This window comes from Lygodium microphyllum, chromosome 14 (genome assembly GCF_053477565.2).
Source record: "Lygodium microphyllum isolate KBCC chromosome 14, Lygodium_microphyllum_v1.1.10, whole genome shotgun sequence".
Classification (NCBI taxonomy): Eukaryota; Viridiplantae; Streptophyta; class Polypodiopsida; order Schizaeales; family Lygodiaceae; genus Lygodium; species Lygodium microphyllum.
The window spans coordinates 135853976-135926064 of NC_141148.1; positions in this window are offsets into that span (position 1 = coordinate 135853976).

A 72089-nucleotide genomic window follows, 5' to 3' on the forward strand; every position below is an offset into this window, starting at 1 on the left:
CTCCAAGAGATTTGACCTGTGGAGTGAGATATAAGCAGCTCAATCTAACAGGGTGCTGCTGGCTATGGCTGCCATGGAAGCTTCAGTGAGAGTAGAGTTGGGAGATGAAGTCATGAGCTGACATTGAGCTAGATTGAGGTTGAGAGGAATCAAGAGAGGTTGGAGAAGCAATGCCATGCCCAACTGGGCTCTGATACCATGTTAGAAATGCAGGATCTAGAGCATGGCAAAGACGGAAGCTACGGAGGATGGAAGGGGAAGTGTGGACTCATGATGGAAAAGACACTGTTTGTTACACAAGTGAATTAGGTTCCAAGATTGAGACTTGGACTCATAGACACAATCTTGTGTATGTGGACAATGGCATTGACACTTAACTGAAAAGAAAAGAGTACTATCATTGCATTAAGAAAAGGAAGCAAGTACAATGCTTTATAAGAAAGTAGGAAACTGCAGTAGGCACCATTGTGCATATGGGATAGGTTAGCTTGCATATCCTTGACCCTGAAGCTCCATACAAAGAGGCTGTTTAGTGAGTGTGATTGCTGATTCTCAACAAGTATTACCCCCCCTCCCCAGTGGAAGTCTGGAAGCTTAGAAGCTTCCAAAGGGGGGCTCTCTTAAGCCCCTTTCACCCCCCTTGTTGTGCCTTTCAAAAACCTTTTCACCCCCCCTCTTGTGCCTTCTATAAAAACCTTTTATTATCCCCCCCCCCCCCCCCCCCGTGTTTTAAGCCCCCTCTCCCATTCGTTTTGGAACCCCCATGATTTAAACCTTTAAGGCCCTTCTTATGGGCTTTGAAACCCTTTCCTTCCCCCCCGTGTTAAACTCATCAGGCCTTTGTCTTGGGCTTTATAAGCCCCTTTTACCCCCCGTGCTTTAATGTTTACTTAGCCCCCTTTTTCGTGGACTCGGGATCACTCCCCCCCCCCCCCGTGTTTTTATAAACCCTTAAGCCCCTTTTTCGTGGATATTGGAATCACCCCCCCTCCCCCCCCCCCCCCCGAGTTTAAACCTTAAGCCCCTTTCACCCCCCGTGCTTAAAACCCTTTCATCCCCCCCCCCCACCCCCCCGTGCTTCAACCACCTATAAGCCCTTTTTCTTGGGCTTTATAAGTCCCTTTTCCCCCCAAAAGTGCTAAGTCCTTAAAAGGTCTTATTACCCCCTCCTCATGGTTAAACCCTGTAGCCGTTCCTTGCCCTTTTCAAAATACCCTTGGGACTTTAGTTTTTTTCCCCACTCGGAAAAGAGAAGAAGAGTGTTGAAGTGCAAGAGAGCGACGGTGGAATTCCGAAAAGGAGTGCAAAGCCGCTTCCACGTCCGAAGGACTACAATTGCGATGCCTCCTAAGAAAGTCCAAGGCGTAGCCGCGGGAGGGTCATCTCTTGGCATCCACGTGGATATCTCACACCAAACCCAGGTTTTCCTTCCTAATTTTTATTTGATATTGTTGTAATTCAATCATGAAAGGTTAATTGTTAGAAATAGGATATATTTTCGTCCTAGTTGTTCACGCCGAAAGAACTTATTCATCAATACGTTAAATGAAACATGCGAATTAAGAAAGCATAAAAGCATTTCTAGCAAATAGCTTATGCATTGAAATGAATTATAAGATTAGATTATTATCCATTGAAATAGTATACTTCGATTAAGCCTAGAAGTATAAAATGCATCTCGTACTATTAATCCATATCCTCTTTGCAATGAATCATCATGGAAAGTGCAAGCATGAAATGATTGTTACGATGCATAAACTCTAGGAAAATCTCGTTTGTCAACAGCATAAATTATCAAGTAAAAGGTTGCTTGTTTAGCATGAATTTCATTCGTAAAGTGTAGGAAGATTATTTGGAATTAACCTAACCTCAAATCGATAAAGTTTAGGATTGAAAAATCAATTTACGCATAGACAACAAATCATGTGGAAGTAATCTCGAAATTATCTTCTAGAGTTAAACAAGTTGGCGTAAACCTAAAACACCTAAATCGCAGAATACTCGTTTGTAATGAGTTAAATTCCAAGAAACTCCTATACCTTAAATACTTGCCTACATTCACTGAATGTAGGGATAGTGAATTATAATCGTAAAGTGAACTAGGGTTTGTCCCTAAAAACCTTACAAATATGAAACTTGGAAACCCTAAGTCCAACGACATCGGCCTAAAGAACCTGAAATAGATTGTTTCGTGACTCCATAGTCTCATAGTTTGATGCAGCACTTGCGCAACAAGTGTGGAATCATATGATCTTGTGATTGGATCACAAGGGGATGGCCAAGCTCTCGCAATGAACTTGGCATGTCCTTACGCAAGTTATCTTGCAAGAGGATGAATAATCATCCTAATTTAGCATCCTTCTTGAGTAAGGAAGATTATTTGGAAACTAAAGACCAACTGACAAACTTAAGGTTTGACCAAGTTGGGTTAATAGGGTACGCCCTAACCCAGGATATAGGGGATTTTTCCAAGTTGAAAGTCATCGCGGATCGAGTGCTGGTTGCATTCGAAAGGAAGGATTCATTCCTTAGCAGTTTGCCAACAACAAAAACGATCAATGAAAATGTTTGTGCTTGCTACAGATTTTAGAGCACTATTTGGCTTTGTTTGATCAATGAATTAAAAGATAAATGGATATCTATACTTCAGGTTGAAGTCTTGAAGGGAGAGGCAGCTTCAGTTAACCCCAACTGCCTACCTGACCCTAACCAAGGGGGTTGTTGACCGCATCGGGAAAGTGGACCGAGCCCGCCGCGAGAGGTCTCTCCGTTGAGCGCTACTTGGAGCAGGAGGACTCTTGGGTGCCAGGGGGGCTCTGGCCATAAATCCCTCGCCTTTCGGATCTTGCATAAGAGGCTAACGTGACTCGGGATTGGATCTCGAGGCCCGCATACTAGTCTATGGGCGAAAACTTGGAATAGTGATCCCTGTGGATTGCAAGATAGCCTTCGGGCGTGGATCGTGGATAAGCCTACAGGCTGGACTCTTTGTATTTCAAAGATAAATATGATAATCTATTAATAAGGAACTTGTCTGATATTGTTTTTCTATGTCAAGTGATAAGATTACGTGAAGGAACCAGTGCCTAACGGGTTAATTAAAGAAGCTAGTTGTTACATGTCCAACTAATGTGTTAGGTAATTAAATAACTAAAAAAACCCGAGGAAAGTGCAGAGGATGGGCCATAGGTCCATCCTATGGATAGGTGGTCAGGTTGGCCGGGAACTTTTCTCAAATCGCGATGGACAGCAGGAGGATTGTCAAAGAACACGAACAACAAAAGCATTGACCTAGAGTTATGATTAAACCCGATTTACGTTGTTTTAGGGGAATGGAATGGGACTATGCCTTATGGTAGAGAGGTTGAGCTTTGCATCCCTCTCATTTTCCATTCTCCTTGAACCAAGTGTAGCGTGAATCTGCTTCGGACCTGGCGTTTTTGCGTAAAGTAGTTCGCTTGGGTCCGACGCTAGTTGCTGTTAGAAAATGACCAATCTGGAAAACCCTAATTCAGGTCGATCCTAAGTGGGAACGGCCAAAATACTTCCGCTACGTGGCAGACACGGAAATCCCTAGATCGCAAACCCTGTAACATTCCATGGGAGTGCCGAGCGGAGCTTTCTAGACATCCTTTCCGATGGACTGCTAAGACGTGTCCTAGATGATACTAGTGGACACGTTACAGTTGGTATCAGATCCGACCAACAACGGAATTGTTTTTATGAAATCTTAATAAGTTGAAGTAAAGCAAATGTTGCTGTCCAAACATTTCCTTACCTTCAATGCTGTCTTGCAAAATTACGAAGCGTGGAACAAGTTCTTAGTATTTTGAATCATGTTTATGACTACAATGCATTCTCTGCATTACCGACAAAGGTTTGAGATTCTATAATCTATCACCCTTGTACATGGAACGAAGATAGATGGGTGCTTCAAGAATCTACTATATAGCCGCCCACCGGTTTGCTTATCTACAAACCAACCTAAAAAGGATCAAGTGGTTGGAAGATCTGAAAGTCGTGAAGCTATTCATTTTTGTGGAAGCTCACGTAAACTAAACTTTACATATTCGAGGTTGGAGGGTTGAGATAAACTCATATGTATATGAGGAAGTAACCCGTGTAATCCCCGCCGATAGGATTAAAGTGTTGGACTGCCATGAGAAGAATGGATTCCAACGGGAAGGATATCCTGAACTTCCAATGATTTACCAATTCCTGAAAATCCATGACCCAAAACCATACTACTATATAGTTCCTGTAGATAAATGTAATACAACATTGTTCTCCCAAAACTAAATGTAACAGTTGGCTTATCATCACAAGAAATGTTGTATTCCGAAAGGGCTATGCCCATATAAATACAAATAAGACTTCTTTTTATCAATGTTCGATTGTGCATGAGAATTGATAAAAAGTTAAGTAGCTACATTGCTTACGTGATAGCGGGATTGAAGATGTAATATAAATCAATAACGATTATCGTATAATAATGTTAAGAAACCTTTATTCAAGCACAACCCCAAGTACAGGTTCCTAGTTCACCTCCTACATCAAGTACTACTGTAATCCAAGAGAAGAAGTTCCTTCTCAAGCAGATTAAGCCACCCGAGTTTGATGAGAGAGGCAGGTTCGTCCAAGCCAATGCTGAAATTTGGATTGAATCCATGGAGGATTACTTCGAAGTAGCCAGTATTGCACCCGCCAATCAGGCTATGCTCGCCAAGCTAAAGCTCACCGGCGAAGCCAGGCTTTGGTGGAAGCAATGGTGCAGGGATCAAGGGATCGCGGAGGGATCAGTTACTTGGGAGAAGCTGAAGAAATCCGTGTAGGGAAGATACTTGCCACCTGCATATTACACGCAGAAAATGAATGAGTTCTACGAGCTAAAATAGCTGGGACTCACTCTTGACGCATACTATTCCAAATTTGTCTCACTTCTTAAGTATGCGCTGCAGATGGACATGACACAGCAGGTGTCCAAATTTTGTGTGGGTTTAAATCCACTAGTAAATACCCGTCTCGAATCTATGTGTCCATCGAATCTTCAGGACGCACTCATTCAAGGTGCGCCTATAATTCAGGAGGTGCAGGTTAGACCAAGGGGTAACAAAGCTTGGTCTTATAATGACCCGAACAGAGGAGCATTCAGACCTCAAATGAAGAGAGTTCAAGGTCATAATCAGGGACAAAGAAAGAAAGCAAGGACTAACAACGTCAACAACTTTGTTCCTACTCAAAGCAATGGCCGAAACCTTCATTGTTTCCACTGCAACGAACCCGGTCACTTCAAGAGGCAATGTCCCAAGCTTGGTGGAGGACATCGCCAAGCGCCTTTCCAAGGAACAGGCCGTGGTCAAGGAGCCACTTCCTGAGGAAGAGGAAGAACTGCCTGTGTTGCCAATAGGCAAATGTGCAAAGAAGAAGAAGAAGAGGATCCAACCATGGAAGCAGAGTTTGAAAGGGCGACAATCCATGCCGCTCTACACAAGAAAGGGCCGAATCGCCAGTTCTCGGTGATTCAGACACCGTCGGACTATCAAGGTAAAATTTTCAAGACCTTGATTGATTGTGGCAGTATACATTCCTTTATCTCACCAGCATGTGCAAAAAGATTAGGAATAGCCACAGTAGAAGCACCTACCCTGCCTGTGGAATAAGCAAATGGTCGTGAGGTTACTTGTACCAGGCAAACTGCTAAGGTGGAATTCTTTCTGGGAGGAAAGAAGACTTCGATCAAATTCAGAGTCAAGAATTTAGGTATCCATGAGTGTCTACTCGGGATGGACTGGCTTAAGCCTCTAACGATGCCCACATTCACTATGGAAAGGGTCAAGTTTCCTTTCGAAACTCTGAAAGGTAATTAGTCACAACTCAAGGTGAGACTGGAGTGCCAAGAATCCAATTGGCCAAAGTATCTAGAATCATAAAAGGAGTCAGAAAAGGATTACATGTCTACTTAATTAAGCTCAACAAGTTAGATCAGAAGCAAGAGTCTAATGAAGGACCTTTTTGGCTAAAGGAATACGCGGACGTATTCCCTGAAGAGTTGATAGAATTCCCACCTCAAAGAGAAGTGGATCATGAGATTAGGCTAGTACCAGGAGTTGCGCCAATTGCAAAAAGACCTTATAGAATGTCCATACCAGAAGCAGTTGAGCTGAAGGAACAACTCAAGCAACTACTAGATCAGGGCTACATCCGGCCTAGCAGTTCACCGTGGGGAGCTCCACTACTATTCCAGAAAAAGAAAGATGGGACACTTCGACTATGTATTGATTACCGAGGATTGAATCAATCAACGGTCAAGAACAAGTACACTATTCCTAGAATAGATGAGCATTTTGATCATCTTCAGGGTGCATAGATCTTCTCCAAGATTGATCTCAGGTCAGGTTACTATCAGATAAGGATCAAGGAAGAAGATATCCCCAAAACAGCCTTCAATACAAGATACGGGCACTTTGAGTTCCTAGTTATGTCATTCGGACTTACGAATGCACCTGCCACCTTCAACAGGTTAATGCAGGATATCTTTAGGCCATATCTTGATGATTTCGTGCTTGTCTTCTTCGACGACACTTTAGTCTATTCTAAACATGAAGAAGATCATGAACCCCAACTTCGGATTGTCCTTGAGACAATGAGGGCGCATAAGATGTATGCTAAGATGAAGAAGTGTGCATTCTTCAAGCGTCAGATTGAATATCTGGGATTCATAGTATCAGCAGAAGGAATCTCAGTGGACCCAACCAAGGTCAGAGATGTGCTAGAATGGCCAATACCAACCTCTGTCAAAGAAATACGTAGCTTTCTTGGATTGACAGGATGGTATAGGGTCTTCATAAAAAACTATGCTTTGATTGCAGCACCCCTGACGGACTTATTGAAGAAGCAAACTTCCATTACATGGTCAACTCCCGAAAAAAATAGCTTCGACAAATTGAAGCAAAGTTTGGTATCAACACCTATTCTAAAACTTCCAGACCTCAATAAAGAATTCGAGGTAGTAACTGATGCTAGCATACTTGCCTTGGGGTGTGTACTCATGCAGGAAGGTCATCCTGTAGCATACTATTCAAGGAAATTGAAGAGTTATGAAAACAATTATGCTACCCATGATCTGGAATTGCTAGCTGTCATCCATGCTCCAAAGCTTTGGAGACACTACCTGTTGGGTAATAAGTTTTCACTAGTAACTGACCATAAGAGTCTCAAATGGATCTTTACCCAGAATGAGCTCAACGTGAGGCAACGTCGGTGGATTGAAGTACTGGAAGAGTATGACTTTGAAATCAAGTACCGACCAGGAAAAGAGAATGTAGTTGCCGATGCACTTAGTCGCAAGGCATTTCTTAATTCCCTAATCTTGCAGAATCCATCAACAGCTAGATCTCTAGCTACAAAAGTATCTATGCCAAACAACCCTATACTTGAGTTAGCTAGAGAGGATGCCTGCCATAATCCGGCCTATCAAAAGATGCTAAAGGAAATCTCCATCAAGGATCAGAATCAAATGCTGGAGGCTAAGTATCATGAATTCTCCATTAATAATGGACTTGTCTACTATAGAACAAGGCTGTGTATACCAGCAAGCCAGTCACTTAAGCAGAAGATATTGTGGGAAGCTCATGATTCCCTTTTCGCAGGACAGCCTGGCTATGCCAAGACTCTTAATGCAGTCAAGAAGAGCTACCATTGGGAGAGGCTCAAAGGTGACGTTCTCAAATATGTCACCGAGTGTTTGTCTTGTCAACGTATCAAAGTCGAACATGTCAAGATGCCAGGGAAACTATAACCGCTCGACACTCCCCAAATAAAATGGGAATTCATCAGTATGGATTTTGTTGTAGGCCTACCCCAAGTCTAGGGAGGATACAACTCCATCATGGTTGTGGTTGACATGTTTACTAAGGTTGCACACCTTATTCCAATAAAGACAAACTATAAGGCCTCAGACATTGCAAGATTGTTTATCAAGGAGATATTCAAGATACATGGGTTATCTAGAAGAATCATTAGTGATCATGATTCTCTCTTCATGTCACACTTTTGGAAATCTATCTTTGAAGCTATTGGGACTCAACTCTATTTTAGCACCATCTACCATCCCCAAATGGATGTCCAAACAGAGCGAGTAAATCAAGTCATCAAGGATATGCTAAGGGCATACTGTTGTCGAGAGCCAAAGAGGTGGATTCAATACTTACCTTTAGTTGAATTTGCCTACAATGCTTCTTACCAACAAAGCATTCAGATGACCCCTTTCCAGGCATTGTATGGTCATGACTGTTGAAGTCCCCTAAACTTCTCAGATCCAACCTTAAGGGTTGAAGCTTCAAGGCAGATGTTGGAAGAGATGGATGACTTGTTGAGATATCGAGCTCCACTCATGATATGCCAGGGTGACCGTTGTACATTTATGTCACCAACTTGTCAGTTGTAGATGCAGTTGGTACACCGCCCATGAATAATAGCTAGATGACAACTATCCTTATCTACTCTAGTTCGTGGCTCAATTAGTATGCCACCTTAGTTAGTTGTCTTTGGTTTGAGACCCATATATAGGGTTCTTCTATTTCTTTGTATGAGACTTCTTTTTGGCTTACACAACTAAGAAGAGGAAAACTGTTTTCAGCCTCCACCTTTATGTGTATTCCCCCATTGTGCAAGGAAGAAAGCTACAAGTGAGACGCCTTCCTTCTCTCCCACAATCTTGACATGGTATCAGAGTCTTGTTCGTGGTAAGGAGCTCAAGAAAGCAAGCCAAGCTCGCGGTGTTCTAGTAAGAGGAGCAGTGTTGCTTTCATTTTCTGTTTTGGGAGCAGATCTCTGCAGGTAGCACAGCCAGAAATTGCAAGAGTGCATTGTCTCAGGTTGAGACGCCCTTCGCGGTGAAGCAAGAGGGTAGTATATGTTGCGGGATCGGGCTTTAGCCCTTGGCGACCCTTTTTTTTTATTTGAGGCCATTTTGGGGCCTATTTTGGAGGCGGAAGTTTTCTGCACGCACTCAGGAAAAGGCCCAGTTTTATGCTGTGCGACCACTGTTCTACAGGTCGGTGAAAAGTTATTGTAGAAATTGCATCGTATGCTTGTGTGCAAAGACATTGGGAGTTACAGAATCATCCTTGTTGCCTGTTGATGCAAAATCGTCACTAGGAAGTGACTGTGTGGTCAAATACCACTTTCGTCAGTTTTGCAGATTAGCCCTTGTGAGGCTGAAGATGTGTTCTTTGCAATGACAGAACTTTTTGCAGTGTTCTGTAATGGCATCTGATTCTCTCTCACAGATTATCAAAAGCTTGACAAGAACAACTTCCAAGCATGGAAGTTTAGAATGACGAATTTCCTTATGGGAAAAGGATATTGGGAATTTGTTGCAGGAAATGAAGAAGAACCAGTTCTTCCTGATGTTCCCAATCAACAGCAAATGCAGGCATTTAAAGCATGGCATGAGAGAGCCAGGAAAGTTATGTACTGGCTGTCTATCAATATTTCAGACTCTATGATTGTGCATATTCAGGATGCAAGTACGCCAAAGGAGGCATGGGATACTTTGTCAAAAATATATAGCACAAATACTCAAGCCAGGAAAATGCAGCTCAAGCAAGAGTTGCATAATGTGCAAAGAGAAAATATGAGCATCAATGACTACCACATGAAGGTGAAGAAGATTGCAGATGCACTTGCTTCCATTGGGTCGCCAGTGGAAGATGATGATTTAGTTTCTGTGACCTTGAATGGTCTAGGAAAGGATTATGCACAGTTTTGAACATCCATTTCCGTCCGTGAAAGATTTCCTGATTTTGAGGAGTTGATTGCTCTTCTAATTTCTGAGGAGCAGAGAAATGGTGGTGCATCTTCTTCAGGAGGAACTTCAAAAGAAGCTGTCTTCTACTCAAATGCTGGAAGAGGTAGAGGCAGAGGTAGAGGCAGAGGTAGAGGAAGAGGTAGAAATCAGAATATGCAGCAGACTCAAGAAAACCAGTCCTATGGAGGAGGACATGGTAACTCTAGAGGCAGGGGGAGCCAAAGAGGTCGTGGTGGATGGCAAAGAGGCAAAAATGCAAACAGCAATGTTGAATACTACTACTGTGGTAAAATGGGTCATATGGCTAAAGACTGCTATAAAAAGCAGAATGACATCATGAATGGAAAACTGCAACAAGGAAATTATGCATCTTTCAGCAGACAGGGTGATGACAGAAATGAGCATTTGTTTATGGTGCAGCACATGAACAATTCTCTGATAAGTGCAGAAGAAAGCAACGATGTATGGTATGTTGACTCAGGTGCATCAAACCACATGACAGGTCATGCAGAATGGATGGAGGATGCAAGGAAAATGGAAAAACCAGGATTTGTGGAGACTGGTGATGATACTGCACATCCTATTTTCACTATGCATATATGGTCAAAGTGATACAGGAACCAGAACCCACTTCTTTTGAGCAAGGAATGGGAAAAGAAAAATGGGAGAAAGCCATGGATGAAGAAATGGATGCCTTGGAAGCAAATGCTACATGGGAATTGGTACCTTTGCCTAAAGGTAAGAATGCAATTGGCTGGAAGTGGGTTTATAAGGTGAAGCACAATGCAGATGGTTCTGTGAACAGATACAAGGCAAGATTGGTAGTCAAGGGGTATGCACAAACATATGGCATTGACTATGAAGAAACATTCAGTCTAGTTGCAAGGATGGCAACTATAAGAGCAGTCATTGCTATGGCTGCATCAAAGGGATGGTCTTTACATCAGATGGATGTAAAGAATGCCTTCTTGCATGGTGATTTGCAAGAAGAGGTCTATATGGAGCAGCCACCAGGTTATGTGCATGCTGTTCATCCTGAGTTTGTTTGCAGGTTGAAGAAAGCCTTGTATGGCTTGAAGCAAGCACCTAGAGCATGGTCTGACAAGATAGGACAGTATCTTGTCACTATTGGCTTTTAGATTTCCAAGGCAGATTTCTCACTTTGTGTGAGAAAAACAGAGAAAGGTATTATGCTACTTGTCATTTATGTTGATGATTTGATTATGACAGGTGACAGTGATGAAGATATCCTTCATGTGAAAATGCTATTGAAGCAGAAGTTTGAGATGAAGGATTTGGGAGAGCTGCGTTATTTCTTGGGCATTGAGGTGATTAGATCACTAAGTGGGATACAGCTCTTGCAGAGGCAGTATGGATTGGACATGCTGTCCAAATATGGGATGATAGGCTGTAAGCCTATTTCAGTTCCTTTGGAGCAGAATGTGAAGCTGAGCATAGATGCAGGTGAGCTTCTGGAAGACCCTACTATGTACAGACGCATAGTAGGAAGTTTGATTTATATGACTATTACCAGGCCAGATTTGAGCTATGTTGTTGGATTGGTAAGTCAGTTTATGCAAGCTCCAAAGAAACCACATTTGGATGTGGCTAGACGCATACTCAGGTATGTGAAGTCCACATTGCAATATGGACTATTTTATGAAACTGGGGTTCAGATACAGTTGCATGGATACACTGATGCTGATTGGGCCGGTAGCGTTTCTGATAGACGATCTACCAGTGGATATGTGTTCTCTTTTGGGAGTGTTGCAGTCACTTGGAGCAGCAAGAAACAGCCTATAGTTGCCTTATCCAGCACAGAGGCTGAGTACAGGGGCGCAACAATGGCTGCATGTGAGGTAGCTTGGTTGCATAAGCTACTTTATGATATGCATCAGCCTACAGATGGGCCAGTTGTCATTTATTGTGACAACATGAGTAGTATACACTTGGCAAATAACCCAGTCTATCATGCTATAACAAAGCACATTGAGGTGTATTATCACTATGTGCGGGAGAGGGTTTTACTAGGTCTTATTGATCTAGTTTATGTCAGCACAGAGGATCAGGTAGCTGACATATTTACGAAGGCATTGGGCGCAGAGAAGCTGCGCAAGTTCAGAGACCTGCTTGGTGTGCAGGAATTGGGATTGAGCTCGAGGGGGAGTGTTGAGATATCGAGCTCCACTCGTGATATGCCAGGGTGACCGTTGTGCATTTATGTCACCAACTTGTCAGTTATAGATGCGGTTGGTACACCGCCCATGAATAATAGCTAGATGACAACTATCCTTATCTGCTCTAGTTCGTGGCTCAGTTAGTATGCCACCTTAGTTAGTTGTCTTTGGTTTGAGACCCATATATAGGGTTCTTCTATTTCTTTGTATGAGACTTCTTTTTGGCTTACACAACTAAGAAGAGGAAAACTGTTTTCGGCCTCCACCTTTGTGTGTATTCCCCCATTGTGCAAGCAAGAAAGCTACAAGTGAGACTCCTTCCTTCTCTCCCACAATCTTGACATGACCAAATAAAGTCAATAAGACAGGACATCCAAGTTGCCAAGGATAGACAGAAGGCATACATGGATTTGAAACATCAAGATAGAGTCTTCGAAGAAGGAGGCATGGTCTTCATTCGCATATGCCCTAAGAAGAGTTCCCTATCCTTAGGAGATTACAAGAAGCTAAGTCCAAGGTATTGTGGACCAGACAAGATCCTCAAATGCCTAGGACCTAATGCTTATAGATTGCAACTCCCTGAGAACCTAAAGGTTCACAATGTATTCCATATCAGCTTATTGAAGAAATATGTACCTAATCCTAACCATGTACTCGATGACCAACAAGTTGTAATGCCTAGTCAAGGAGTCCTTGAACTAAGGCTTGATAGGATCTTAGATGTTAGGGAGAGACAATTAAGATCTAGAACTTTGAGAGAATGCCTCATCCAGTGGAAAGATTATCCCGAAGAGGACGCCACTTGGGTAGATGAAGGCACTCTCAACCATCAATATCCCCAGTTTATCTCAAGATGAGGACATCTCAATTCCTCTAAGGGGGAGAGAATGTAACATCCTAAATTTTATCTTTCGCATGAAACCCCTTTTAAGTAATGGGGATAATGAGGTAGCATTTTTTTTAGGATAATGCAAATTTTTTATTATTCCCCTCCCTAGCCGATTGTTAAGCTGGAAGGGCAGGGGAATAGAAAGGAGTCGGAAGCTCCTCGGTGGGAGCTCGCAGGTGGTAGTGCCATGCATGCTGACACAAAGCAGAGGGAGGATCCCCCTCCCCTCCCCTATTTAAATAGGAGGAGGCGCTGCCATAGGGAGGGCTAAATATACGTGAGGAGTGAGGGTTGCTGCCATGGGAGAGAGAAGCTGTGCTTGTGCCGCCTGAACAGAGAGAGGAGGATGCCACGGTGCTACTGAAGGAGGAGATGTCGTCGAAGCCATCGCCCTGCTGTCAGTCCACGCCCGCCGCTGTCGTCTAGTTGAGCCGTCCAACTGAAGGCCTTATTACCCCCCCCCCCACGTGGAAGTCTGGAAGCTTAAAAGCTTCCAAGGGGGGGCTCTCTTAAGCCCCTTTCACCCCCCTTGTTGTGCCTTTCAAAAACCTTTTCACCCCCCCTTCTTGTGCCTTCTTAAAAAACCTTTTATTACCCCCCCTGGTGTTTTAAGCCCCCTCTCCCATGCATTCTGAAATCCCCGTGATTTAAACCCTTAAGGCCCTTCTTATGGGCTTTGAAACCCTTTTCTTCCCCCCCCCCCCCCCCCCATGTTAAACTCATTCAGGCCTTTGTCTTGGGCTTTATAAGCCCCTTTTCCCCCCCGTGCTTTAATGTTTACTTAGCCCCCTTTTCCATGGATTCGGGATCACCCTCCCCCCTCCGTGTTTTTATAAACCCTTAAGCCCCTTTTTCGTGGATATTGGAATCACCCCCCCCCCCCCCCCCCGAGTTTAAACCTTAAGCCCCTTTCACCCCCCGTGCTTAAACCCTTTCACCCCCCCCACCCCCTGTGCTTTAACCACCTATAAGCCCTTTTTCTTGGGCTTTATTAGTCCCTTTCCCCCCAAAAGTGCTAAGGCCTTAAAAGGTCTTATTACCCCCTCCTCGTGGTTAAACCCCGTAGCCATTCCTTTCCCTTTTCAAAATACCCTTGGGACATTAGTTTTTTTTCCCACTCAAAAAAGAGAAGAAGACTGTTGAAGTGCAAGAGAGCGACGGTGGAATTCCGAAAAGGAGTGTAAAGCTGCTTCCACGTCCGAATGACTACAATTGCGTTGCCTCCTAAGAAAGTCCAAGGCGTAGCCACGGGAGGGTCATCTCCTGGCATCCACGTGGATATCTCACCCCAAACCTAGGTTTTCCTTCCTAATTTTTATTTGAAATTGTTGTAATTCAATCGTGCAAGGTTACTTGTTAGAAATAGGATATATTTTCGTCCTAGTTGTTCATGACGAAGGAACTTAGTCATCAATACGTTTAATGAAACATGCGAATTAAGAAAGCATAAAAGCATTTCTAGCAAATAGCTTATGCATTGAAATGAATTATAAGATTAGATTATTATCCATTGAAATAGTATACTTCGATTAAGCCTAGAAGTATAAAATGCATCTCGTACTATTACTCCATATCCTCTTTGCAATGAATCATCATGGAAAGTGCAAGCATGAAATGATTCTTACGATGCATAAACTCTAGGAAAATCTCGTTTGTCAATAGCATAAATTATCAAGTAAAAGGTTGCTTTTTTAGCATGAATTTTGTTCGCAAAGTGTAGGAGGATTATTTGGAATTAACCTAACCTCAAATCAATAAAGTTTAGGATTGAAAAATCAATTTACGCATAGACAACAAATCATGTGGAAGTAATCTCGAAATTATATTCTAGAGTTAAACAAATTGGCGTAAATCTAAAACAACTAAACCACGGAATACTCGTTTGTAATGAGTTAAATTCCAAGAAACTCCTATACCTTAAATACTTGCCCACATTCACTGAATGTAGGGACAATGAATTGTAATCGTAAAGTGAACTAGGGTTTGTCCCTGAAAAACTTACAAAGATGAAACTTGGAAACCCTAGGTCTAACGACATCGGCCTAAAGGACCTGAAATAGATTGTTTCGTGACTCCATAGTCTCATAGTTTGATGTAGCACTTGCGCAACATGCGGAGTCATATGATCTTGTGATTGGATCACAAGGGGATGGCCAAGTTCTCGCAATGAAGTTTGCATATCCTTACGCAAATTATCTTGCAAGAGGATGAATAATCATTCTAATTTAGCATCCTTCTTGAGTAAGGAAGATTGTTTGGAAACTAAAGACCAACCAATAAACTTAAGGTTTGACCAAGTTGGGTTAATAGGGTATGCCCTAACCGAGGATATAGGGGATTTTTCCAAGTTGCCAGTCATCCCGGATCGAGTGATGGTTGCATTCAAAAGGAAGGATTCATTCCTTAGCAGTTTGCCAACAACAAAAATGATCAATGGAAATGTTTGTGCTTGCTACAGATTTTAGAGCACTATTTGGCTTTGTTTGATCAATGAATTAAAAGATAAATGGATATCTATACTTCAAGTTGAAGTCCTGAAGGGAGAGGCAGCTTCAGTTACCCCCGACTGCCTGCCTGACACTAACCAAGGGGGTTGTTGACTGCACCGGGAAAGTGGACTGACCCGCCGCGAGAGGTCTCTCCGTTGAGCGCTACTTGGAGCATGAGGACGCTTGGGTGCCAGGGGGGCTCTGGCCATAAATCCCTCGCCTTTCAGGTCCTACACAAGAGGCTAACGTGACTCGGGATTGGATCTCAAGGCCCGCATACTAGTCTACGGGCAAAAACTTGGAATAGTGATCCCTATGGATTGTTGGATAACCTTCGAGCGGATTGTGGATAAGCCTACGGGCTGCACTCTTTGTATTTCAAAGATAAATATGATAACCTATTAATAAGAAACTTGTCTGATATTGTTTTTCTATGTCAAGTGATAAGATTACGTGAAGAAACCAGTGCCTAACGGGTTAATTAAAGAAGCCGGTTGTTACATGTCCAACTAATGTGTTAGGTAATTAAATAACTAAAACAACCCGAGGAAAGTGCGGAGGATGGGCCATAGGCCCGTCCTACGGATAGGTGGTCCCGGTTGGCCGAGAACTTTTCTCAAATCGTGATGGACAGCAGGAGGATCGCCAAAGAACACGAACAATAAAAGCGTTGACCTAGAGTTATGATTAAACCTGATTTACATTGTTTTAGGGGAACAGAATGGGACTATGCCTTATGGTAGAGAGGTTGAGCTTTGCATCCCTCTCGTTTCCCATTCTCCTTGAACCAAGTGTAGCATGAATCCGTTTTGGACCTGGCGTTTCTGCGTAAAGTAGTTCACTTGGGTCCGACGCTAGTTGCTGTTAAGAAATGACCAATCAGGAAAACCCTAATTCAGGTCGATCCTAAGTGGGAACGGCCGGAATACTTCTGCTACGTGGCAGACACGGAAACCCCTAGATTGCAAACCTTGTAACATTCCATGGGAGTGCCGGGCGGAGCTTTCTAGACATCCTTTCCGATGGACTGCTAAGACGTGTCCTGGATTATACTAGTGGACACGTTACAACCTCTATAGGGCCTTTCTCTTGTAGTTTCATAAGTTGCCCAAACAACTCGATGCCCACAGCTCAAAAACTTTCATGAAATTCTTTCATGAACCGCACCTGTGAGGCTCTATCACAAACAACTCTCATTGGCTATCCTCCTCGCTTTTGTGGATGCTTCCAAAGTAGCCCACTTTGCAAGAAGGAACCATAAGCTTTTCTTCTAATCTTCTTGATGTTCAAAGAGGAGAGAGAGACAGGGAAACACCATATCCATGAGCCTTCAGGCTCTTAAAGTCTTTTCTTCATATTCCATACACTCTAAACTGAAAAGTACACACACATACAAAGATAAAGTGACCTAGTGTAAATGTAGACTAGACAGACTAACTCTAGTCAGGTCACTAACTGACTAGTAACCGGACTTATTTAATGTAGTCACATGTAGATAGCTACACACACTAGCTGTCATAGATCTCGGTCATAGATAAAGACACACTGACGGTGAGCTTGATTTCTAACACTCCCCCTCAAGCTCAAAAACAAAACTCAAATCATCTACATCACTCGAAGTAGCTGTCTAAAGTGAATGAACTTATCTTTACCAAGTGATTTGGTAAAGATGTCTGCTACCTGGTCTTCATTCTTCACATGCTCCAAGTCAATCTGATCTGCTAAAACCATTTCCCTGATGAAATGGTAGTGAACCTCAATGTGTTTTGATCTTGCATGATAAACAGGATTGCTTGCTAACATAACAATTCTCAAATTGTCACAGTACAGCCTGACTTTGCTGTCCAAGTATACTCCCAAGTCATTCAGCAACTTCTGTAACCACTTAGCTTCACAGGCCGCTAAGGCTGCACCATGATACTCTGCTTTTTTACTAGACAATGCAACTGTAGGCTGTTTCTTACTCTGCCAACTGATCATGCTACTACCCAATCCAAATGCATAGCCACCGCTGCTGATTGACCTACTGTCATACGTGCAACCAGCCCAGTCAGCATCAGTGTACCCCATCAAGTCAAGGGGTTTTCCATATGCATAAAACAGCCCATGATTTGTGGTACTCTTTACATATCTCAGAATTCTTCTGACTGCATCCAAGTGTGGTTTGCGAGGCTTCTGCATGAACTGACTGATCAGCCCCACAGCATAACTCAAGTCAGGTCTAGTGATCATGAGATAGATCAAGCTGCCTACCATCTGTCTGTACATAGTAACATTCTCAATCTCTGTCTCAACATCAATCTGCAACTTGACATTCTGCTCCAAAGGCGTATCCATAGGCTTGCAATCAGCCATACCATATTTCTGTAACATGTCATGAGCATACTACTTCTGTAGCAGCCATATGCCTTGAGGTGTAGAGACAACTTCAATCCCCAAAAAATATTTCAGCTCTCCAAGATCCTTGACCTTAAACTCAGCCTGTAAACATGTCTTTATTTCTGCAATCCTATTTTCATCATCTCTTGTAATGATTAAGTCATCAACATAGACAATTAGGAAAACATAGCCACTATCTGTCTTCTTCACAAACAGACTATGATCAGCATCTCCCAATCGGAAACCATGTTGCTGCAAATAACTGCTTATGCGAGCATTCCATGCTCTGGGTGCCTGTTTTAGCCCATATAATGCCTTTTTCAGCCGACATACATGTGCTGGAAATTCTGGATGTACATAGCCTTCAGGCTATGCCATGTAAACCTCTTCCTGTAATTATCCATTGAGAAATGCATTCTTTACATCCATCTGCCATAGTTTCTAGCCTCTAGCTGCTGCCAAAGCAATCACAGTTGTAACTGTAGCCATCTTTGCTACAGGGCTAAAAGTCTCCTCATAATCAAGACCATACTACTGCACATACCCTTTTGCAACCAGCCTGGCCTTATATCTTTCCAATGATCCATCTGATTTACATTTTACCTTATACACCCACTTGCATCCAATAGGTGTTTTGCCCTCAGGCAATTGTACCAAATCCCATGTACCATTTTCAACCAAAGCCGAATATTTCTCATCCATAGCAACACACCAATTCTCATCTGCAATTGCCTCATCAAACTTACTTGGTTCTCTAAAACTTGTTACTTTCCTCATATAAGCATAATGACGGGTTGAATATCCAGTGTAAGTATACCTATCAACAGGTCGTCTAACCCTCTCTGATCTCCTGAGCTGTGGCTCACTGTGTGCTTGCCTCTCATGAGGCGGCACATAACGTCTCTGCCTAGCACCTGGCGTCATAATAGACAGAATCCCCAATTCACTGTCTAAGCTGTCACTGCTAGATGAATCATAACCTGCAGTGAGTGGACCTATTACATCTTCAAAAACCTTTTCTTTTCCCTTATCTGTTCTCCCCCTCACTGACATATCCGTGTCAGTGGATGCAACAGTGCGACTCCGTAATCGTCATGTCCAAGGACTCACTATAGATGATACATCACCTGTCTGACCACTCATGGAAGTACTCTCTGCAGAAGTATTTTCACCATGACTCATACTGGGTGAGCCATCAGTAGGCACTGCAACAGGATTCCCATACCAGGATGCTAACTCATCAAATATACCAGGATGCTAACTCATCAAATACCACATCTCTGCTTATGAGTGTCTCATGCGTAGAAGGTACATAACACTTATAAGCTTTCCGTTCCTGTGCATATCCTATAAACACAGTTTTCACTGCCTTAGGATCCAATTTCTTCCTCTTCTCATCCGATATATGCACATATGCAATGCTGCCAAATACCTTCAAGTGTGAAATATCAGGTTTATGACCATACAGCCGTTCATACAGAGTGACATTATGAATCCCTGCTGTAGGGGTTCGATTCAGCACATAGACAGCAGTCACCATTGCTTTAGCCCAATAACCATTTGGCAGACATTTTTCATTCAGCATAGCTCTAGCTGACTCCATCAAAACCCTGTTTTTCCTCTCTGCAACACGGTTTTGCTGCGGTGTATAACTACATGTGAGCTGTCTTCTGATCCCATGTTTAGCAAGATACCTGTCAAAGTAGTTAGAGACATATTCACCTCCTCCATCTGATCTCAAGCATGATATGTAACAGCCCAATTCATTTTCAGCATGTTTCTTGAAGTCTTTGAATGCATCAAGCACATCATCCTTATGCTTCAAAATATAAACCCAAGTGTGCCTCTGAAATCATCAATAAATGAGACATAATACCGTGCACCGCCAAAAGAAGCATTATGTGAAGGACTCCAGACATCAAAATGCACCAACTGTAAAGGCCTAGTGCTGTTTTTTACATGTCTCATGAAAGGAAACCGTGCCTGCTTCCCAAACTGACATGTAGGGCATACATGACCAAAATCATTATACTTGAATTTAGGTAATCCAAGTACTACTTCTTTCTGCTGCATAGATTTTAGCTTTTGTACATTAACATGTCCAATCCGCTTGTGCCAAATCTCTACATCCCGAATGGCACTCTCATCATGAGCAAACATGGCTGCCTTGAGTCCCGGAATGGTCGCATCCAATGTAAACATCCTGCCATCCCTTTTGCCCTTGGCAATTAAGTTGCAGCCATTTCCATACTCCTCAATGAAACACCCATCTTTGTTGAACCTCACTTGCAAATTCTGTTCTGCCATTTGACCCATAGACAACAGATTCTTTATTATGGTCGGTACATGTAGTACATCATGCATGCCTTTCTTCATGCCATCAGGCATCATAAGAGGAACAATCCCTTTATGCTTTATGTCATGTTGGGTGTCATCCCCAGTACATACATGACCATGTGTACCTGCAACCATCTCATCAAACCACTCTCCATGCGGTGTCATGTGGTTTGACATTCCAGAGTCAATGTACCATCTGTCATCTCTATCATGTCTCGACGCATTTTTAGATACATGCTGCATGGCAAAGAGTCTATCAACTGGCTCATCATGAGCACCACTGGAAGCTGCATAGTGCCCATGTTGTTTGCCCTTTGCCTTCATATCTCCCTGCTTCTTGTAACAATCCTTTGAAATATGCCCATACCGGCCACAATAATGGCAGTCCTTGTCCCTGTTGGACTAATCAGATGACTGCCATGAACCAGATCCACCACGTCTACCTCGGGGTGATCTCCCCCTGCCTCTAAACCCACCAGATCCACGTTGGCCTTATGTATTTGCACCATGCCAATTACTCTGATGTTGCTGCTGTCCATAAGCATTACGAGTGTCACCACGACCTCGAAATGAACCATGACCTCTAAATCCTCTGCCATGCTGGCTAGAGTATAACACAGTGTCTCTACTCTGAGATGCACTGGAACCTGTATTCAAACCAAGTTTGACTTCCTCATGCAGCAACAAGGCAACTAGCTCTTCCCAGCTAGGGGGCTCTTCTCTGACAGAAATGGAAGTGTCAAAAGCTTTGTACTCTTTGCCTAAGCCATTCAAAGCAACAGCAATCATATAATCTTCTGATACACTTGAGCCAATAGTAGCAAGTTGATCAGCTATGGTCTTAATCTCCATGGTATACGCCTGGATGCTCTTGCCATTCCTAGACATGTTGTTGAACTGTTGTTTCAACTGGATCTTCCTTGCATGTGTCATGGTTCCATAATTTTTCATCAGTATGTCCCAAGCATCCTTCGGAGTCTCACATCTAGTGATTTGAATTACCATAGCATCAGATATACATAAAGAAAACCAATGCAGCACCTTGCATGCTCTTTCATTCCATAGCCTGTAGGCTCTTTTCTGTTCATTTGTTAGATTGTATGCAGGCAACTCAGGAGCAACTTCATCTCCTGTACATAGATCCCAATAACCTCTGCCAACCAGAAAGTTTTTCATTCTAAATTTCCATAATGCAAAGTTCTTGCTATCCAACTTCTCTCCAACTATCTGAGTGATATTGTCAGTCCCATGTGCATTAGCCATGATGCAATAGACTGTCTATCAACTGCCTGACTCCCTGCACACCAATAAGTATGACTGACCAAATTCAGTCCGTAACAGTTTATGACATTTTTCTGCACTAGATTGCAGAAAAAAATAGGGTATTTCAGCCCATTGACACCCCAAAACAACCCGCAAACAAGTGTCTCAACTGTAGATATAACTGTCAATACATAAGCTATGTGTTTGCTTTGGCTTAAGCTTCTGTAACCTCACTACCAGGGTACATACATGCAGTCTGAAAACTGTAAACTGTGAGTAACCAGTAATAATTTCAAGTCCAAAACTGAGTGGTAATCATGTCATACATGTTCCAAAATCTCCTAGGTAGCTGCTAGTACATTTGGCAGTCAAGACATGAGCATAGAGGCATAGAACAGTGTATAACCAGCACATACAAGTGTCAAAAAATTTAGTTGCAGGTTACAGTCAACCAAAATTCAGCATACCAAGCTCCAAGCAGCTCCAAAATGTCTTCCGACCATGTCATACATTTACTTTGTAGTGGTAAGTTCAATACATGAGCATCTGAGTAGGCATAGACAACATGTCTTCATTGACCAATGGCATAAACTTCATGAGCTATTTGTAATTAACCAAGACAGTGTGACTGCATTTACTTGAGCTTCAGAATTCAGTTTTCAATGATGCTCATTGCTTTCTTCAATCCTCCATACATTAAGCATGTATAGGTCAGTTCATATAGATGATGCAACCCCCAAGATGACCCGTATTGCTTCTGTAATACACAATGCTTGTCATTGACTGTGTATGACAATTTTCAGCCTGTCAATGATTTTCAGATATGAGTATTCTGAGCAGAAATCTCAACTCCAAGGCATTTGATCCAATGTATACATGCTTTGACACATTCTTGTGCTCCAAAGATGCCTTCTGAGTGTAGTACAAGGCTCTTGTATGTCAATAATGATTGAATGCATGCTGTCCATTCATGTTTACAGCAGTTCAGAACTAATTATAGGTCTGTGTCTGTTACTCTAGCTCATAACAGAGCTCCCATACAAGCATTTACCTCTTGTACACTTCAGATACCTTCAAGAGTGAGAATACATGCCCTATGAGTCTTGTCCAGGTGCCCCACTGAAGTTTGACAGGTTGCAGACCACCCAGATCAACAGGTGCAGTTCACGCAGATTTCCAGACCTTGTTGACAACTGGTCCTCCTCATCATGAGGCTCAATGACCACTTACATATGCTCAAAGATGCCTACCAAGGCTCCCAGAAAGGCCTCAACTACTGTGATAAAGCATGGAGTCCAAAATGAGCAAATGCATACCTTGACAGAGTAATGGCAACCTGTTCTTGTTTTCAAAAAACCTTGTTCTTCAGCTTCTTCAAGTCTTCTTGACTCCCTCCTTCTCCAGAGAGCTCAATCTGGAAAAGCTTTGATACCATGTTCAAAGAGGAGAGAGAGACAGGGAAACACCATATCCATGAGCCTTCAGGCTCTCAAAGTCCTTTCTTCATATTCCATACACTCTAAACTAAAAAGCACACACACATACAAAGATAAAGTGACCTAGTGTAAATGTAGACTAGACAGACTAACTCTAGTCAGGTCACTAACTAACTACTAACCCGACTTATTTAATGTAGTCACATGTGGACAGCTGCACACACTAGCTCTCATAGATGTCAGTCATAGATAAAGACACACTAACGGTGAGCTTGATTTCTAACACTTGAAGTCTGCATCAGTCCATCCATCCTGTCTAGACATAGTACTCAAAATACGACCAATCTACAAATACACTCCTAAATAAAAAGTCTCATCAAAGCTTTCCAAAGCAGACACATGACAAATATAATCACTATTCATGGCTAATAGTTCAACCCCATCATCACCATCATCCATGCGTGAAAAATCCATATCATCATACCTTGCTCATGAAAGCATATCATCTACTAGGTTGTCTTTATCTGCTATGTGCTTGAACTCAAGATTCATGGATTTTATGTATTAAATCCACCTAAGCATGGCAATATATGAAGTAGAAAAACTCATGATCATACCTAGAAGAGGCAAACAATCATTCTCGATCACCATAGCAGCACCATTGAAGTACTCTATATCAGTCTTGAGAGCCATGTGATAACTCCCTAGAGCTCTCTTTTAACTAGTGGATACCTTCATTGCCATTTATTTAGGACTTTTGCCCCAAACTGAATAGCATACCTATTCCCATCTACATCATCTTGGCCAATAGCCCATCCAATGTCGATAGGACTAGTATCAATAGTAAGAACAATAGGTCTCCCACACTCATAATCTGCCTTCGAATAGGTGAAATTCTAATCATATGACTCATTGATGATTAAACTCACGTGTGAACAATAAGAGCACCTCCTAGACTCTCTTCAAAGTTCTAATCTTCATCGGTCCTAAGAAAAAAATCAGATCCACTCCATGACGACTCCATGAGTACAGTGTAGAGCTTCTATGTTGATGATGACGATAATGATGAAATATTGGTAAAACTCCTCATCTCAGATAGGCTTGATTATATGTCCAAATAGAGGCATCTCACAGAGAAGGGATAAGAGATTTTAAGAAGATATCTTATCAAGAAGGATGGCACTGTCTACTAGAGGAATTTAGGTGGCTTGCACGGACTACCCTTGTTGTATTTTGAAAGGCTTACACCATCAGTGTTCTTGTTCACCCCCTCTCCGGGCTACACCTTTTATATTGTTATATATCATCTCTGTTGCTTCTGCTTCCTCTTTGGGCTCCTTCTCTTTTTATCCTTTCATGTATATTGTGCATTCCACAACATCGTTGTCATTTGTTCTGTTAGCTGTCAACTCCTCGCCACCTTAGTCATCATTCCAGTCTTCACCGGGCTCGCCTTCGTCTCATCCTCTCTGTTGCTTCGTTGCAATACCATTGTTGACTTCATTCCCTCTTGTTCAATTCCTTTGTTGCAGTCATCGTCGATGCTCTTTAAAAATTGGCTTTGTCTCGAGCTCACTGAAGTCCCTCTTTAGTTGCCTCCTCATGCCTTCATCACCTTCATAACTTACATCATCTCGTCCTCCTCCTTCACTCAACTTCTATAGGTTTGTTGATCTTCATCAGCCTTTGTCATAACTTCCATGTTTGTGCCATCTTCTCACCTTCTCCTCCTCATCAACCCTCCTCATCAATCCACCACCTTGAAAAAGCTTGATAAAAGCATCATCGAGTTTTGTCTTCTATAAGCTTTTTCTTTAAAAAAAACATTCCTTTTTTTTCATCTTTGATTAATGTCAGATATTATGCTGCCCACTGCTGTGGCGAGGGACCTATCCTCCCACCTCTTATCAAATCCCATGCAACACATGTCCGGCCTTGAGTCTGGAGGAATGATCTAATTAACCAACCAATCTATCTGGAAACTCACTTGCCAAAACATTCATAACACTTCTCCTCCCCAAAAGCACTTGGAGTGCCATGTTGTACGTTGTTGACTCCTCCATATTTCGAATTCTTCTCAAGGACACCATATTTTCAAGGTCATTCCTGTCAAGATTGTGGGAGAGAAGGAAGGAGTCTCGCTTGAAGCTTTCTTGCTTGCACAATGGGGGAAGACACACAAGGGTGGAGGCTGAAAACAGTTTTTCCTCTTCTTAGTTGTGTAAGCCAAAAGAACTCAAGTACAAAGAAATAGAAGAACCCTAGATATGGGTCTCAAACCAAACTCAACTAACTAAGGTGGCATACTAACTGAGCCACAAACTAGAGTAGATAAGGATAGCTATCATGTAGCTATTATTCATGGGCGGTGTACCAACCGTGTCTGCAACTGACAAGTCGGTGACATAAATACACAACGGTCACCCTGGCGTATCACGAGTGGAGCTCGATATCTCAACACTCCCCCTCGAGCTCAATCCCAATTCCTGCACATCAAGCAGGTCTCTGAACTTGCGCAGCTTCTCTGCGCCCAATGCCTTCGTGAATATGTCAGCTACCTGATCCTCTGTGCTGACATAAACTAGATCAATAAGACCTAGTAAAACCCTCTCTCGCACATAGTGATAATGCACCTCAATGTGCTTTGTTCTAGCATGATAGACTGGGTTATTTGCCAAGTGTATACTACTCATGTTGTCACAATAAATGACAACTGGTCCATCTGTAGACTGATGCATATCATAAAGTAGCTTATGCAACCAAGCTACCTCACATGCAGCCATTGATGCACCCCTGTACTCAGCCTCTGTGCTCGACAAGGCAACTGTAGGCTGTTTCTTGCTGCTCCAAGTGACTGCAGCACTCCCAAAAGAGAACACATATCCACTGGTAGATCGTCTATCATAGATACTACCAGCCCAATCAGCATCATTGTATCCATGCAACTGTATCTGAACCCCAGTCTCATAAAATAGTCCATACTGTAATGTGGACTTCACATACCTGAGTATGCGTCTAGCCGCATCCAAATGTGGTTTCCTTGGAGCCTGCATAAACTGACTTACCAATCCAACAGCATAGCTCAAATCTGGCCTGGTAATAGTCATATAAATCAAACTTCCTACTATGCGTCTGTACATAGTAGGGTCTTCTAGAAGCTCACCTGCATCTATGCTCAGCTTCACATTTTTCTCCAAAGGAACTGAAATAGGCTTACAGCCTGTCATCCCATATTTGGACAGCATGTCCAATCCATACTGCCTCTGCAAGAGCTGTATCCCACTTGGTGATCTAATCACCTCAATGCCCAAGAAATAACGCAGCTCTCCCAAATCCTTCATCTCAAACTTCTGCTTCAATAGCATTTTCACATGAAGGATATCTTCATCACTGTCACCTGTCATAATCAAATCATCAACATAAATGACAAGTAGCATAATACCTTTCTCTGTTTTTCTCACATAAAGTGAGAAATCTGCCTTGGAAATCTGAAAGCCAATAGTGACAAGATACTGTCCTATCTTGTCAGACCATGCTCTAGGTGCTTGCTTCAAGCCATACAAGGCTTTCTTCAACCTGCAAACAAACTCAGGATGAACAGCATGCACATAACCTGGTGGCTGCTCCATATAGACCTCTTCTTGCAAATCACCATGCAAGAAGGCATTCTTTACATCCATCTGATGTAAAGACCATCCCTTTGATGCAGCCATAGCAATGACTGCTCTTATAGTTGCCATCCTTGCAACTAGACTGAATGTTTCTTCATAGTCAATGCCATATGTTTGTGCATACCCCTTGACTACTAATCTTGCCTTGTATCTGTTCACAGAACCATCTGCATTGTGCTTCACCTTATAAACCCACTTACAGCCAATTGCATTCTTACCTTTAGGCAAAGGTACTAACTCCCATGTAGCATTTGCTTCCAAGGCATCCATTTCTTCATCCATGGCTTTCTCCCATTTTTCTTTTCCCATGGCTTGCTCAAAAGATGTGGGTTCTGGTTCCTGTATCACTTTGACCATATATGCATAGTGAATGGCTGTAAATCCATCATATTTCAGCCTATCCACAGGATACCTAGCTCTCGTAGACCTGCGCAAAGTAGGTTCACTCCCAGGTGCTCTCAAAACATCCCTGGTCTTCCTTACTCCAGGTGTAACAATAGAAGGAATACCCAACTCATCATCAATGCTCTGTTCTGAGCCACTGGATTCACCATCCACATAAGAGTGACCTGCATTCACATCAAACATGGACTGATCAACCTTCTCTTTTCCTTTTCGTGATACCTGCATACCACTATCTACATTACTTTGAGAAGATTCTCCTGATCTCAATCTGCCTGTCCATGGTGAAGAATGTGAACCACTACTAGAGGACGCTCCAGGTCCACTAATATTTTGTGACTGCTGCTGTGAATTTTGTGCAGCATTACCATTTTGTGCATCTACATCATCAATCACATTTACTGGTTTATACCAGCTACTCATCTCATCAAAAACAACATCTCTGCTCACTGTAAACTTACGAGTAGAAGGGTTATAGCATCTATACCCTTTTTGCTGCAGAGAGTAACCAATAAAGATGCACTTCTCAGCTTTTGGATCCAACTTGGATCTCAACTCATCTGGCACATGTACATAGGCAATGCAACCAAAAATTTTCAAATGAGAAATATCTAGTTTCCTACCAGTATACCTCTCCTCTGGAGTCATTCCATGTATTGCTGCAGTGGGAGTCCTGTTCATTATGTAGACTGCTGTAGCAACTGCTTCAGCCCAATAAAAATCTGGCAAGTCTTTTTCATTGAGCATGGCACGAGATACCTCTCCAATATGCCTGTTTTTCCTTTCTGCAATTCCATTTTGTTGTGGGGTATAACTGCATGAATATTGCTGCTTTATGCCATGCTCCTGCAAGAACTTTGCAAACTCATTTGAGAGGTACTCTCCCCCTCCATCTGACCTTAGGCATTTTATTTTCAGACCTGTTTCTTTTTCAGCCATAGCTTTAAGGGTTTTGAAATGCCCAAAAACTTCACTTTTCTTTTTCATAAAATACATCCAAACTTTTCTGCTATAGTCATCAATAAAAGTGACAAAATAATGACAGCCTCCAAGAGATGCAGCTTTAGTAGTCCACACATCAGAGTGGATTAATTCCAATGGCTTCTCACTCTCTTGAACATGTCTAGGAAATGGTTTCCTTGCCTGTTTTCCAAACTGACAGGCTTCACATACCTTATGCATTTCTGCAACCTTGAATTTCGGCAAACCTGCAACAATATTTTGGGCCTGCATTGATTTAAGTCGCTGTACATTAACATGACCAATGCGTTTATGCCAGATATCAATATCTGCAACTACACCGGTCCCATGTGCAAACATTGCTGCACTCAATTCAGACATGTCTGCATCCAATGTAAACATTCTGCCCTTCTTCTTTCCTTTTGCTATCAAGCAACCTTTATTTTCATATCCTCAACAAAGCATCCATGAGGATTAAATCTGACCTGCAAGCCCTGCTCAACCATTTGACCAACAGAAACCAGATTCTTGGTGATATTGGGAACATGAAATACATCGGAGAGGTATTTCTTTTTCCCATCCTGCATAGACAAAGGAATTTTTCCAATCTGCACAATAGGATATGCAGTATCATCACCAGTCTCCACAAATCCTGGTTTTTCCATTTTTCTTGCATCCTCCATCCATTCTGCATGACCTGTCATGTGGTTTGATGCACCTGAGTCAACATACCATACATCATTGCTTTCTTCTGCACTTGTCACAGAATTGTTCATGTGCTGCACCATAAACAGATGCTCATTTCTGTCATCACCCTGTCTACTAGAGGATGCATAATTTCCTTGTTGCAGTTTTCCATTCATGATGTCATTCTGCTTTTTATAGCAGTCTTTAGCCATATGACCCATTTTACCACAATAGTAGCATTCAACATTACTGTTTGCATTTTGGCCTCTTTGCCATCCACCACGACCTCTTTGGCTCCCCCTGCCTCTAGAGTTACCATGTCCTCCTCCATAGGACTGGTTTTCTTGAGTTTGCTGCATATTCTGATTTCTACCACGGCCTCCAAATCGGCCTCCTCTACCTCTGCCTCTACCTCTTCCAGCATTTGAGTAGAAGACAGCTTCTTTTGAAGTTCCTCCTGAAGAAGATGCACCACCATTTCTTTGCTCCTCAGAAATTAGAAGAGCAATCAGCTCCTCAAAATCAGGAAATCTTTCACGAACTGAAATGGATGTCCGAAACTGTGCATAATCCTTTCCTAGACCATTCAAGGTCACAGAAACTAAATCATCATCTTCCACTGGTGACCCAATGGAAGCAAGTGCATCTGCAATCTTCTTCACCTTCATGTGGTAGTCGTTGATGCTCATATTTTCTCTTTGCACATTGTGCAACTCTTGCTTGAGCTGCATTTTCCTGGCTTGCGTATTTGTGCTATACATTTTTGACAAAGTATCCCATGCCTCCTTTGGCGTACTTGCATCCTGAATATGCACAATCATAGAGTCTGAAATGCTGATAGACAGCCAATACATAACTTTCCTGGCTCTCTCATGCCATGCTTTAAATGCATGCATTTGCTGTTGATTGGGAACATCAGGAAGAACTGGTTCTTCTTCATTTCCTGCAACAAATTCCCAATATCCTTTTCCCATAAGGAAATTTGTCATTCTAAACTTCCATGCTTGGAAGTTGTTCTTGTCAAGCTTTTCAGTGACAATCTGTGAAAGAGAATCAGACGCCATTACAGAACACTGCAAAAAATTCTGTCACTGCAAAGAACACAGCTTCACCCTCACAAGGGAAAATCTGCAAAACTGACGAAAGTGGTATTTGACCACACAGTCACTTCCTAGTGACGATTTTGCATCAACAGGCAACAGGGATGATTCTGTAACTCCCAATGTCTCTGCGCACAGGCATACAATGCAATTTCTACAGTAACTTTTCACCGACCTGTAGAACAGTGGTCGCACAGCATAAAACTGGGCCTTTTCCTGAGTGCGTGCAGAAAACTTCCGCCTCCAAAACAGGCCCCGAAATGGCCTCAAATCAAAAAAACAAGGTCGCCAAGGGCTAAAGCCCTTTCCCGCAGCATATACTGCCCTCTTGCTTCACCGCGAAGGGCGTCTCAACCTGAGACAATGCACTCCTGCACTTTCCGGCTGTGCTACCTGCAGAGATCTGCTCCCAAAACAGAAAATGAAAGCAACAGTGCTCCTCTTACCAGAACACCGCGAGCTTGGCTTGCTTTCTTGAGCTCCTTACCACGAACAAGGCTCTGATACCATGTCAAGATTGTGGGAGAGAAGGAAGGAGTCTCGCTTGAAGCTTTCTTGCTTGCACAATGGGGGAAGACACACAAGGGTGGAGGCTGAAAACAGTTTTTCCTCTTCTTAGTTGTGTAAGCCAAAAGAACTCAAGTACAAAGAAATAGAAGAACCCTAGATATGGGTCTCAAACCAAACTCAACTAACTAAGGTGGCATACTAACTGAGCCACAAACTAGAGTAGATAAGGATAGCTATCATGTAGCTATTATTCATGGGCGGTGTACCAACCGCGTCTGCAACTGACAAGTCGGTGACATAAATACACAACGGTCACCCTGGCGTATCACGAGTGGAGCTCGATATCTCAACAATTCCTGGCCTATGCAGTTCTTTGTTCTTCTCCAAGTTCCCACAATGTCTCTACAATACAAGATGCTGTCCTATGTGGTCTTTCAACTTCCTCGAAGTTGGGATGGGGCCTTGATTAGATTCTCTCAAAAACGAGGCATCTAAGATTGACACAGTGTGAAGACCATCCAGGGCTAAGAGTTCAGCCTCATCCAACTTGTGTCATCTTCAAAACATATTTGCTCTTCATAAGAACCTATTTTTCATGCATGTGCATTAGCAAAAATATGCTATGTAACAGAAGCTCATCCACAACCATTCATGATTCAAGAATTTTACAATTTTGGATCCACTTAATGCAAGCAAACAAACAATGCTCCTCAACATTTATGAATGCACTGAAAAGAATGTGCCTAACCTATCTATATGTGTTCATGCATAAACAAAAAGACACACACAACGGAAAATAATTTCCAATTGACACTTACTAATGTGATCAAATTCTCGGCAAAAAAAAACTCCGCCCTTAGATTTGCAGTGGTAGACGCGCAATGTCACGACATCGGCCCCCTCCAAACCTACACATCCTCTGGATGGACCTCCATAGCTACCCATCCTCATCTCTGCCAAGTTCAACCGTCAATGCAATCTCTTCATCTTTTGTAAAAGTATCTGCAATGTCCACATCTTCATCTTCATCCTGTCTTGTTGGGTCAAGTCCATCTTAAATCACATCATGCAACTCCTCGACTCTGCATAGGCTATATCATCTCTTCTCTTGAATAGTTTGGTTCTCTTCCCTACAATCCGAATCCGCAAGACCATACCATCAAGCTCTAATAAGGAATATGTAGCATTTTCATGAACATGTTGCACCAAATAGGGCCCAAACCATTGTCTAGAAACCTTGCGGATAGTACTATACTGGTTGTCTAGACTGTTGTCATAGACCAACACCCAATCTCCCTCTTTAATCTCTTTAGCCTTAATATGTGTCTGCTATCAAAGTGGTCTTTGTTGTGAATCTTGGCCTCTTTGAGCTTTTGAATTTCTCTTTCAATATCTTCACATATTCTTTCCAACTAACGAATATAACCCACCTCTATCTGTAGTAACTTTTTCAATACATCCATACCTACAAATAACATCCTCCAATAGAAACTTACAAACCACTGAAGTAGACTTTGTTTGTAATGCTCTTCCTTCCACTTGATTTGTGAGATCTTCTCGTGCCAAAACAATATAGCATATCTACCATAAACCAACATGCATAGTAATCAAATCAAGAACCCACTTGTAATGAATACATAGCAGGTAGGTAGAATGAAGCTCATCTCTATGCCTCACTGAAGAGAACAATTGACAATTAGCGCATATCTCAACAAACTGTGAGATATCTCTATACATGCCTCTCCACCAATAGCGCTCTTTGATCTTCTCATAGGTTGCCCAAACAACTCGATGCTACCCATCCCAAAGACTTTCATGACATTCTTTCATGATCCGCACCTCTGAGGCTCTATCACACACAACTCTCAATGGTTGTCCTCCTCGCTTTCATGGATGCTTCCAAATTAGCCCACTTCGCAAGAAGAAACCAATGTAATTTTTTCTTCTAATCTTCTTAAAGTCTACATCAGTCCATCCATCCTTTCTAGACATAGTACTCAAATAACAACCAATCTCCAAAAATTGGAGTTGGGTTAAGTGGTTGTTGTTCTCTTCTAGTCATCTTAATTTGAAGGTCTTTCAAGTTATTTGAAATTTCTCCCACCATGTCTTCTACAGTCGGTTTGGCAGATGGTCTGATAATAACTGCAGCACGAATAGGCATAGACATAGGCATAGAAGTAGGCATAGACACAGGATGTGAAGTAGGAGAAGAACTGGAAGGAGCAACAGGAGTAGTAGGAGAAGTCGAAGAAGGAAAACACATCGCTAGAGGTGTTTGCGTGCCGTTTTGCAAGCAAGCTTTCCATCTTCGTCTCTTTGTCAATGTGGAAACTTCATCAACAACATCTTGCCAATCTGTCTTCAATCCCAGACTGTGTACAGTGTTCAAGAAGCTCTCCCAACTCCCTGAAGTGTAGGATCAGGCACCTGCAAGAATAACTCCACTTTCTCCAAGTTTAGGGCTCTTTGCTCAAGTGCATCCAATTGGTTGTAACATTCTTCAAACTCTACAATAACTTGAAAGTAACAAGACCTTTGTTGGACTGATAGACCCATTTTTTGAATGTCTTCCATGTAGCAATTCCATAATCCTCCAGAAAATATTCATCTTTGAGCACCTTTTTGAAGACATTACAGTTTGAATCTTGCACAAATAACCTGCAAAGCAGGTGTCACAAGCCATAGGAACTCCAAAGAAGCACATCTGGCTTTCAAACGTTTTAAGATAAGGTGAAACATTTCAGCCATCAAATAATTTGTGCTCACTTATTACAACCTCAATTACCTTGGTTGCACTGTGTGTATGCTCTTGTTCTTGATGCAGCATTCGTTGTTGATCTAATTGTTGCTCATGTAACTATTGTTGTTACTGCTGCATAGATAATTGCATCTAGTGATTCTACATCATAATGACTGAATAAAGAGTTTGCAATAAATTCTTCATCTGATCAGTTGAAAAGGAAGAAGAACTTGATGATGAAGTGGGTGGAGTATTTGAAGAGTCTCGCATCTTGATAATTAGAAGCGATGCTTTCACATTGGGTTCACCAAGTCTCGCACGTGATTCACACGAGAGGGTTCATGGAGGTCGCTCACCACTGGGATGCTTTGAGATGGGAGGAAGGATGAAGAAGAGTTCTCAACTCAAGATAAACACATAGACATCAAAATTCTTTTCACAAAAGGAATCAATAAGTCTATTGGAGGTACTCATGTACAATGCAAAGCTTTTGTATTGATGATGATGATAATGATGAAATATTAACAGAACTCCTCATTGCAGATAGGCTTGATTATATGTCCAATAGAGGCATGCCACAGAGAAAGGATAAGAGCTTTCAAGAAGATCGCTGATCAAGAAGGATGGCATTGTCTACTAGAGGAATTTAGGTGGCTTGTGCAGACTACGCTTGTTGTATTCTGAAAGGCTTACACCATCAGTGTTCTTCTTCGCCCCCTCTCCGGGCTACTCCCTTTGTACTATTATATATCATCTCTGCTTATGCTGCTTCCTCTTTGGGCTCCTTATTTTTTTTATCCTTTCATGTATATCGCGTGTTGTCATGATGTTATGAGGACACTGTGTGAAAAAGTATTGAATGCATCATCATCCGACTTTTTTATTGATCTAGAGAGTCAATGTGATCTGAGCCATTAGTACTAGTGTGAGTTGCATGGATTATCCAAAAATACTAGATTTTTTGATAATTTTAGCCTATTTTTTATATTATTTATTGTAAAAATTCGAAAAAGTTAGAAAAAACTTCTAGATTAGGATGGCATGCAAAAAACTAGTTGCTTTTTCAGCCAATTATGGGATTTTCACAAGAGGGACAAATTGATGAAATCGTGCACGTCGAGATCACTGTAAACGGACTGAAAATTGCAGATTGAACTGAAAGAAGAAGTAGAAGTGATCTAGGAGATCTGTGACCAGGTGTCCTGGCATTTTACCCCCCTTTTGGGAGCCAACAGATCCATCATATTTGGGTTCTGGGCAGCAGAGAAGGAGATGTAATTTTGATGCACGTTTTGTTCTACGAAGAAGTTCCTGGAGATCTAATGCCTGGAGATTGCTTCTGATTAGTGCAAAGATTCCAGGTTCTTTCAATACATATTGATTCAATTCATTTTGCTTTGTCTTTGTAGTATTTACCACTTGGGTATTCTCTATCTTCTCTTCTATCTCCTATCTCTACTTCCTTCTACTTCTGATCCCTGGTGGATTCGACCTTTCGACAAAAACCCCTCTGACATTAGTGAACCCGATGTGAAAGGTCGATAGAAAAAGGAAAGACAAGATGGGGGAATCTTCAAATACAATCTCCAGTGATGTTTTGCAACAGTTGGTGCCAAATATCAATATGCTTATGCAGGTACAACAACAACAGGTGATGCAAGCTTAAGCTCAAACAGAAAATGTTGTGATGAATGCTTTGCAAGAAATTGAGCGTGAGCTGAATTTATTCAATGGTAGGAATGTATCTGCATATGTACATACTTATGCTTAGAAGATGGAATTCTTTGGGGTGGCTCAATTTGCATGGAGCCATCTTTTGTACGTGTTACTGTTCATGAACTGAAAGCATGGATTACTGAATTATACTTGCAGGATGTTGACTAGGTAGCCTTCAAGAAGACACTCAGGGAAGAATTTTACATTAAGGACACCAATTTGATTACGCGCAAGACTTTTCAAGAGTGGGTTTTACAACCCAATAAGGGTCTTGTGGCTACCGAATTGTTAAGAGAATTTGAAAGTCGATTTGAGTAGTTGAATCTTGTAGAACAGCAAGCTCTTGTAAGTCAGAAAATTGAATTGTTTCTACAGGCAGCTGATCCTGAGCTTCAAGAGAAGCTTGATGATTTGTTGGAGGATCAGACTACAGAGACAAGTTTGAAAACAAAGTGGAGACATGTCAAGGAATCTATTACTTCATTTGTGAAGAAGCATAGAATAAGAGAAAGATTACATGTCTCTAGCTTGCCCACTGTTACGGGCAAGACAATTGATGTATCTAGTAAGCCACCTACTTTTGTGGCTAACCCTATGGCTGTGCCTACTATTGTTTCCTATATTAGGGAAGATGCCTTAGATGAATTGGTCAAAGGCATGTAGGATCTTCAATTGAAGGCTGCAAAATTGGACAAAAAGGACAAGAGGAAAGGGGACGGGCAGCAGCCCCTAAGCCTGGAAAAAGATGTATGTGGTGTGACAAATTGCAGCACGAGAGAAAGGATTGTGCTATCTATCAGGAGGCCTTGGCACGACAACTTATCTTTTGGAAAGATGGGAAGATCCATGCACAAGAAACGGGATTGCCTCTTACTTTGAATTTTGGAAAGGGAGGTATGCAAAAGTTGTTGGAAGACTTGGCTGTCCGAAATGCTTATGTAGCAGTACATGCTTCTACTTTTGGTCTACATTTGGATAGAATGCATGGCCAAGTGATGCTTGGTCCAAAGGCTGAAATATGGACACATGCTTTACATGCAACTGAAAAGAGAAAGGTCACTGATAGTGAAATGTCTCATGCAAGGCAAGACATTCGTGGCATAACTGGTTGGGAATCACCGGTAGATGCATATTCAGTGTATGCATATTTAGCAAAGGTAAAAAACACGGATGTACTTAAGGAAGAAAAACAAAAAAGAGATGAAGATATTGCAGGGACATCTAAAAGAATGACAAGAAGAAGTGTGGATCAGCCTAAAGCTACAACTCAGCCACCTCCTGAGCATGTTATGGAAGATGTTATTCTGGAGAAAAAATAGGATAACAAACAAGAGGGAAAAAAGAAGGTCAAGTAGCCAGGATATAAGTTGCAATCTGACATTGAGACAGCCACAGATCTTAAGAAGGTTCTTGAAGAATGGATCTTAAACAGTCGGGTGAAATTCACCTTGGGAGAGGTGCTTGGCATTGCCAAGTGAGAATTTCATGATGAGATCATTGACATAATTAAAAGGAAGTGTTAGTTTTTTGGTGATACCACTAGTGCATTGCTGCAATTTGAAGAGGAAACTTGTTTGTTGGGTATTCGAGTTGAATATGAGCATGAAGTAAGTACATGATTGTCTATGCAGGATGCTACTAATCAGTGGGATAGCATGTGGAAAAGAGAAAGTGGCTAAAAATGCATTGTCTTGTGGCAATATGCATGGTGGAGTAAGGCAAATGCAACAATATGGAGAAGAGACTCTAGGATTTATTCCTCAAAGTCACTATACAAGGAATCATTGGGCTAGAGATACCACTGAAACGATAGTGAAAAAAGGGGAACGTGAAACTCCTTGTGTTGCTTTACTTGACCATGGGTCTAAGTTAAATGTCATTGAGAGTGGATTGTATGAAAATGATGCATGGCCTATAGACACTGATCAAGGTTGGCAAATGAGGGCTGCAAATAATTCTTCAGAGGAGCTCTATGCTGCATGTCCTAATGTAAAAGTGACTATTGGTGATGTACAGGAAGAGCAACACTTCTTTGTGCAAGATAATTCCTCATATGCAATGATTTTGGGACAGCCCTATATTACAAGTGTGGATATGGAAAAAAAGGTGCTTGATGATGGTTCTACTTATGCAAGAGTCAGAAGCAAGGATGGAAGAAAAGCAGTCCAATTTCTTACTGTTTGGGTTAATCATCCTAGAATCCGGGATACACTTCGAGAGGCTCCTTTGGTTTCAAATGCAAGGGAATTCAATGACCTGGAGTTTCATTAAGCACTGTTGTAATGCGGGGCTACACTAGTGCTATTCAGAGGGTGTACTCGCCTCTTGATGAAATGAAGCATGTATTTTCTATTGGTAATTCTTAGTTTACAAGAAACAGTTCATGTTGGTTTAAGCCTATGGAAGCTATGTGTAAGGTTGAATGCATATCTATGAAACGGGCTACTAAGGAACTGAGAGTGTTGCGACTATTAGCTGAAAATGAAGGCATTTTAGGCATGTTTTATGGGCTGAATACTAATGACACTATGGCTGAAATTTCAGCAACTATACATACAGAAAATGAGGCTGAAAACAGAGTGTTTTCAGTATGTTCTTTGGACATGTATGATGTTATAGCATTGTTTGCTCAATAGGAAGGATTACAATGGGTTGAAGCACTTGTGGAGACAAAGTATAAGACAGTTGAAAAAAAGGTGAAACCAATTGCTTTGCCACTTCCACCAGAGAGTGAGGGTATGTATGAAAAAGTGTCAAGGCAGTCAAGCTTACGGGATCCTAATGATATAGGTTATCAATTTACATCTGAAAATTTACAGGAATTGAAAGTTGGTGCAAAAGGGTTTCTTTTGTCTGTTGAGAGAGACTATTTTATGCGGATGTTGGCTAGACATGGAAAGGCATTTGCATTTCAGCCAAGTGAAATAGGTTGTGTGGATCCAAATTTTGTCTCTCCTATGGTCATATTTACGGTGCCACATGTACCATGGAACTTGAGGCCTATTCCAATTCCTAAAGCTTACTTTCCAAAGCTGATGGATTTGCTAAATGAAAAGATTTGCATGAAGATCTTGCAGCCTTCTTCAGCCTCGTACTCAAGTCGTTGGTTTAATGTGCCCAAAAAGAATGGGGCTTTGAAATTTATTCAAGATATGCAATCAGTCAATAAGTAACCATAAGAAATGTGGGTGCAGGTCCTGTGGTTGATGAATTTGTAGAGGCTTTTGCAGGCAGAGTGATCTATTCTTTGGGTGATCTTTACTTGGGTTATGATTTCAGCTTGCAATTGAAAGCAGGGATATCACAACCATGAAGACTCCCTTGGGGTTAGTACGGACGTGTACTCTCCCATAGGGAGCAACAAATTGAGTGGCACACATGACAAATGCTATGAATAGGGTACTCAAGGATTTTATACCACAATTGACTATGCCCTTCTTGGATGATGTTCCAATCAAAGGGTGTGCAGTGGATGAAAAGAATGAAGAGATGGATGCTCGTGGATGCAGACATTTTGTTAGAGACCATATTGTGGATTGTGAGAGGATTTTGACACGTCTAGAAGAGGTGCATTTAACTCTTTCTAGACAAAATTCTGTCTTTGGAGTTGAAGAGGTTTTGATTATTGGGCATATGTGTGGGCCTTATGGGCGCAGACCATCACCTGCAAAAATAGATGGGATTGATAGAATGCAAGATGTATGCACGAATGTATCAGAGGTATGTAGATTCTTGGGTGCATGTGTGTTCTATTTGATATGGATTCCTCACTTTGCACATGTAGCCGATGCTCTTTATCAGCTTCTAAGGAAAGGTTAGAAATTTCATTCGGAAAGGAAACATCAGAAAGCAATGAAGAAATTGAAGCAACTCTTAAAATCTACTCCTACATTGAGAAAGGCTGACTATTCACATGGAAAGCCTATCATTATTACTGTTGATACAAGCCCAATCGGGATTGGATGGAAAATTGGGCAAGATGATGAGGAAGGGCAAAAATATGCAATTCGTTTTGGTGCTAAAGTATTGACTGAACGACAAAGAAGGTATCCACAGGTTAAAAGAGAATTATGGGGAACTATGATAGCCCTTAAATGTGACAAGGAGTATTTTATGGGTGCTCATGTAGTCATTGAGACCGATTGTTTGTCGGTATCGGGTATGATTACTAGTTGTGCTACTCCAGACATCGCTATGCTCCAATGGATTGCATACATCAAATCTTTGAACCCTGAATTTCAACATATTACAGGAAGAGATAACCCAATGGCAGACATGTTATCTCGAGCACATTATGAGAATGAAGATGGGATGATGGATGAGGAGGAAGAAGATGACTTTCTTATGGCTGAAAATGATGTTGCAAGAGTGAATCTAGCAATGCAAGATGTTGCTACAACATTAATACAAGCTTGGACAACAAAGAGGAGACACTTTAGATGTTTTGTATCTTGTGTAGAAGTGTTTGTGGAAGACAAATATGTAGGAGAGTGGCTGAGAATTGGTCAATACCTCAGTACATTAACAAAGAGAGATGAATGGTCAGATGAGGAGTTTAAGAAAATCAAGAGGAAAGCATATGGATTTTTTTAAAAAGATGGATACTTATGGAAACATGCTAAAAAGAAACAGGGTATGTCATTGCAAGTTTTGGGTGACAAAGCTTTAGAAGTAAAAGTAATGCAAGAATTTCATGAAAGCTTGTGGGTTGGTCATAGAGGTGTTTGGGGGTACTTTTACAAAGATCAAAGAAAGATATTGGTGGTAGGGTATGTATAAGGATGTTGTTCACTTTGTGGAAACATGTACGACTTGTCAAATGTATTCATCTATGAGACATCGGGATGGATTGCAGCCCACAGAGTCCATTGTCTCTTCATTTTAAGTGAGTGGTGGATTTGGTCACAATGCCTACAGGTCTTTGGCAAATGAGGTATCTTGTGCTTGCTCGTGAAGAATTGACTAATCAAGTGGAAGGAAAATCTTTACATACTAAGACAACAAATGTTGTGTGTACTTTTCTCTTAGAAGAGATCTTTTGTCGGTATGGCTATGTGGGAAAAATTACAGCAGGTAGGGGTGAGTTGGATGCAGATGAAGCTCATGATTTCTTTGCATAGTTGGGGATAAAGCTTGCTTTAACTTTAGCCTATAACCTGAAGGAAATGGAAAAAGTGAAAGAGGTCATCCACCTATTGTGAAGGCATTGGCAAAAGCATGTGGAGAGAAGGTAAAAGAGCGGCCACGACTGCTGCCTTATGCTTTGTGGGCCAACAAAACAACTCATAGTGCTGTTACAGGGTATATGCTTGCAAAAGATGACAGTCACATGGAGTGTGTTACCTTGGGAGGAGGAGTTGAATTGAGAGGAGTTATTGGCCTTACGCATTAGAAAATTGGAAAGAAAGTCAGAAGACATAGAGGCAGTAATTGCAAAGTTAAGGGCAGCAAGGATACAAAACAAGAAACGGTTTGACAAAAGACATAGACTAAGACCAAGAACCATACAAGATGGGGATTGGGTATTGGTTTATGATAGCAGTTTAGACAACTAGCATAGTGCCATGTGTAAAGTTTCCAAAAGATGGTTTGGACCCTATATGATAAGACATGTGTTTGATAATGCTACTTATGCATTAGATGAGCTGGATGGGACAGCCATCAAACTTTCAATAGCAGGAAAAAGAATCAAATTATTCAAAAGGCAGGAATCTACTACCTATGAGTTGCCAGAATTGGAAGAAAATAGTGGTCATGATACAAGGGCTAGCCATGAAGATATGGAAGATGAAGAAGTAAAGGATATGGTTGCAGAGGATAAGGAGGACTCAGAATCTGGTGACAACTAGGATTTCGGCACATACCGGAGGATGTGCAGGTTCCGAGGGGGTGGATGTCGTGATGTTATGACACAGTGTGAAAAAGTATGGAATGCATCATCGTCCAACTTCTTTATTGATCTAGAGAGTCAATGTGATGTGAACCATTAGTACTAGTGTGAGTTGCATGGATTATTTGAAAATACTAGATTTTTGGATAATTTTAGCCTATTTTTATATTATTTATTGTAAAAATCTGAAAAAGTTAGAAAAAGCTTCTAGATTAGGATGGCGTGCAAAAAGCGAGTTACTTTTTTAGCCAATTATGGGATTTTCAGAAGAGGGACTGATTGACGAAATCACGTGCGTCACAATCGCTGTAAAGAGGCTGAAAACTGCAGATTGAACTGAAAGAAGAAGTAGGAGTGATTTGGGAGATCCATGATCAGGTGTCCTGGGGTTTTACCCTCCTTTTGGAGCCAATGGAGCCATCAGATTTGGATTTCGAGCAGTAGAGAAGGAGCTGTAATTTTGATGCACGTTTTGTTCTACAAAGAAGCTCCAGGAGATCTAATGCCTGGAGATTGCTTCTAAGTAGTGCAAAGGTTCCATGTTCTTTCAATACATATTGATTAAATTCATTGTGCTTTGTCTTTGTAGTGTTTACCACTTGGGTATTCTCTATCATCTCTTCCATCTCCTATCTCTACTTCCTTCTACTTTTGATCCCCTGTGGATTCGACCTTTCGACAAAAACCCCTCCAATAGCATTCCACAGTATCATTGTCCTTTGTTCTGTTAGCCGTCAACTCCTCACCACCTTAGTTGTCGTTCCAGTCTTTGTCGGGCTCTCCTTCATCTCATCCTCTCTACTGTTTTGTAGCAATACCATTGTCGACTTCGTTCCCTCTTGTTCAATGCCTTTGTTGCAATCATCACCAATGCTCTTCAAGAATTAGCTTTGTCCCAACCTCGCTGAAGTCCCTCTTCAACTGCCTCCTCATGCCTTCGTCACCTTCATATCCTACGCCATCTCATCCTCCTCCTTCACTCGACTTCTGCATGTTTGTCGATCTTCATCAACCTTCATCACAACTTTTGAGTTCAGGTCATCTTCTCGCCTTCTCGTCCTCATCAACGCCCCTCTTGTCACTTTTATATCAATCCACCGCCTTGAAAAATCCTTATAAAAGCATAGTCAAATTTTGTCTTCTGTAAGCTTTTTCTTTAAAAAAAACTTTCCTTTTTTTTCATCTCTTATTAACATCAAAGATTATGTTGCCCATTGTTGTGGGGAGAGACATGTCCTCCCACCTCTTGTCAAATCCCATGCAACAGGTGTCTGGCCTTGAGCCTGGATGAATGATCTAATCAAGCGATCCAATCTATCCTGAAACTCACTCGCCAAAACATTTGTAACACTTCTCCTCCCCAAAAGCTCTTGGAGTTCCATGTTGTAGGATGCTGACTCCTCCATATTTTGAATTCTTTTGTTGGTCGACACTCCTTCCAAGTTTTTGGTTGTTGCCACGACATCTGTGGAAGTGTCTCTACTACTTGGAACATTATTATTTGGCAACTAGGATACAGGTTGATTTGTTGTCTCTCTCCTATGACCTGTTGGATGAGCATTTCTCTGTTGAGTGTCTGCCTGGTTATTATTGACTTGACCTTGTAGAACAATTTCAAGTCGGAATCCTTTCCTTATTCTACTAATAGCCCTTCTTTGTCCCAGTTGACCTAGCTCTCCTCCTGAAGAAAAAGGACGTTCCTCCTCGCTAATTCCTCATGTTCGCAAAAATATTCCTCATAATAGGGACTACATGTAATGTCGATGGGAAAAATCCGACACTGCACGATACTGTAGGAGAAGATCGAGTTCCCTTTTCCTCTCGTTCTCATCTAGTCATGCACCTCTATGCTGAGCATGACCATCAAAAGAAAGGCTCCTCATCTCATTGTCTGTCATCAGCCGTTGTACAATCTGTCGAACATGCTCTCTTTCACCTTCCTGGCTTTGTCTTTGAGATGGCTCCCTGGTGTCATGTATGTTAATCCTTTCAATTGTTTCATTAACTTCCCAAGGCCTATAATCCATGGTCTCTAATTGTAGCTGCTCATTAGTATAACCATTTGCATGTGTTTCCTCATCTGCTGGTCTCTCCTGATTATCATGTGTCTCTTCTTTCCCTTCAGCAATCACCCTCTCAATCTCCTTAGAATTCTCAGAACTGGATCCCCACAGTACGCCCTGCAAAGGCCACCATATTCCCAAGGTCATTCCTAGCCTATGAAGTTATTTGTTCTTCTCCAAGTTCCCACCACATCTCTACAATACAAGATGCTCTCCTACGTGGTATTTCAACTTCCTCAAAGTTGGGATGGGGCCTTGATTAGATTCTCTAAAAAATGAGGCATCTAAGGTTGACATAGTGTGAAGACCATCCAGGGCTAAGAGTTCAGCCTCATCCAACTTGTGTCATCTTCAAAACATATTTTCTCTTCATAAGAACCCATTTTTCATGCATGTGCATTAGCAAAAATATGCTATGTAACAGAAGCTCATCCCCAATCATTCATGATTCGAGAATTTTACAATGTTGGATCCACTTAATGCAAGCAAACAAACAATGCTCCTCAAAATTTATGAATGCACTGAAAAGAATGTGCCTAACCTATCTATATGTTTTCATGCATAAACAAAAGAACACACACAACGGAAAATAATTTCCAATTGACACTTACTAATGTGATCAAATTCTCGGCAAAAAAAAACTCTGCCCTTAGATTTGCAGTGATAGATGCGCAACGTCACGACATTGGCCTTCTTGTTTCCAAGTTGTTCATCTTACTTCTCTTACTTGTGAGAAAAAATATCTTCAATGGCTAGGACAAACAATATTGTAAGAAAGTTATGTATCCAATATCCATAACCACAAGCTTTTGATGTTCCTTCAAAGAAAAATTTTGGCTAGGCTATCCGAAATATTCCCATACTGCCTCAAGTAATTCTGATTGAAACTCTAGCTGAAGCTACATCTTTGAATGATAGTGAAACTCAAGCTTCTCTTAGTCCTCAACCTTTGAGCCCTCCTACTATTCCCAACCAAGGGAAGCATTCACATCCTCTCGACACTACTGACCATGTTGAGCCTTCATCTATGCTAGTTGAAGAACCTTCCAAACTAGCCCTTCCCAAGAGGAAATGAAAGTCAAGGTGGTTTTACATGTAGAGGTGCTTTAGAGAAATTAGAAAAGCTCAAAAAGAAACCAAAAATCTTATCCCAAAGGCTACATTTATTAGAGTGGTCAAGGACATCTCAAATAGATTGTCTTGGGTTGCTACAATTGAAGGACTCCCTAAAAAGTGGAAACCTTCAATTATACTTTGCTGAGAGGAGGCTATAGAAAACTTCATCATTGATTTCATGAATGATACTTATATGCACATAGGGTCACATTGATAAATAAGGACTTCAATTTAGTGAGCACGCTTAGGTATAGGCTTGAAAAATTATTGAAGCCCTTGCCCACTACTGATTACAAAGCCTTCAAGATACTCAATATTCCCCCAATTTAGTTGAGAAAAGTGAAAGAGTTTATAATTCAAGATATTAGTCATTTATATCCCACAAGAATTTCAACTTAGAGAAAGACTACCATGAAGGAGAAAATCAAAGAAAATGTTGAAAGTGAGCATGTGACTTGCAAGAGAAATATTGATTTTCTTAGCTCAATTAACTATAAGACGATGGGCAAAGTATTTGGTAAAATGGTTGTGAATGTTTCTTGAGATGCAAATAAAGAGGATTATATTAGCATATCTTTGGAAGACAAGAGTATATTAGAGAAGGATATTCAGCTATTTGTTGTTTATTATTGTTTGACATAAGGCTTGCCTTTAGTTTTATTAACTTTTTCAAAGTTTTTTGCATCTTCATTCTCTTATTTTGGGCTTTGTTCCTATATAGGGCATACATTGCTCTCTCAATAATGAAATTGCTAAGAATTTATTTATTATTGATTCACTTCTCTATGGATCTTTTTTCAAATTTTGGTTTAAGTATTGTAGGATTTTTTACATTTTTTGATAGTGCCACACACTTATGTCTTTTAAGTTAAAATTCTATTATGTTCTCAACTGAGTTGTTTGTGCTTTGTTTCAATGCAAAGATTACTGTGAGTCATATATATGGTGGATAAGGGAGAGGTGCATTAGGATAATTTTGGATAGGGCAATAACATCGGTGCCCTAACTCCCCTCTTTCTCCTAAATCTTCCAAGAGCAAAGCCAAGAGATAGATGAAAGCTACAAGAGCAAGGGTAAGGGCAATACCAAGTCAACCACCAAAAAGACTTTTGTTCCCTCCACAAAGAAAAGTAAGGACATCGCCAAGTCAAACACAAAAAAGTCTCATGTTTCCATGCTAAAGCTTTCTTCTTTGATGTTTGATCCGTCTTCTGTGAGTCTCAAGACAAAAGGATGTGTGTAAAATTCAAATTCTTCTAGCAACAAAAAAATAGCATGTAGTGAGGAAACTAGTGATGACGAATAAAACCAATGAAGACGAACAAAGAAGGAGCAAAGTTTAAAGAAAGGAGAAACTAAAGATTATAAAGTTTATTAACCTTATATTTAGACCTTTGTACACATATACTATAGTTACATTACCTTTATACATTTGTACTTCAATTTTGTAGCCCACATGTAGTGAAATTTTTGGATCTTACTCACACAAATTCTGTGCAATGCTTATGAGTGCCTATTGAAGAATACCTTTCAAAATAATGTTTCTAAAAAAGAAAGAATTTGAAACTTTTTATATATTCATAGTTGAAAACTCAAAGTGCTAGGAGGAAAATACCTCATACAAGAGAAAGAGCATTCAACTCTTCTTTTAATTGCAGTGCTATTGATCTTGAACTTATATCTAAGAGTTGTATTATCTAGAAACTCCAAGATGTCTCTTACATCCTTTAGACTATAGTTAGAAGTCACATGAACCTCCTCTTTTTTCTTGTCCAATTACTCGCACCTCCAATTCTAATGGAATACAATCAAGATCAAAATCTAAAGGAACCCAAGTATCATATCTAAATTTATACCTCCTATAATCAAAACTCATAAAAAGAGATTGTTGGTCCTTCTCTAAAAACTTTCTACTTAGCCATGAAACCTTCATTCTCTATCATTTACTATTTTAAAACAAGCTACAAACATATATAAGGGTACAAATTGTGACAAGCATATTATTCTCGATATCCTTTTAGGAGTCATCACCTTTTGAATGTCTTTGGCTATTCTAAGTTTAAATCTCTTTACCTTACTTCATTAGCAGTCTCCCAATTCAAGGATGCAAGGCTTAGCATTGGTAAATCCTCAATATATCCATAAATGCCTTGTATTTATGGGACCAATATTGTGCATATTTAACACAAATAATCCACTCTTTACTTCGTGCTTTAACAAATATATATATTCGCATATAATATTGAACTCAAAACCAAACTTACAGTGGATTTATTGAGAAAAATGTTCATTTGGAGATAAGTACATCTCCTTCGCCATGCAAACATGTTGCACCTAAGAAAATCACCCCTAAGTTGTGATTTTGAAACCTATCATATATCCCTTCCATTGATACTTGATATTCTTTGGTTCCATTTTCTTCATCTTGTCAGAGCCCTCGCAAGTTGGCAACATGGTAAGCTAATCATTTATACTAAACATTTTGGGCTCCCATTTTCTATTTTCTCTTTTGTTAAAGACAGTGCAAGAGTTTCTCAAATGAGAAGGAAACCTTATGGAAGCCATGAAAAAAGGGAGCACAACTATTGTGCAAAGAAAGAAACTCAAGGAGGAAAGGTCAATAGATTCAAAAAAAATATCAGTAAGGCGAATGAAAATACACTAGGTGCCAAGAAGAATATTCACATATGCCTTAAAAGTTATAAAATCAATAGTATTAACTGCATCTCATTTTTATCTCATCTTTACTGAGCCTTTATTAGATTTATTCAGTTTGGGACTATGAAAAGATATCATATTTCATAGATTTTAGCTAAAAGAAGGAGAAATCCACAAAATGATCTCTACTATCTCCAAAGCAAAGGAGACAAGAATAGTATATTCTTGCACATGTGGCAAACTCTCAACCCTTTCCTTAATCCAATCAATTAATAGTAGTGCTATTTTTTATGCTTTTTGTTCCTAATGGTTTTCTACTCTATTGTCTTTCTCCTCTCTCTACTCTATCTCTTCGCTCTACTACTATATATTTACTCTACTCCCTCTAACTACGCTCCCTTTTTTTTTTCTCTACTCTCCTCTCTCTTTACTCTCTCTTTCATCTCCCTATTGTCACTCTACTCTCCTCTCCCTCTACTCTCTCTTTTATCTCCCTACTCTACTCTCTCTACTCCCTTTAGCTATTTTATCTCTTCTCTCTTGACTCTCTCCTCTCTCCACTTTTTCTTTTCACTCCTTACTCCCTTTAGCAATCTTATCACTTTTCTCTTGACTCTCTCCTCTCAACTTTCTTTATTCGCTCTCTACTCTCTCCTCTCTAGTTTATCTCTCCCTACTCTTCTTCTCTTCTTTGTCTATTTCCTTTTTCTCTATTATCTACTCTAGCTATCCTTTCATTAATCTCTAATCTCTTTGTCATCTTTCTAATTTCTCTTTCCTCTCTCTTATCTCTCTCCTCCCTCCTTTCTTCTCCATCCTCTCTATTCCCCACTTTACTCTCTTTTCCCTTTACTCTCTCCTCTCCTTTCTCTTCTTTCTCTACTTTCTCTCTCTTTTATACTCTCTCTACATATAGCCTCTCTTTTCTCTCTCCTCCCTCTTTTTTCTCTCTTTTCTCTTTATCCTCTCTCTTTACTCTTTCTCGTCATCTTAAACGTTTTATACGATAAATTATTGAATCTATCAAGCAGATAAATATTAATTTCATAACGAACTAATCATCTAAAAAGTAGTTCTCCCAATTTTATATGTATTCACTCATTGATGATTAAGTGCTCTTCTAGCTACCTCACTAATCATGTTGTATACTTATATTTTAAAATATACATGTTAAAATAATTAATTTTTTGTTCTTCTCTATCTAAATGTTCTCTCTCCTCTCTCTTTTCTCTCTTCTCCCCCTCTCACTCTTTGCTTTGATCTCTCCCTCTTGGTGTTCTCCCTTTTTTCCTCTCTCCTCTCTTTTAAATGTTCTCCACCTCTCTCTCTCTCTCTCTCTCTCTCTCTCTCTCTCTCTCTCTCTCTCTCTCTCTCTCTCTCTCTCTCTCTCTCTCTCTCTCTCTCTCTCTCTCTCTCTCTCTCTCTCTCTCTCCATATTTTTCTCATCTCTCCCACTTTCTATTTCTTTCAATCCAAATGATAATTGTAAGAAATTACCTATGCCTTCACTAATTCAATGTATATTCCATATTCACATTCAAAGATTTAGAAAGCACATCATGGAAGTGAGAAAAAAAGAATAGTAGGGTTCTGATAGTGCTTACTTAGAAGTTGTTGGCACTAAAATGAGCAAAATAATAAAGTTCTAGCCAAAAGGTTTTTTAATGATGTTGGTATATGCGTCGAAATGTGCATCAGAGAACATTCTTAATTACACTAGTAATAGCACAGGTATGTGAGCTGAAATGTATATAGGATAATATTTAAACTGCATTGGTATAGACGTTGAAATATAAGCATATATGTTTAGTAGTAAGTATCGGTGTAAATACAAGTGCATATACTGGCAAACATACAAATATGCAATATACTTGTGTTATTATTTTCTTTTTGAAGACATGTTGGAAATCTTTGTCAATATTTTTCTCATCCCTTACAATGGAAAAGACAAAGATATAGAGGAAGAGAAAAAGATAAAGAGGAATATAGAAAGGAAGAACGCTATGCACTGTTTTTTTGTTTGTTATAGGTTGCTATTATACTTATCAATATGGTCCAGCAATACCACACTGATAACAAGATACACTACTTTATACCCCAAGCTACAACAATTACATGTTACGACCCCATAGTTGATACTCCTTTCTCTCAATGAGATGTGAGAGAGGGGTGGCTTTGATGATTGCAGCCAACCTAGAACATCAAATGCACCTACTAAAGATTCATGCATCGAAGAGTATTGAGGTAAAACATGAGGATGTGGATCATAACAACTCAGCATCAACTCTAATCTCCGAAGCATGCCATTTAATTTGGAGACATATGTACAAAAATCTACTTTAGCTCCTCATATAGAATCGACTCACAATGCTCTTTGGAACAAGTATGGTGAGCTCCATAATAAAAAAGAGATGTCATTTAATTCAATGTGAGATGAAAGAGAAGTACAAAAACAATATATGACTTACATAAATGTTAAAAAATATATAATAAAATACCAACATAAGTGAGGTATTAGTCATAAGCACACCCTTATCTATAGCTCCATAATTTGATCTTGGCGGCATAGCATGATATACACCAAAAGGTCTACACAGACCTCTCCACAAAAAGAAGAGTCCAATTCACTCTCAAAGAATCCTTGTGTACTTGTCTTCTGCATTGGTTCTGCTAGATTTCTAGCCCTTCTCATCCTCCACTTCCTATAAGTCTTCCTCCTCTACTTGTATGCTATTTTCCTCTACATCAGGGACATTGCTTTCATCATACACTCATGGTATTTGATGTGTTAAGAGGGATAATATAAAATCAACGAGGTTTTGTGAATTAGGGTGGAAGATCACCTATATGCAATAGTCAAGAACCAATCACAATTAAAACGTCTTTGTGGCCTTCAATCGATTTGAGAGCGGAGTTTTGCTATCGAGAAGTGCTTAAAAATAGCTAAAATATACGAATATCAAGGGAAAAATATTCAATGTCGAAGGCAGCGGCTGACCTAGGACGATTTTAAGCGTCAAGTGCTCTAAAGACGCCCATGCGACACTTGCGGATTTTTAGTAATTTTTCCATGTGCTTGTGCGAGTCAGGGAAGCTACCGGCTAGTCCACGATGCCAAGGCGGACGCCCAGGATTTTTCGGAATGCGATTTGGACATCGGACGCGAGAAAGGCAAGGAAAAGGGCCAGAATTGAAGGGGTGGCCAAGGAGGGGGGCCAAAGGGGGTGCCTTTTGGGACCCCCCTCTTAATTTTTTTATGAGGTAGGGGGGCATGGCGTCGTGCTGATGAGCGCGGCGCAAAACTGACGCCCCTCCCCCCCCCAAATGGCATAGTGTAGCTGCAAATACCCACTAGAGAAGAAGTTGGCTGATGAATCCCGATGGCAAGGCGTTCGAATCGCTCTAGATCGCACGTCCAATGATGGGCTATAGAGAGAGAACAGAAATCAGTCTTTCTCTCTCCTCCCTCTCTCTCCTCTAGAGGGAGATTCATGTGGGAAGAAGAAGGATCGACGGATGCTTGTCCAACCGAGATGGGATTGCTCCGTGATGCAAGAGGAGGGTAGATTGCTTATTCCGGACTGTCATGGACATTAATGGCTACTGGAAATCAGTCCCGAAACATGGCAAATAAAAACCCACAACCCGCAAAGAACGGTAATATTATTTTTTTTACAAAGAGAATTGATGTTTTATGCAATTTGCTTCATGAATATTTGTTCCCATGGGCTGATTATGCATTATGTTGTTGTTTGCTATGAGTTTGATCAGTTTTGCTCAGAATATCAGAAAATCATAAGTGTTATGACTGAAATTAATGGTATAAAACCCATAAAACACGCGTTTAAGAGGCAAAATGGGGTTTTTTTTGCAAAATAAAGGGGAAACATGAGATATAACATCAATAAAACCTGAAATTTTGCTGTCAAAGAACCTAAGGGCCACAGCCCATAATCAATTTCAATTTCTAGTCATTTTTTATTGAAAATAATAGAAGAAAAATACCAAAAAATGGTGGAAAATGGGTTTTAAATGGGAGAAAATTAGGAAACGATAAAAGGAAAATTCCAGAAAATCACATAAGTGTTTGTGCAATGTATAATGAAGGTAGAGCACGAGGTTAGCCTTGGTTTACCCTCATTTCTATATTTTTGTCCGTATTTATTGCTTTCTCTACAAAGAAATACACATAAATGACTCTTATACCTATCAACGATTGCAAAACATTAAACGGTAGGGTGAGAGGAGAGTTTGAGCGTCAAAGTACAATCTTAAATCTGATTTATGTGTTGCATCATGGCTATAGGACGTTGGTTTAAAATAAAGGAAAAGGCAGCATGAGTGTAAGGCTCGATGCCTCTCCTCATTTCAATACATAAACGTTAGCATGGAAATCATGAAAAGATTGGTTTCGCACGATGCACAATGCTGATTTTCTATTGTTTGTGCACTAAACCATTCACATTATGCACTATGCATGGTTCATGGTATCGAAGGAACCTGGACTGCATAGCAATTGTTTTCTTAGGAGTTTGACCCACGATTGAGAGTGTGAGGTTATCCCTTGCCGTAGGGTAGAGGGTCGGTTTCCTAAGGGACTGTGAAGTGAGGAAGCATGGTATATCTCCTGGAAATACGAGAAATATAAAAGAGAGGAGTTTGTGTTCGTTTGTGTTATATGTTTAGCAGCGCATCAAAGGGCCAATCCCTGCGATGTAGGAGAGCTGCAGTGGAGCTCTGACTATTAGTCGGTGGAGTGCCTCCTATGTGTGTATGATTGTGGCATTATGCCTATGTATAAGGGATCTCCCTCTGAGGAGTTTTAGGAAAATGTTGGACTATGAACTATAAACGCATGAATTAAGCTTTAGGGCGGTTTTTCCTTCAGCCTTATATTGACGCTCCTGGTCTGCGAGGCCGTGAGGGTGTTTGTGTGTCATGAGCATGAGGTCCGGCTAGTGCTATAGCCAGTGCCGGCCCATTTTAGGTCCCATCAGTGGTGCGTTTCTCGGGAGCCACTTATAAGTGGTGGCTTTCAGATCTAGGGTTTTTAGGGACCGAAAGGAAGTTGGTTTATGTCCTCTGACAAGGACCGTCAAGCCGAAGTCCAAAAAGCAGAACGTGCTGAGAGGGCTAGATGGCGCTTAGAGATTGTAAGCCGTTATTCTCCTCAAAGGAGTAGCCCAGTACGTATACGAAGCAGTGGTCTTAGTCATTTAACTACTGCACCTATTCCATTAGGTGCAGGAGGAAGTGTAAGATCTTCTTTTCCTCCACCAAGCCTACCCACTTCGAGTGGGGGTGTGAATCCGTCACTTCAAGCTCCTATTGCTAATCCGATTTTCACCATGGCACAGCCTATTGTGATTCCTGCACCGACGTCGAATTTACCAGCCTTAGGAGTTCCCTTGCCCATTTTTAATGGGTTAACGGAAGAGGATATAGAATTTCACATTTGTGAATTTCAGATATTGATGTTCAATTATCACATCCAAGACAAGGGACATCTCATGATGTTCTTCAATATGACGTTAAAAGGAAGGGCTGCGGTATGGTATCACAGCATAGAGTCTGGAACCATAGCCACCATTGATCAATTCTATGCAGCTTTCCGAGCAGAATATGCCCCTGAAAGAGGTGGCCAATATTGGTTGCGGGTCTTAAATGTAACGCGTCAAGATCCTCACGAGAATGCGAAAGAATATGCCAAGAAGTTGAAAGAAGTATTCTGTAAGTTGCAAACTTACATTCCCATTCCGTCGGCTGCCAATTGCAATAATTTTTTCATGGGTTGGACTTTAATATCCAATTACAATTGAGCAGTGTGGCCTTGGCAGACATAGACACCGCTATTACGCGGGCAGAGGGAGTAGAAGCACGATTACAAATGGCCTACTCCTCTCGAATGAATGTTAATGGGGGTTTAGTACCTAGTGGCAATCCAGCATTGAGGAATGGAAGTCAAGGGATGCCTATGACTAACCCTATTGGGAGAGGGTGTATGGTTTCAAATGTACCTTTATTACCGGCTGCTCCCAGTGTGACTATGCCCATGGCAAGTCAGTTGGCTCCATCAAATATTGGAGGCCAAGTTTCAAATTCTAACATTGTTCTGGTGGGTCAATAGCCAATGCCAAATCAGATTGTTAGGCCAATGGAACGACGGGTTGACGATCGAGGCTACGAGTCGAGTGCATCTAATGTCCTTGGTGAAGTTGAGGACATGATGAAGCATTACACTGATATGATTTTCGAACAATATCGACAAATAGCCGATGACGTTAATTTCTTGAAAAAGAAACAAAATTTGATAGGGAGTCGACGCCTTGAAGAGGGTGGACCCTCTAGATTTAGTTGTAAATGGTGTGGTGGACAGCACTTCCCTAGAAACTGTCCAAATGTGAAATGTGACATCTGTGGGAAGTCGGGCCATCTAGCTGCTACTTGTTGGAGTAAGATTAGCTCTCTCCAACAAGGGAGTAAACAACCGGGCCTAGTGAATCATAGAGCGCAAGAAAATAACTTGCAGAGCAGAATGATGCACCTAGGCAAATATTGCAGAAGGGAAAAACAACTATAGAAGAGTTGCCACAAGGCAACAGAGTCAGCATTATTGAGGCTGTACGAGTTAATGATGCTGAAACCTCTAACTTAAGAGCCGTGACAAGAGGCCAAATGGCTAAAGAGGTTGACAAAGATAATACAAAACCGGTTGAGGCAAACCCTAAACAAGGGGATAAGGGGACGCAAGTCCAGAATTCTAGCATAGAAGGGGAACCGCTAAGGCCAGTTGACAAGAAAGTTGACCCTAAGAAGGATGAGGCAGTGCCAAGAAAGAAGGTAAGAGCCAAGAAAGAAGCACCAAAACCGGTCGAAAGACCAAAAGAGAGGATGGTTTGGCGAGAAAAGAGAGCTTTGGCTACTTATCATGACTTTGATTTAGCGAGTTCTCTTTGCTAAGTTAAACTAAATGTGAACCTCGTGCAATTGATCAAATTATCTCCAGGAGCAGGCAAGGAATTTAAGAGGATCCTACGTATCGGGTATATTGTGGAACCTCTGGGCATAGCACCAGTAGGGGAAGATTGGTTTGACCATGCTGAAAAGCACTGCCCTAGTGTTCCAACTTATGTAGATGGAATATTAGTGGAACATGCAATTGTAGACATTGGATCCTCCGTCAATATCATGAGTTCAGAGTTGATGGAGAGGTTGGGTCTAGGCATCCAAAAGGACAGCTCCACCCTCCTGAGAATGGTTGATGATAGTCTAAGACAACCAGAAGGTTGCGTTACTAGAGTCCATGTTACGGTTGCAAGTGTAGAATGTTTCTTGGACTTTAGGGTGATTAGATTTGCAGGACGTCCTAGCTATCAAGTCTTGCTAGGTAGGCCTTGGATCTTACGAACAGACTGTCAAGTCGATATACCCGCCGGTCGAGTGGTTCTAGGTAGAGGTGCTAATCGATTAATACTTGATGCTTATCCTGAGTCTCCTCAAAGTGAGAGAGCTCCTTTATCTCCTACTGAATTAGAAACAGCATGCGATCCATTTGATAGTGAGACATCATCCAGCGATGAATCTAAAGAGGGGTCCACTACAGAGGATATCTATCAGATAACTCTAAATGAGCCAATAGAGCCTCAAGATAGGATAAGAGACGCGGATGTAATTGAGTTGGACCTTGGCACGCCGAATGATTCGCGGCCAATTAAATTAGGTTCCATGCTCAGTTCAGCAGAAAGGGAGGACTATGTGTCCTTGATTCAAGAATTCCGCGATATCTTTGCTTGGAGTTATGATGAGCTGAGAGGCATTCCTCCCAGCCTGGCTGTTCATACTATTCCTGTAAAATATGGCAGTCGTCCCGTGCGTCAGAAGGTAAGGTGTATGCCTTTTGAATTGAGGGACGGGCTATTTGAGGAGTTGCAGAAGTTACGGAAAGCTGGTTTAATCTTCCCTGTACCACACACAGAATGGTGTTCACCACTTGTTATCAGGAAGAAGAAAAATAACCAGATCCGATTATGTGTGGATTTTAGAGAGCTGAATAAGCAAACTGTTAAGAATTACTACCGTTGCCATTTATTGACCAGATTTTGGATCAATTAGCGGGTAGGGAGATATATTCGTTTATGGATTGCTTTGCAGGATACAACCAGATGGCAATTGTAGAAGAGGACAAGTTGAAAACAACTTTTATTATTGTCTTTGGTACTTTTGTATACCATGTGATGGCCTTTGGTCTATGCAATGCACCCGGATCATGGCAACGAACAGCAGACAAGACCTTTGGTGACATTTTCCTAGATGAGTTGAAAGTATTTATTGATGATCTAGGGGCAGCCACTGTAAGGGAAAGAATGTTGATTATCTTAAGAAAGTGCTTTGAGCATTGCAGATAATTTTGTATCGCTCTTAACCCAGGGAAGTGTGTCTTTGGAGTACCTTATGGGCTATTGCTAGGCCATGTGGTTAGTTCAGTGGGAATAGCAACTGACCCTGAAAAGATCAAGGTCATAGTTGCTATGAGTCCACCATGCACTCCGAAAGAGGTTCACAGCTTTCTGTTGTCGATAGGGTACTATCGGAGATTTATAAATGCCTTGGCAGAAAGGATGTTGCCATTAACAAATTTATTATCCTTTAGCTGTTCATTTGAGTGGAGCGACCCTTGTAGGGTAGCTTTTGAGGATGTGAAACAGGAGCTAGTAAAAGCACCCGTTTTAAAAGCACCTAAAAGAGGTGAGGTGTTCTATATATTTTCAGCAGCCACCATGCATAGTATCAACTGCTGTTTAGCCCAAATTTGGGAGGAAAAGTGGTATCATCCGATAGCTTTTGCTAGTCAAAAATTGGGCATTTCAGAGATCAACTATACCTACATGGAGAAGTTGTGTCTTGCGATGGTCTTTGGGACTAAGAAATTCAGGCACTACATCCTCTATGAAAAGGTAGTGTTCTATACGAAGGCGAAAGGGCTTAGATTGCTTATGAACGAGATACAACCGCCTCATCATTTGGAAAAGTGGTTAATCACTTTGCAGGAGTTCGATTATGAGATTAAGAGTAAGCCACCGAGGTTGCAGGGTATTGTGGAGTGCCTTGTGGATTTCGGGGAGCCGAAGGAGATTTTAGCTGAAGGAAGTGATATTGAGGAAATGTTTGAAATTGATACAGCTTCTATCCCATCTTGGTATGCTGCTATTATGCATTATCTATCAACAAGAGAGACTGGAGCTGGTTTGTCAAAGTCTGAAAAGAGAAAGATCAAACAACAGGCATTGAAGTTTTCCTTGATCACAGGGATACTATATCGGCAAGGTGTTGATTATATCTATCGCCGATGTGTGATGCCTGATGAGGTTCCTTTTATCTTAGAAGAGTGTCATGACTCTGCATGTGGAGGGCACTTTGCTGGACGGTTGACGCCGCAGAAAGCTTTACGAGCTAGATATTGGTGGCCATCCATCTTCCAAGATTCTTTTGAGTATGTAAAGAGATGTGATACCTGTCAGAGGCATGACAATAGAGAGAATAGGAAACATCCACTTACACCTATCATGGCTATTCTTCCCTTTGAGAAGTGGGGCATTGACTTTGTGGGTCCTATTAGCCATCATCTAACTACCCAAAAGAGGTATATTATAGTGGCCCACTGATTATTTTACAAAATGGTCAAAAGTGCGGGCGACGAGGCAGGACAATGCAAAAGAGACTGCAAGTTTCCTGTTAGAGCAGATTATCTACCGTTTCGGTCCACCGAAAGAATTAGTGTCGGACCGTGGAACCCATTTCCTGAATAAGTGATCAAAAGCTTGACTGAGGCTTGGAAAATCAAGCACAATAAAACGACTCCTTATAATCCGCAAGCAAATGGGCAAGTTGAAAGTACTAATAAGCAGCTTGTGGGTATCTTGTCTAAAATAGTCTCTGAGAAGAAACGAGATTGGGACAGGAAGTTGTATGTGGCAGTATGGGCGTACAATAAAACGTTCAAGCACGCTACCGGCCATACTCCATTCAAATTGGTTTATGGGAAAGAGTGTGTGTTACCCCTCGAGATCGAATTGCCGACCATATGGTTTGCAATTAACCATTCCTTGGGAGATGAGGATTCCCTTTTCGAACGTTTCACGACTATAGCCCACTTAGATGACCTGAAGTTACAGAGCTTATTACACCAGGAGGTGGTTGAACGTCGGATGAAGCAGTTGCATGACCTTAGAGCGAAGAAATATACCTTTAGAAAAGGACAATTAGTCCTCTATTATGATGCGCGTAGGGAGCTGTTTCCAGGGAAGTTGGAACCTAAATGGGATGGCCCCTACAAGATTGTCAGGCTCGGGAAAAATAGGTCTACTGCTCTATTAGCTGATCTACAGGGAGTAGAGTTTAATAATAAGGTTAATCTTAATAAGATTAAAACTTATTATTTCTAAGTATGCTAACATAGAGAAATGCATTGCAGGTCCATGATGGGGATGATTTGAGACCAGCAAAGGAGCTTTAAAGCCGGTTGATGGGTTGGTTAATCCCTTATTTGGAGCACCCATATCTGGAGCAAAGATACCATCAGGGGAAACTTATCTGGTGGAGCAAAGGATACAAGGTGATTAAGAAAGAAGACGGAACCTTTGTGTGGGAGATTAAAGTATTCTGCCATCACTGCTTACAACTGTTGACGAGTATACCTGTTGAGTTCAATGAAGAAGGTGGGATGGAGTCGTCAGTTCATCCTCTCAACATGCTAAACTTTGATTACCATAATTACGAATAGAGGAGTTTGTGATGGCCAGCTGTGTAAACCCATTGTGGATGTACACATTATATTTTGACGGAGCATCCAGGGGCCCTAATAAAAAAGGGAGTGTTGGAGTAGTAATCCGAGACCCCCGACGTAGAGTGACGATGAAGTTAGCTGCTTATCTTGGGGTAGGATTCACTAACAATATGGTGGAGTATAAAGCCTTGATTATGGTATTGCATATTGCCAAACAAGGTGATATTCGTCGGTTGTTAGTAAAAGGGGATTCCCAATTGATCCTGAATCAGCTAGATGGGACATACACAGTGCGGAATCCCATTCTTTATATGTATCATTGGACTGCGATGACCCTACTTGAGGAGTTTGAGAGAGTGCCTTTTCAGTTGATTCCATGTTATTGGAAACAATTTGTGGATTCACAAGCAAACCTTGCTTATGAGGAAGACCTTTTCTTCAATTGTGGTCCTAGTTTGGATATTGTTATCAATGATGAAACAGGACCCAGTCGCTTGTGGGGAATGTTATCAGAGCATGCAATATATGGGAGACGATGGTTGATATGGGTGATGCAAAGAGTAACCGAGACCAATCTACCGTTATTATCCTGGACCCATAGGTTAATTAGACAACATGTTATGCGTACGCCTCTTGCTATCTATGCAGGAGGGATGGGTCATAACCTTATGCATTTAGTTTAGGGCTACGAGCCTATTTTTCCTCCTTGGGGGGGAACCTATTATTGTATATCTGTGCTATTCTAGGGAAGGATGTGTAGGTGTTATTCTGTTTGATCTTGTTAGGCCAAGAGGGCCAATTAAGTTTTGTGGTGAAGTGCTTTATTTCATTAGGCCAAGAGGGCCAATTGTCTGTTTAGTGCAGATATGGTTAATGGTTTCTTGTTTTAGTTTTGTGCTAGACAGGTTGGAAGAAGAGCTTGGAAGGAGCCTTTTGTTGTGTGGAAGCTTCTCGTGGCCCTATCCAGGTGATATCTCTCCTTTATGAGTACTGTGGTTTTATGCTTTATGTGGTTGTGTACTTGTAGGGGTTTTTCAGTTTCTTGTTGGGGACCGGAGTCCAAGGCATGAAGTCCCAGGTTTAGGTTTAGTATGTCTGAGGGAGGTCTGAGTAGTCGTTGCCTCCTGTAAAGACATTGTCAGGCATCGAAATACCTATTTTAGAAGGGAGTCCTAGTGACCCTGTTCTACTAGCCTGCTAGGCAGCCGTTCTAGGAGTCCTTGTTAGTTGTGAGGCCGTTAGAGAAGCCTGTCAGAAGAAAAATAATTATGGTAAAGGAAAAGAAACCCTGAATATCTGAAAAGAAAATAAAAATATACAGAGGTGTGTAAAAAGGGGTTCTAACCCCTATCAAAGAAAAGAAAAAAAAGGAAAATCTATAAGCAGTTGATCATCGCCTAGCGAAGGCCTGGTAGGTTCCTGGGACGAGTCAGACCCGGGGCCGATGCCTTGTCTTCCTAGGGGTGGCATCTTGCTGGAAAAGAAGAAAATAAGGAAGGTTAGAGGAGCGAAAATAAAAGTGAGCGTTAGAAAAGGAGTAAGTGTCGCCTTGTGAGGGCTTGGTAGGTTCTTGGGTACCGAGACAGGACCTGAGGCCAATGCCCTATTCTCCTTGGGTCACTATGCTCAGCTCCCTTCTTTTTACATGCCCAAGTATGTCAATAAAATTAAAAAAAATCCTCAACGAAGACATATGTTACAAGAAAATAGTTCTTGATTAGGCTATAGGAGTCCTCGTCTAGTAGGAGCTCCTAGTTGTGTTGTCCTTAGGTAGGTAGGTAGTTCAGACCACCACACACTCAGGGCAGCCTCTTTGATAGTTCTTTTGAGTTTGGCCGTGTTGGAGGAGTTGGTCAGTGACTAGCTTCAGACCTTTTATCAGATTATGCTAGGCCTACTCCTTGTGGATGTCATGCCTTGGTTTTGTCAGGGGGTAGGGTGAGCACTGTGCTGTGTTTAATACCTATTTACTTTGTATCAGCTTGATGCTTCCTTTGGTTGTTTTGTGCAGATCTACTGTGGGATTCGACGGGCTGAGTGGCCCTATCCCGCGGTCACCAATGAGAGCGGAGTTTTGCTACCGAGAAGTGCTTTAAAATAGCTAAAATATACGAATATCAAGGGAAAAATATTCAATGTCGAAGGCGGCAGCTCGACCTAGGACGATTTTAAGCATCAAGTGCTCTAAAGACGCCCGTGCAGAACTTGCGGATTTTTAGTAATTTTTCCATGTGCTTGTGTGAGTCGGGGAAGCTCTGCTGGCCAGTCCAGGATGCCGAGGCGGACGCCCAGGATTTTTCGGAATGCGATTTGGACATCGGACGCGAGAAAGGCCGGGAAAAGGGCCAGAATTGAAGGGGTGGCCAAGGAGGGGAGCCAAAGGGGGTGCCTTTTGGGACCCCCCCTCTAATTTTTTTATGAGGTAGGGGGGCATGGCGTCGCGCTGATCAGCGTGACGCAAAACTGACGCCCCCCCCTCAAATGGCATAATGTAGCTGCAAATACCCACTAGAGAAGAAAATGGCTGATGAATCCCGATGGCAAGGCATTCGAATCGCTCTAGATCGCGCATCCAATGATGGGCTATAGAGAGAGAACAGAAATCAGTCTTTCTCTCTCCTCCCTCTCTCTCCTCTAGAGGCAGATTCATGTGGGAAGAAGAAGGATCGACGGATGCTTGTCCAACCGAGATGGGATTGCTCCATGATGCAAGAGGAGGGTAGATTGCTGATTCCGACTGCCATGGACATTAATGGCTGCTGGAAATCAATCCCGAAACATGGCAAATAAAAACCCGCAACCGCAAAGAACGGTAATATTATTTTTTTTACAAAGGGAATTGATGTTTTATGCAATTTGCTTCATGAATATTTGTTCCCATGGGATGATTATGCATTATGTTGTTGTTTGCTATGAGTTTGATCAGTTTATGCTCAGAAAATAAAAAAATCATAAGTGTTATGACTGAAATTAGTGGTATAAAACCCGTAAAACACACGTTTAAGAGGCAAAAAGGGGTTTTTTTTGCAAAATAAAGGGGAAACATGAGATATAACATCAATAAAACCTGAAATTTTGTTGTCAAAGAACCTAAGGGCCATAGCCCATAATCAATTTCAATTTCTAGTCATTTTTTTATTGAAAATAATAGAAGAAAAATGCCAAAAAATGGTAAAAAATGGGTTTTAAATGGGAGAAAATTAGGAAACGATAAAAGGAAAATTCCAGAAAATCACATACGTGTTTGTGCAATGTATAATGAAGGTAGAGCACAAGGTTAGCCTCGGTACCCTCATTTCTATGTTTTTGTCCGTATTTATTGGTTTCTCTACAAAGAAATACACATAAAATGACTCTTACACCTATCAACGATTGGAAAACATTAAACGGTAGGGTGAGAGGAGAGTTTGAGCGTCAAAGTACAATCTTAACCTGATTTATGTGTTGCATCATGGCTATAGGACGTTGGTTTAAAATAAAGGAAAAGGCAACATGAGCGTAAGGTGAGGTGCCTCTCCTCATTTCAATACATAAATGTTAGCATGGAAATCATGAAAAGATTGGTTTCGCACGATGCACAATGCTGATTTTCTATTGTTTGTGCACTAAACCATTCACATTATGCACTATGCATGGTTCATTGTATCAAAGGAAAATCTCCTGGACTGCATAGCAATTGTTTTCTTAGGAGTTTGACCCACGATTGAGAGTGTGAGGTTATCCCTTGCCGTAGGGTAGAGGGTCGGTTTCCTAAGGGACTGTGAAGTGAGGAAGCATGGTATATCTCCTGGAAATACGAGAAATATAAAAGAGAGGAGTTTGTGTTCGTTTGTGTTATATGTTTAGCAGCGCATCAAAGGGCCAATCCCTGCGATGTAGGAGAGCTGCAGTGGGGCTCCGACTATTAGTCGGTGGAGTGCCTCCTATGTGTGTATGATCGTGGTGTTATGCCTATGTATAAGGGATCTCCCTCTGAGGAGTTTTAGGGAAATGTTGGACTATGAACTATAAACGCATGAATTAAGCTTTAGGGCGGTTTGTCCTTCAGCCTTATATTGACGCTCCTGGTCCGCGAGGCCGTGAGGGTGTTTGTGTGTCATGAGGATGAGGTCCGGCTAGTGCTATAGCCAGTGCTGGCCCATTTTAGGTCCTATCACGATTCATTAAGAAAAAATAATTTTCACCTATGCATGACTTGACAAGTCAAATGTTTCTTATAAATCATTCCACTTCTTCTTAGAATCTATCTCCAAGAAGTTAGATGGCCACAATCCATTGTTGAGCATAATTTATTGATGTGCTCTACTAAAAAATATCACACATGGGACCATACCACATTGTAGACTTTGTACTATGTAGAGAAGGTTAGGATTAGTTGTCATTTATACTCTACTGAATACAAAAACCATGAAAGCACGTGTTTACCTTTGAATTATATCCCTCGAATAACTCCTACTCCCCCCATGTGAATACCTCATATTTATGTGATGCTTTTGTAAATAACTCATATAACCATCTCATAGGCATGTACCGTGGTAATTCCTTCAGGCCCTTGAGATGTCGAAAAGGTTGTTGACATATGCTACATCATAACTCTAACCGCATTGCCTCTCGTTCAATTATGGTAGTCTAGTACCTATGAAGTCACTTCTTCATGGATATATGATACAACATTAAAAAATGATTTACTTTCTCCTCCATGGATCCATCCAAACTACCATATCCCTAACTAGTTGATTGCCGATTGATAGTAATTTCTTGCCTATGTCTACCATCGCAAGCTGCTTAGAAATGTGCACCAAGACCTATGACACTAGCCAGCCTTCAGCCATTGATGTTGCCCTTCATATTAGCTTGTTGTTGCACAAATCCTTTTAAGGTTTTCATGAACTGCTCCAAAAAAAATATCCACTAGCTATACACTAAAAACTTACAACCTCCACTTCATCCACAATACGTATTAGGAGGTGGGTTTGTATTGCATTCTTGTACGTAAGTACTTCTCAAAAAGACAAACTATCTCTATTGCTCTATGCCTTGTTGATTGAATTGAGAATGTTGCCTCCTTCTATGAGATCCATCATACTAAGTTTGACAACTTACAAATGGTCAAACATATCTCTTGAGTGAGATGGTATGAACTATCACAATTTGAATGCATTATTTATTATAGATCAATGTAGAATAGAAAACATAAGTGTCAAGAATCGTGTGGTGGGGGGACTTGCTTGAGGTGCAACCGACTACACTAATCAACTGCACAATATCTTTGCTAGCTGTAGGTAGGTGTAACAAACTAAATATAATAAGTGATAAGTAAATGGCCATGTGAGTATCATAATGACCACCAACGTGCTAAGTGTAGACGTGTGGACTCATCTAGCCAGGCGGTCCATCATCAATGTCTACACGTGTTGAGCTTGCCATCTCAACACTCCCCCTCAAGCTCAACTCTATCTCTGCAACTCCAAGTAAGCTTCAGAACTTTCAAAGCTTCTTTGCACCCAATGCCTTTGTGAAAATGTCAGCTATCTGATCCTATGTGCTGACATATACCAAGTCAATCTCTCCTGCAAGTACCTTCTCTCTCACAAAGCGGTAGTGCACCTCAATGTGTTTTGTCCTAGTATGGAACACTAGATTCCTAGCTAGCTGTATGTTGCTCATGTTGTCACAATGAATGACAACTGAACCGTCTCCTTGCACGTCCAAATCACCTAATAACTTTTGCAACCATACCACCTCACATGCTGCCATAGCAGCACCTCTATACTCAGCCTCTATACTCGATAAAGCAACTGAAGGTTGCTTTTTGTTGCTCCATGTAACTACTGCACTACCAAGGGAAAACATGAATCCACTTGTAGATCTTATGTCTGGCATGCTACCAGCCCAATCTGCATTTGTGTATCCAAAGAAATGTATGTCCTTACCTACCTCATAAAAAATTCCATAATGTAAAGTGGATTTCACATACCTCAATGTATGTCTTACTGCATCCAAATGAGGCTTTCTAGGCATCTGTATAAACTGACTGACAAGGCCAACAGCATAGCTCAAGTCTGGCCTTCTGATAGTCATGTAAATCAAACTCCCTACTATCCTCCTGAACATAGTAGGGTCTTCTATCTCATCCCCAACATCAGCACTCAACTTCACATTTTGCTCCAATGGTACTCAAAGAGGCTTACATGCTATCATACCATACTTGGATAACATATCCAAGCCATACTGCCTTTGGGACAGCCATATACCATCATCACATCTGATCACCTCAATATCAAGAAAGTATCTCAGCTCACCCAAATCTTTCATCTCAAACTTCTTTTTCAAGAAGTCCTTAACTTCAACAATCCCATTGTCACTGTCACCTGTAATAATCAAGTCATCCACATAGATGACTATGATGACCAAACCTACATCTCCCTTTCTCACATAAAGTGAGTGATCAGCATCAAAAATACAAATTTCAATATTGACAAGATACTCTCCAATCTTGTCAAACCATGCTCTAGGTGCTTGCTTCAGCCCATAGAGCGCCTTCTTTAACCTGCACACATATGTGGGATGCTCTAAATCCTCATAACCTGCTGGCTACTCCATGTACACTTCTTCTTGAAATTCACCATGCAAGAAGGCATTCTTAACATCCATTTGCTGCAAACTCCAACCTTTGGCTGCTGCCAAGGCAGTCACACACCTAACAGTTGCCATCCTAGCAACTCAACTGAATGTCTCTTCATAATCTATGCCATATGTTTGAGCATAGCCTTTTGCAACCATCCTAGTCTTATACCGACTAACTGAACCGTCTACATTATGCTTGACTTTGTAAACCCACTTACAGCCAATAGCTTTCTTACTCTTAGGTAAAGGTACCAAATCCCAAGTCTTATTGGCCTCTAATGCAGCCATCTCCTCATCCATTGCTGCATCCCAATGAGCATGACCAACAGCATCCTCAAAACAAGTGGGCTCAACATCCTCAACTAGTTTCACCATATAAGCATAATGATGAGCTACATAACCTTCAAAACCAAATCTTTTAACAGGGTATTTGACCTTGCTAGATCTGCGTACCATCGGATCACTCAATGGAGCCTTTACATTACTATGAGCTCTTTGTACACTTGGTGTCCTGACTGAAGGAATGCCAAGCTCATCATCCAAACTCTCCGAACCACTAGAATCTCCATCAAATCCCAAATGACTGGTAGATGCATCATTATCATGCAGCACTTTTTTCTTTCCTTTGGCCTTCCTTGCAACACTTCTAGATCCACCTGAAGATGTGGGGCTACTCCTTAGTCTCCCAGACCAAGGGCTCACTGTAGGTGTAGTAGCAGATGATGTTTCTGGTCCACTAAGACTCCGTGATTCTTGTTTATCTTTCTGCACATAGCTGTCCTGATCATTATCATCATCCAAAAAATCACCAGCAGATGTATACCAACTTCCCATCTCATCAAAGATAACATCCTTGCTCACTCTAAACTCACCTATGATAGGGTTATAACACCGATACCCTTTCTACTCTAAAGAGTATCCAATAAAAACACATTTTTCTGCCTTTGGATCAAGCTTCTTCCGTAGCTCATCTAGCACATGAACATATGCAACACATCCAAATACCTTCAAGTGTGATACATCAAGCTTCTTGCCAATAAAGCATTCTTCAGGAGTCATCCCATGAACTGCAGCTGTGGGAGTTCTGTTCATAATGTAAACAGTAATATGGACAACCTCGGACCAAAAATGTTTGGGCATATTCTTTTCAGTAATTAATGGCCGTGCAACTTCTACAATAATGCCTATTTTTTTTTCTGCAACACCATTTTGCTGTGGGGTATACCTGCAAGTAAATTTCCACTTTATCCCTTGAGTCCTCAAGAAGCCATTGAACTCATTAGACAGGTACTCTCCCCCTCCATCTGATCTTAAGCACTTTACTTTTAAGCATGTTTCTGTTTCTACAACTGCCTTAAAAGGTTTGAAGTGCTCAAACACATCATTTTTTTCCTTCATGAAGTATACCCATAGCTTCCTTAAACAGTCATCAATAAATGTGACAAAGTATTTGTTGCCACCAAAAGATACATTCTGTGTAGGCCCCCAAACATCTGTATGTACCACATCAAGTATATTTCTACACTTCTCTATCATGCGATAAGGGTTGTCTCTCCTGCTTACCAAACTGGCATGCTTCACAGACTTTACGCAATTCTGCAACTCTAAAAGAAGGCAGCCCTATAACCAATCCTCTAGATTGCATTAATTTCAGCCTTTGCACATTTGCATGTCCAATACGTTTATGCCATATTTCAATATCTGCAACTACTCCTTTTCCTTTAGCATACATAGCAGCATCCATTGCAAGAATTCGAGCATCTAAGGTGAACATTTGGCCAACTCTACTTCCTTTTGCGACCAACCTACACTTATCATTAAAGTCTTCTACAAAACAACCTTTTGCATTGAATCGGACCTGCAACCCCTGCTCTACCATTTGGCCAACATACACTAGATTCTTTGTAATTTAAGGCACATGTAATACATCTGTCAGACTCTTTGTCTGACCATCATACAAGGACAAGGGAACCTTTCCAATGTGTGAAATTGGACGGCATAAATCATCACCCATCTGCACATAACCTGGATTTTGTAAGTCATGCATCTCTCCAAACCATTCACCATGACTGGTCATATGATTAGATGCACCTAAATTGACATACCATACATCATCATGTGTCCCCTTTCCTGTAACTGCATTCATCATATGCTGCATAACAAACAGACGCTCATTTTTGTCTTCATTCTGTCATGAAGACGATGCATAGTTTCCTTGCTGCAATTTACTACTGTGAATATCATCCTTCGTGTGCATAGCAATGGGCTACAATATGGCCTGTTTTGCCACAATAATGGCAAACAATAGCAGAATTTCCAGAACCTCTATTCTACCATCCACCTCTTCCTCTAGAGCTCCCCCTACCTCTAAAGTTTCCTCTACCTCCAAAAACCTGCATTTCACCAAACTGTTGATTGAACTTTTTTTGCTGGTTATCGCTAGCACGTCCCATAAGATGGCCTCTCGAAGAGGATCTACCACGTCCCCTTCCTGAACTCAAGTAAAATGCTTGGACCTGTTCACCATTTCTTTTAGACGAATCACCCTGCATATTGATCTCTTCAGTAATCATAAGAGAGATCAGCTCATCAAAATCTGGAAATGGCTTCCATACATATACTGAAGTAACAAATGATTTCCATGCCTTCTCATTGTTAAGGCCACTCAGAGTGGATGAAACCAAATCATCATCATCTGGCATTGCATCAATTGCTGCTAAAGCATCTAGAATGCTTCTCACCTTCAACACATACTCATTGACAGACATTTTCCCTTTCTTCAAGGCATTCAACTCTTGCTTGAGTTAAATCTTTCGTGACTTTGTATTTACTAAAAACATGCTCTCAAAAATTATCCAAACTGCATGTGAAGAGTTTCTGCATTCCTGATAAGTCCCAGCATAGTATTATCAATAACTGCACATAACTAGTACATCACCTTTTTATCTTTCGCATTCCATTCTTTCCATGCTTTTAACTCATCTGCAGTTGGAGGAATACCCAGCTCTGGCTTCTTTTCTTCACATGAAACAAACTCATAAAGGCCCTTTCACAGCAAGCTAGTCTTCTGCAATCTTTCACAACACGTACACAACACTACACCAAGCAATCTTTTTCACTGATTGCTCAATAGTACATGTAATCTGCAACCTGTTTGCAAATAAACCTTATGTTTGCTTCCTGCAAACACCTCAAAAATTTACAGAATATATAGTGATCTACTCGCATACCAAATCTCACAGCAATCTGAGATTTTTGCTCGACCCTGCTTCTGGTGCCTCCATAGGCACTATCCAAGAGAGAGAGTGGAAGAATGGGAGAGCTTCTTACGCATTGCTTGCTTGCTCGAACCTTGCTTCTTTTCCTTCACTTCAGTTTTTGAAATTAGCCTCTCTCAAAGGCGCGGCTCTAATACCATGTCAAGAATCACGTGGTGGGGGTACTTGCTTAAGGTGCTACGTCAAACACACACTGTATACACAACAGGAAGCTCACTCAAGAACACAAGAAGAGAGATGGAGGCCAAAATGTTTCGTGCTGGTTTTTTCTTCTTCTTTCACACACTATACAATGTATACAAAGTATAGATAAGATACAACATAAAGGAAAGTGGCATTCTAAGTCAAACAGTGCATAACCGACTACACTAATCGACTGGCACTATATCTTTGCGAGCTGTAGATAGGTGTAACAAACTAAATATAATAAGTGATAAGTCAATGGCCATGTGAGTATCATAATGACCACCAATGTGCTAAGTGTAGACGTGAGGACTCATCTAGCCAGGTGGTCCATCATCAATGTCCGCACGTGTTGAGCTTGCCATCTCAACAATAAGAAGCAGTTAATCAAGTCAAAGGCTATCTTGGTCAATACAGACTTAGCATATCTTATGCCAATTGTGGGATTTGAGTCCTACAAGTTGTTAATCTTTGTAAATGCGCACCTAAGAAAGTACATCATACCCATCAACATGCAAATAAACTTAATGATTTGATTCACCTTGTGCTCCTCTTTAGTGGACAAGACCCAAGGATCATAAGGTAGTTCTTCATGACCATCTGAGCTTGTTTGTGGCCTATAAGTCTCTAGTTGGTCTCTCTTCAAGTCTATCCTTGCCCCTAGAGTGTCTCCTATGATATGGTTTCATAATAAGTTACCAATATTCTTGAAAATGTGCATCGGATCCAAAAGATGATTGATGTGCATATAAGTCCAACATAGTAACTCATAAAAATTGAAGAATCGTTGCATTTCACTTGGAAATGACTGTTTATGGATCATCTTCTACTAGTACTAGCTTCATTTGTTGTGCTACAGAAGCTCAATGTATTGGGACATTGGACATACTCTTATTCCTTCAAGAGCTTGGAAATGACTCTTTATGGATCATCTTCTACTAGTACTAGCTTCATTTGTTGTGCTACAGAAGCTCAATGTATTGGGACATTGGACACACTCTTATTCCTTCAAGAGCTTTAACACATGAGAATCAATGACTACCTCTCATATATCCTCTTGCACATTAATGCAAGCATTCATTGATAGTGAGTGTTATGGCCTTTCCTCAATCCCATGAAGGATGGACTTCTTACACTTCACAATCCAACTGAGTTCTCCTTCGACTCTTAACCGTCCATGAACTCCACATACAAAAGAGAAGCAATGTCATGGTAAGAGAGAGTACTTGAAGAGAATATGAGAAGAACTTCACCCTCTTGGTCGCTCACCCTCACTCTCTCAGCCTATTGATGTCAATCTCTCACTCTCACACTCACTTGAGATAGAACTAAATTGAGGTAGTACACTCTAGCCCCTAATAACAATTCTCAGCTTGATTTAAGATAGCCTACCCTATTCCCCCGATTGCAAACTTGCAACCCCGTATTGTTAGGAGTAGAGGTCTCCCTATCATGAACAGCTTTGAAGTGGGTGAGTCATCTAATAAACACAAAGAGCTAATGGTAAGTGCCTTGCATGAAGTGCATTGAATGACTTAAGTGTAGCATGACACATCTTTCGAGCTTGCACTATCTTTCATAGCATGATATGCATGATCATCTCTGCTTCAATGGCACAAAGAATTTTGTGTTATGTTAGCTACACAAGGGTCGTGAGGTAGGCTATGTCTTGGCCATTAGTTAAAGGTAACAGATTCTTTTCAATCATTGAGAGCATTGTAAGGAGTATTTGGCTTAGTGTAGTCTCTTTGCCCCTCTGAGTATTGAGGATAAAGACAGGGTTCTTTTAAATTTTTTAAATTTTTTCCTTATGTTGGGAGTACCTACCTATTACTTATTATTAATACAAGAGAATATTCCTAAATCTAAATAGAAATAATATGCAAAATTTGATTTCCTAAAATCATTGTCACCTACCCAATCTGAATCACATTTCCCAATAATACCACTTCTAGACTATATATGATACCATAGTCAAGAGTTTCCTTTTAAGTATTCGAGCAACAAAATCCTAGCTTTTCAATAACTTTCTCATGGTTTGTTTGAGAGCCTGCCCAAAATAGTTAGAGCAAAAATACTATCTAGCATAGTCCGGCACAGTGTTGCATAAGTAGATGATGATACCAACCAACATGTTGATAAATATGTCATATCCTATGGGTGTATGTAAAGTGTCCTTAAGTTTGGGGTATCTATCTTTTGAGAATACCATTTTAGGGTGTGTGGACTGTTGGAGGAATGGTTGAAGAATAATGAAGAGGAGACAGCATGTAGCTCCTAACCTGTTCTTGTTCCATGTTTGTCTTCCTCTACTTGAGTTTTATTATGGTATCAGAGCCTGTACTTCCATTTCATCAGTTGTATCAAGAGGCAAGTAGATCTCTTCCATCTCAAATGCACCTGCTCCTACAGCTGTAATGGAGGGGGATGCAGAATGGTGCACATGATAAATAACTACTTTGTCTAGCTCGGTACAAAAATTTTGTCAGGACCAGACGAATGCATGGAAAGCCTCCTTAGAGTCATCAACTACTATCACAATATTTCTGGACCTCTCAGATGATTTGAATGATGTTTTTTGAAGTGCCTCGGATGGCCTAACAACAACGATAGGACAGTGCGCATTATGTAGCACATAATCACTCACACCTCCCAATAAATTCCTTTTTGATCAGCCCAAAATCATTGCTCCAACCCACAGTTTCCATAAAGCATGACTGTCTGGGAATGGCTGAACACAGTTGTGATGTTGAAATAGCCACTGCATTTCACATCCATAAAAAACAAATTAGGAGATTGTACAAGTCTCTTCAACTTATGCTTCTTCTTTTCCAGCTCTGCTGGGGGATGTAGCAAGTCAACATCATTAGAAAGCACCACGGCTACGGTGTCAAGAAGGCTTCGTCTATCTGAGCTGCGGTGAAAGCCGACAAGCTGCGCTTCGATCCGGTGTAAGACGCAGGGCAAGAGGGAGGAAGGTACGCACACTATGAGCAAAAGTGCAAGAGTACATTGTTTCTATGGATCAGTCATCAAATATTTTGATGACCTCTTCCTAGTTCGTGGACTTGGCATTGATTGGTAGAAAATCAGTGATTGTTGCAGGGAGGTTGGGTGAAAAATACGAGGAAGTGTGGATTTTGGGAATCTAGAAATCAGACGATTAAACAACGGTGGTTCAAAAGGAACCACATTATATAAGCAGAGTAAAATGAGTTTCAGAAAAAAAAAAACAGGTCTATAGCAACATACATATATGCTCAATGCTGAGCTATGGCAGAAGCTGTAAGCTGGCTGGTTAGTTGTTCCAAGCGGCAAAAGCTGGTTATGTGTGCAAAATCATGGATGCTCATCAGAAAGGCATGCTGCAATCAGAAGTAAACTGGCGGTAGACCTTAACAACGGGGCTACGAAAGGGCCTTCAATGTTCTTGGGTGTTTGTAGCATTATACAGGGTTTTGTTTGCTCAAGGGAAAGTTGTGCTGCACTAATGTCTTGTAGTGTTGAATTAGCCGTTTGGAGGTTGATTTTTTGCTCAAAAAACTCTAGAAAATCTTCTACAACTTCAATTTGACAAGTACTTTCAGTTTGGCACAAAAAATTTGCATAAAAATTGCAGGAAAGCTGGTCAACTTTAGACCCATGTTTTGATGCATTTTGGGTCATGCAGATATCGTGTGGAATCCAATTTGGATGTTTCTTGTTGGGAACTGAATGTATGACATGTTGGCATCATGGATGGATGTATATGACAATTTTTGGATACATGTATGACAATCATATTGCCGAATACCATTTCTGGACAGATTGTATTGTTGTTTTCTTCTGAATTTGCAGCAGTCATAATGTCTGACACGGCACAGATCACTCAGATCGTGGGAGACAAATTGACCAAAGACAACTATAGTGTGTGGTCTTACAAGATGGAGAATTTTTTGATGGGTAGAGGTCTATGGGATCTCATAACAGGTGATCATGAATGTCCAAAAGTTCCCGAACATCCAACTGAAGAGCAAAAGAAAGCGTACAAGGATTGGATTGGGAAGAATAGGAAGGTTTTGCATTGGATCTCCATATGTATTTCAGAAACGTTGATTCCTCATATCAAAAAGGCAAGTACTTGTAAGGAGGCATGAGAAATCATAGAAAAAATGTTAGAAATCAAGCTCACCGTCAGTGTGTCTTCATCTATGACCGACATCTATGACAGCTAGTGTGTACAACTGTCTACATGTGACTACATTAAATAAGTCGGGTTAGTAGTCAGTTAGTGACCTGACTAGAGTTAGTCAGTCTAGTCTACATTTACACTAGGTCACTTTATCTTGTAGTGGGTGTGTGCTTTTCAGTTAAGTGTGTGGAAATGAAGGAATGAGCTTGAGAGCCTGAAGGCTCATGGATATGGAGTCTTTCCCTTTCTCTCTCTCTACTCTTTGAACAAAAAATGTATGGAACATGTACAAAGGCTTGTAAGATACAACTTAAGCAGAGATTATGTGGTGCATGGAGAGGCAATCGCAGTATCAGTGACTATGTGGCAGAAATCAAGCAAATTTCAGAAGACCTTGCATCCATTAATGCACTTGTTGATGATGATGATTTAGTGTCAGTGACACTAAATGGGCTTGGACCAACTTTCAAATCTTTGGATACCTCTATTTCCGTTAGGGAAGGCTCTATGCCTAACTTTGAGGAGCTTATTGGATTGCTACTTTTTACAGAAGAAATCAAGTTGGGACTGAATGCATCTAGCAGTGGAAAAAATGCAAGTGGAGATAGTGTTTTCTATCACCAGAGAGGTCGTGGCAGCTCATCGAGAGCTAGAAGCTCTTCACTTGGTCGTAGTAATTATGGTTTTGCTCGTGGAAGAGGTAACTTTGGTCGTGGTGACTTCATGCATAGAGGCAGGGGGAGATCTTTC